Source organism: Aphelocoma coerulescens (genome assembly GCF_041296385.1).
Source record: "Aphelocoma coerulescens isolate FSJ_1873_10779 chromosome Z unlocalized genomic scaffold, UR_Acoe_1.0 ChrZ_unloc_scaf_3, whole genome shotgun sequence".
In the NCBI taxonomy this organism is placed as follows: domain Eukaryota; kingdom Metazoa; phylum Chordata; class Aves; order Passeriformes; family Corvidae; genus Aphelocoma; species Aphelocoma coerulescens.
This window is the reverse complement of record NW_027184088.1, coordinates 702535-773055: the sequence shown is the minus strand read 5'-3', so window position 1 is coordinate 773055 and position 70521 is coordinate 702535. Positions and strand designations below refer to the sequence as shown.

Genomic DNA, 70521 nt, shown 5'->3' with positions numbered 1-70521 from the left:
AATGTGGGGCAGTAGTGCCTTGTACAGATTTACAGGGCCCTGTGCACTCCAGGGACGGAGCAGGCCCAGAGAGGCAGCACAGGTGGGGTGTAATGTTTGGTTAAGCAGCCCAGATAGGATTTCTGCAGCTTGATGATAAAAGGGACAGTCCAGCCATGGAATTTGCATTCCACAAGGCCACTGGCCAGTCTAGGTCACTTGAGTGGAGAAGAGATTGTACCCTGCTTGCCTGCCTGACAGAGACATGGTCATGGTAAGTCTCTGTATGCCCAGATGTTAGATCTAGCTCAGTCATGGTGAATTACATGATATTATTATTATTACCCAAGTAACTGTACTACTGATCTGTATTTTCTCGTGCACTGTATTTAGAAGTGGACTGTTTATCCCTTAAGCTGTTGGTCTGGTGTCTGTAACCATCTCCTTTTAGCAGGGCTGCCTAAAGCCCTTACACTCCGGTAGCAGAAGTGGACTGCCACTTTGTGTGACGATACCAACAGCATCATCAGCCTGCAGAAGAACTCCAGCACTGCAGCATAGTTTTTAGAGACACCCCACCTGCCTGATCATGACTGAGTGTGATCACCATACCTGAAGTGAGAACTAAAGCAGGAAGAAGGGCAAGGACCTGAACCTATCTGAAAAGTAATAGGGCAGCAGCAACAGCCAGCAATTCAACCCAATCCTTGCATTGGTGATGACAAATGGGAGAAGTGGCCTGTGACCATCCCCTCAGCAACAGTAAAAATCCCAGATTGGAGGTTGTTCTGTGTTAAGAGTAAATTAAGTTCTTGCAAGCTAGACCATTGTCCATAACTAGAGTGTGGAGGAAGGGAACATAAAGAGGGTTCTGAAGAATAGTCAAGAGTTTTGCAAGGTTTGTTCATACATGAACAAAACTTGGCTGAGGAGTGCCGGTTCAGGACAACTCCAGTCATGTTCCTTAGCACAGAAGGTCCGAGCTTTGCCAACGTCTCATGGGAAAATGCTGAGCTGTGCTGCCTCCTCAGGAACATATTCCTGCAAACAGGGAAAGCTGGCAAGCTGTTTAGCCATAGACCTTTTTTGTTGTTGTTAAATACTGTGCAGCGTGAAACTGCTACTCTGTCGCAACTATTTGCTTCAATATTTGCTTTCTTGCGTTTTCTTTTCCCCACTATTGAGCTGGTGTAATTTCTGCTCCGTCATCACAACACCTACAAAGACATGGTGGGCTTAATTGTAGTGAGGGATTTTTTGTAGCTTCCATTTTAAATGCTTGGCACCGGCTGTTGTAGAAATGAAATCACAGCTCCTACCTGGCAGGCCCAGCACAGGCTTGTGGTTGGATTAGTCCATAGTTACTCCCAGGCACTTTGTCTTTAGAGCGAGTTAAGAGGGGTTTCTGCAGCTACTAATTCTAACTTTTGTTTTTGTGAAATGATGCTGTAGTGATTGTTCAGAGCAGCCACTTCTCCAGATGTATTCGGTCGCGGTGTTCACTGTCTGGAAAACATTAGCAGTTAGTCTCGTGTTGCTCTACATCTTGCTGTTCCCACTTAGCTGCTCTGCTTTCCTTCCCTGTGGATCACGCTGCGTTGCTTTCAGCCGTCACCCCCGCTGCCTTTGTTGCATCTTCTGACAGGAACCGCAGTGCACAGAGTAGGTGATGCTGCTGGATTAAAAGCTTTATTTGCTGTTTTGTTTCATTTGGCAGATGTTGAAATGTGTCACCTAAACAGGAAGGGTAAGTCTGGGTTTAAAAGCAAGTTGGTTCTAAGGAAAGCAGATTGGGGGTTGTATTACATTAGAGAATAGTCCTGAAAACACTAAAAAGCACGTCTCATTGCCAAATCAGGCAGTCTAGAGAGGAGGCTCTATTTTATTTGTGTCAAGCCAAGAAGCAATTTTAAAGCTGATTTGGCACCATGCGGGTGTAAATTTACTAATTTTTGCCTTGTGCTGTATAGTGCACAGCTCTGAGATTTATGGCCTCATCTCTTTTAAGTTTGCAGACATGAGTGATCGTACTGCATTTGGTACTGCTGGGGTGTGAGTAAAGGTTGTAGCACAAAGCTCCTAAATCATGTACCACTTCCTTCTATCCACAGGGAATGTCTGGTGAATCCTGGCAGCACTCATATAAGACCAAGGAATAGGGAACAAAACACAGCTGCCAAAGTTGCTTCACTGTGAGGGCAAAACCCAGTCCAGTGGAGAGCACCAGGCCAGCGCAGCCCGCCCTGCCCTGCCTTCAGCACCGTGCGGAGCCGTGCGGCACCCCTGGCAGGCAGCCGGCAGCCGCACGTGGGGCTGTGCCGCGGGGGCTCCTGAGAGCTGGCGCGGCGCTGGGACAAGCCGCCCCAGCCCTGGCGCTGCCCTTCTCCAGGCTGCGGGCAGCAGCACAGGCTCTCTGTCCCTGCCCAATTGTCTGCAGTGGCCACCGGCCCGCAGGCGCCCTTGCCCGTCCAGGGGATGTCCTCGCGCAGGGTGCCGCAGCTGCACAGCCGCACTCGGGGGACGAGCGAGCGCAGCTCGGCCAGAGCAGAAGCTCGCCTTACCTTCCCAAGCTCACCTGGGAAGTGAGCGGCCAAGTCATCCTCCCTGGTCGGACGGGGCTACGGCAGGAGCGTGCTCGGGATCAGCCTGCAAGAAGCCAGGTGCGCTCGCAGAACAGCACAAAGGGCCGGCGGCCGGGTGCCAGCCAGCCCTGGCAGCCTGAGCGTGGCACACAGCTGGCAGCCTCTGGCCCACCGGCCTCTCTGCCCTGCGCAACAGCAGTCCTGCCGCTGGCCGCAGCAAGGACGTGCCAGTGGCGCCAGCGGCTCCCCGGTGCCTCTGCCTGCTGAGTAGCACCACAGACAATTCCTCCCTCCTAGCCACACATCCCTGACACGCCAGCGCAGGCAGACGTGGGTGAGAGGCAGCCTTTCTCACATTTGCCAGGTCCTCAATCAGCCTCTCCACCCTCCTGGCACTCAGTGTCCTCCTCGGGGCAAGAGAGAAGTGGAAGGAGGTGAGCAGCGATGTCTCTGCAGCTCGGCTGGGGGAGGGAGCGGTGCTCAGGCACAGAGCCCAGAGCAGGGAGACACTCGCTGCACGGCCCGGCTCAACTCCTTCTCCAGGGCTTTCATGGATGGGACACAGGTCACTCGGGCTCCCTTGGTCCTGTGAAGAGGGAGAGAGCTGGATGACCCCCAAGCTGCCTCTCCTCTCTTGTCAGGCAGCTCTTCCTGAGAGCTGCCCACAGTTGCAGGGGCAGCTCTCCCCAGCTGTGTTCCCCTGTACGGCTGCTCCTGAAGCACTCCCCAGCTTACCCCTGTGGGGTGCCCACCCACAGCTCCTTCAGCACCTGGAGCCTCAAAAAGAGGCGAGCACAGGCCCTGCTGCTCCCCAGCCCGAGGGCAGACGTGCACCTGCCTGGTCCTGTGGGAAGGACACAGGGGCAGGACAAAGCCCCATGGTGAGGGTAGGACAGAGTTGCTGCCCAAGCCCTGGTTCCCTTTGATGTGCCCCAAGCAGAGGCTCTCACCCCTCCCTTCTGGGGACCAAAGAGTGCCTGGGGGATGTAGGACATGGAAATACCCACATCCACTCCCTGCCCAGGCTCGGCATGAAGGGCAGAGGTCATTCCCAGGCTGGTGTGTGCATGGCTGGAAACCTCTCCTGCCCTGCCATGGCATGTGGCACCACAACTCACCCAAAAGTGGCAGTACAGGAGCTGGTGGGACAGGTGAGGATGCTGGAGGTGCCGTCTTCATTGCTGCCTTCCTGCTGCTCCTCCACTTCTCTCTCCACCACTGCTGCTCAGCACCCACAGCTGCTCCATGTCCAGGCAGAGCCGTGGGCGCGGGGTGGTGTCCCGGCTGCAGAGAGCAGAGGCAAGCAGGGCGTTGCGTGTGGCCTCCCACACACACTCCCTGCTGCAGAGCCCTGGCATCCTGCCCTGCTGATGTTGGGATGACACTGGTGCATCCAGCACCAAGGTGCTGGGGCCTGGCACTTACGGCAGGGTGTCTTTGCCCCAGAGCCAGGGATGGGGCAAAGGCAGCTGGGCTCTGAAGGTTTTACTGCACCTTGGCCACCACCAGTTCCTCCTGGAGGAGAAGGCGCTTCTCACTCATCTTTGGGCCGCGGCTCAGAGCCGCGTCCGCGCTCAGCACCGCCTCGCCGCCGCTGAGAACCTTCCTGCGGTGCAGAGAGCAGCGGCCGTGAGGAAGGCGGCCCCTTCTGCCGCGGGACCCGGCCGTGCCCGCGTGTCCCCAAGCTGTGGGGGAGCCTACCTGGAGCCGAAGCAGCTCCTGGCCTGGGACAGGAGGACCCTGGCCTTGCCACAAGGACGCGGGCCAGTCGCTGACAGCGAGGATGGGAAGCAGGATGGCAGGGCTGGGTTAGTGCCGCTCGGCCAGACCTTGCCTTCTCCCGGTGTCCATCTGGGCCGGGACAGCTCCTTGCTGCTGGTTCTGCTGGACGCTGGCTCCAACTGACCAACAATTAGAGCTCAAGAGAAGCTGGGCTAGGCACTGAGGAGGGACACCGGGGCAGGACTTGCTTCCGAGATGGGCAATGCCTGCTTTGCACTGGGGAGCCCAGACACACCCGAGGCCAAGGCTCATCTTCCTCCACCTGCTGCCAAGGCTTTGCCTCCTGCAGCCCAGCATGCAGTCAGCTGCCCTTGCCCCAGGGCCACTTCAGCAGCTCCAAATTGCTCAGCCTGCAGTTGACCATGACCCCAGGTGTCTGCACAGCTGCTTTACAGCTGGCTCTTCCCCAGCATCTCCTGGTGCGAGGGCTTGTTCCTCCCCGGGTGCAGGACTCAGCTCTGAACATCACAGCCCCTACTGATGGGTTGTGACACATGGCCCCGCCCTCCACGCCCTTCCTTAAGTAAACAAAGAAAAATTAAACAAATAAAACTGTTTACAGCTGGTTCCTTGTGCGATGTGAAGCTTTCCTCCCTCTCAAACACTCACTGGTGCCTCTTCCCCAGCAAAAGTCTTTCCTAGGACAAGCCCTCCATTTCTAGGAGAGGCGCTCTTAACTGGATGCACGTGACACAGTCTATTCCGGGAGAGCCACAGCTGCTAAAAGCTTTCCAAGCCCTGCATTGGTGATTTCCGGGACCAGCTCCTGGGCCCACTTGCACCAAAGCTCAGGACAGCTGTATCTCATGGACGTCATTCAGGTTGAATCCTGTGTCCCCCGACCACCCCCACAGGCCCATCAGCACAGACAGTGCTGGTGGGCTGCGCTTGAGCAGCTGCTGCCCTGGGCTGCCGGCAAAGGTGGTGTCTGCATCCCTGCTCTTCTGTCCTCCCTTTAGGGGCCTGGTCAGCGACACCGGCCTTTCTCCCTGGGCATGACCATGGTGGTAGAAAACAGAGTCCTCTTGGTGCACACCGGCCAAGCTGTGGGAATGTCTCTGGCACACCTGCTGTGTCAGCTTTCAATCCCCCAGCATGCTGGAACTAAGCCAGGTCCAGGAGGAAGAACAGCTTTTGATGTGTGTTGTTTTGATTCTTATGGGTGTTTGGAGCTAAATCTGGAGGTGCCTAAACCACAAATTTTGGAGGCAAGAGACAGCCTGGAGTAGTGACTGTGAGAGACTGCACTATCTCTTAAGGATCAATGACTCAACACATTTGCTCACTTGTGCAGGGCCAGGGTGCTTTGCAAGGCCAGGTTTGCATCCCTCGAGGGAGGAGGTGAGGTTTTGGTGAGTAATGGCTACTGCAGAGGGGGTGAACTATCACTGCCTGGAGGCTACAAATCGGGCTTTGAGGCTGATTAAGAGGCAAATCCTGCAAGGCTTCTTATCTTGCTAGTTGCTCTCCCTTACACAACTCCCAGCTGTCCAGGCAGGTACCTGGGCATTCCCACTGAGCCTGACCTTATTTAAATCCACTGGACTTTGTGTTTCACGGGCTTCTTCCCCCATCCCTGACAAATGATGACCGTCACTTTGACCAGCAAACGTCTAAGCTGCAACAGCCCAGTCCCATCGCAAGATCTGTGAGAGGCGATACGTTTTTTACTCTATCTTTTCTCTCTCTCTCTCTTTATCTATCTCTCTCTCAATCTTACATTTCCTTATGTAATATTTTTGTGTTGTCATATTGCTATACGTCTATAGCTAATAATAATTGAAATGGCCTGCTTTCCATTGCAACCAAATTGTTCTAAAAGAAACCCTAAATATATATATATATAGGGAAACCCTATATATATATATAGGGTTTAGGGTTAGGGTGTATATATATACATATTTACAAACGCTGATCATTCATTCATTCATTCATTCGCTCATTCATTCAGTATTGATTCACTCTAAGCCGATCCAAGGGATTTTTGACAAGAACATGGGTTACTCTCGCCTTCATGGACGTGGGTTGTAACAGTGACCGACTGCCAAATCGCCACCTTAGCTCTGCAGAGATGTTGCTTTGCATCAGCCACGTCTCGCCCAGGACAGCTGTCCCACAACAGACTGGAGGAAGCTGTGATGAAGAAGGATCTGAGCAAAAGCCCTCTCCAGTTGACAGCTACCCCTCCCTACCTTTAATTTGTAGGTATTTTGGACTTGGATTAAGCACATGCCTAAGGCATTTGAGAAACAACCTGTCCGGTTTTCGTTAGATGTGTCACTGCAGGGTGAGGAAGGAACCCCAAAGGCTCACGACATGGGCTGTCAGGGGGAGGCACAGCAGCTACTTGACCTCATCAGACATTCCCCACCCTTGTCCCAGTGCTTGTGAAGCTGACATACCCCTGCCCCTTGGGCTCCACCACGGTGTCTCCCCCATCTCCTCTGAGGATGCCTGGCAGAGAGAGGGGCATGCATCCAGACAGGTTTTTGCCTTTTGGTCCTTGTCTGCTCTGCCTGCAGGGACACTTGGCTCTTCCAAACACAGGTCAAGAAAGCAAAAGCATGTGCAGCTAAGCGACTTCTTGCAAGACAAGAACACATAAAGCAAAACCCACCCAAGCCCTTCCCCAGTTATCTTCTTGATGTTGACATTTCTCTTATCCCAACTCCAAGGCTGTGACAACCCTCCACCCCTCCTCATATCTGTGGATGTGTCTGTGGGTGCTGGTGGTTCCTCCAGACCGCCCTCCTACTCCCCGAAGGTCATCCAATTTCCCCACCATAAACTCCCCCAGCACCTTCACCCGCACGCAGGAAAGCCTTGCTCTCAGCCCAGGTGCTGACAGTGTGCCAAGCAGCCCTTGCCATCTCTCCCGAGCCTTTTCCTCTGCACAGCAGGCTGTGGCTGTGGGCAGCTCTTGCAGGCATTCGTTGGAGAGAGGTGGCTGCCAGGCACAGGCACCTCTGGGCAGCCAAGCTCGCACGGGCTGGGCTGGCCACGGCCGGCTGCCGAAGCCAGCGTGACCTTCTCGGTCTTGGCCAGCACAGCCTCGAGCTCCAGCTGCTCCTCCTTGGATGGGCTCAGCAGCTTTGGCCTCAGGCAGACGGCCAGGTTGCTGCAGGTCATTCTCCTGGTGGACTTGTGCTGGACAATGTGCCGCGGCAGTGCCAGCAGCTGCCTGAGGAGGAGCAGGTTTGCCGTGGGCAACTTCTTGGCCACTCTGAGGGAACAGGAAGGCAACGTCCATCAGGCAAGATGTTGCCCACCGCCGCCCCCAAAGCTGGCACGAGGCAGGGGGCAGCCAGCGGCTGTGGTGCGCAGCTTTGCAGGCTGTATTGAGTGGGGGGGTGCCATCTTGGGCTGGGGGGCCATATGGCATCAGGGGAGTCATTTGGGGCCAAGGGGGAGCAGTGAGAGGGCAGCAGTGACTTCTGGCACAGTTGTGTCCCAATCAGAGCGCCAACAAAGGCAGGAGCCCGTATCCAGAGCTGGCAGCACTCGCACAAGGTGTGCTTGGCATTCTCACCGTGACATCGTGTGTTGGAAGCAGCGGCTTTCAGCGTGCCTCGCTGCAGGGGGCATGGATTTTGTAGCTGACTTTGCAGCTTGTTTTGCTTCCCCTTCAAGGGACCTGGCTGCGCTTTCCTGCCCTTTTCCCCTTATTTCCAGCCCTTTTCTCTCTTCACATTTCCCGTCCTTTCCCCCCTCACATCTCCCTCTCCCCCCAGTCACAATTCCCACAATTTCCCCACCCTGTTTCCTGCCCGTTTTTCACTCACGTTTACCACCCTTTTCACCTACTTTCCTCACACTCTTCCTCTTACATTTCCCATCCCTGTCCACTCATGTTTCCTGCCATTTTTTTCACTCATGTTTTTCACAAGTTTCCCCTCATATTTCCTGCCCTTTTCTCCCCTCACCTTTCTCTCTTTCCAGTCATGTTTCTTGCCCTTTCCTCCTCAAGTTTCTTACTTTTCCTCTCATGATTCTTGCACTTTTCTCCTCATGTTTCCTGCTATTTTCTCCCCTCATGTTTCTCTCCTTTTTTCCACTCAGCTTTCTCACCCTTTTCTCCTCATGTTTCTCACTTTACCCCTCACATCTTCCACCCTTTCTTTGCTCATATTTTCTGCCTTTTCCCTGCTCTGGTTTCTCACCCTTTTCCCCTCACGTTTCTCTCACTTTTCCCTTCATGTTTCTCAAAATGTTCCCCTCACATTTCCTTCCCGTTTCTCTCTCTTTGTCTGTTAAGTTTCTCACCTTTTCCCCCTCACGTTTCCTTCCCTTCTGTCCTGGGTTGCAGTGTATTCTATTACCATCCTCATGAGCTGTTGAAATCAGGAGGGGCAGTGTTTCCTTGCCTCCTTCCCCCAGACTAACTTTCTGTTAATGGCCCATCAATGCCCTGCCGCATGACTCACAGATAACTCCCTCCGGACCATCCTCTGCTAATGAGCCTAATCAACGCCTGGCCTCATGACTCATTATCCCATTGTGAGATGCTCCACCCAGAGAGAGAGGAACCAAGCATTCCATCCTGGATATAATCTGAGATTCTGAACTCCAGAGGTAACCTTTCCACTGGATTTCCAGAGGACAAGAGCTACACAGCCACCACTGGACTTTCTGAGGAAGAGCGGACCCTTTCTACAGGACCACTGCTTCAGGAGGACTGCAGCCACCATTCTACCAGACTGCTACCACCACCCTGACTAACAGGGTGTCAGGTTGTATCCTGACTCTGTCAGTTTGAACCAGTGTTTTCTTTTATTTTTTTCCTTTTCTTTAATTTCCCCATTAAATTGTTATTCTGACTTGGCGCCTCCCACTGGTTTGTTTTCAAACTAGTACACCTTCATTCCCCTTATATTTCTCACCCTTTCCCGCTCGTGTTTCTTAGAATTTTCCAGTCGTGTTTCCTGCCCTTTTCTCCCCTCACCTTCCTCTCCTATTTTCACTCACATTTCTCACCATTTCCCCCTCAGGTTCCCACGCTTTTCTGCCCTCACACTTCTCTCCTTTTTTCACTCACATTTCTCAACCTCTTCCCCTCATGTTTCTCTCACTTGTCACCTCACATTTTCTGCCCTTTTACCCCTCACATTTCCCACACTTTTTCAGCCACTGGTTCTTGTCAGTGACTGTTTCTCTTCAGTAGTTTATGAGCTTCTCTTCTTTTTTTCCTGCAATCCCCTACTCAAAATAATGGGTGCCAGAGCAGCGGCCCAAGAAGCTCCTGCCTGTGTGTCTGCTGAACAGAACGTCTGTGCTCAACCTGAGGAATCTCATTAAGAACAACCTAAACTGCAATGGACTTCCTGCTGCAGTTTTGGTTTGGTTTTTTTCTTCAATTCTATATAGTTTTCATAATGTTCCAAATAAATAGGTACCCTGAGGGATACACATCGCAGGTGAGCACCCACTGCATGATCTGCTTCAGGCAGATCCCATCTCCTTCTTCATCACCACACCGTCACTATGACTCCTGCCTGGAATAAACTGGTTGTGGTGCCTCTCTGTATTGAAGGATCTCCATCTGCACAGGAAATGCTTTTGGTCTTTTTTTTGGGGGAGGGGGGGGGCAGGGGGAAAGAAAAAGTTTTTATTTTAAAACGTTCAAACCCTGGATTTTTTTCTATTTCTACCAATTTGAATTGACTTGAGATCAGATTAAAGCACTGCCAGCCGAGGTTACAAACGGGCTCCTGTATCCCTGTGCACGCAGAACAAAGGTGCTGCCACACTGTGTCAGTCCCCCGGCTGTCTGTTATCTCCATTTCAACAGGCGACTGAAAGAGGGGGCTCCGCCGGCCCCGCGCTGCTCCGGGCCGGGGCTGGGCCGGGAGGGGCCGCAGGACGCGCTGAGAGGCGCCGCCTCAGCCCCGGCCGCCATCTTGTGCGTGGCGGCAGCGCCGGCGGCTGCGGGCGGGACGCGCTTCCCCGGCGCTGTTTCCCATCTTTCTTTCCCGGGCTGGGATTTTGCAATGTCTTTCCTGGGTCACACTGCTTTATGCTTGTACATATACAAGTCACTGTTACGCATACTCACACTCATTTTACTCTAAGCAATGGGAGTAAGAGGGTTCAGATGAGCATCCAAACGTTCTCTGACTGCTGTAGCTTCACCCTGCAGTCACTGCCAGCTCGTACCTCGGCTGTTGGCCTGGCCATGATTTCAGCATCACCAGGGGTGCTCTGCCGGTGGAGTGGCTTCTTGGGGGGCTGGGAATATTTCTGGGAGCTATCAGGTTTCCTTTCCCCCAGGTCAGTGGTTTCTGTTCCAGCTAGGAGTGGAGGGGCCTGCCACAGCCTCCTCAAGATCTTCGTGCAGCTCTTCCTGCTTCCCATGGCTGGGAACAGGGCCACCCGGGGCGCTGCTGTGACCCCTATGAAGAGCAGCAGTTGAGGTGCTGGGACATGGGGGCTCCTCTTGGTCAGCTCCAGCAGGGCTGCCAGAAGGGGCTAGGCCCTCCTTGGGAGACCCTCCTCGGGAGGCAGCGGGGCTGGGAGCAGCTCTTGGGCAGCCCTCCTGCTCTTTAGCAGTATGGTCGTCCTCCAGGCCCAGCAGACATCGGGCCTCCTTTCTGCATCGTCGCAGAGCGACATCAAAAGGCTGCTGCACAAATGTGTCTGTACCGTTTTGGAGGAGGGCTCCAGCAGGTGGACCAAGAAATCTCCTTTCAGAGCAAAGAGGCCCAGGAGGGACATTACAATGTCTTCCAAAAATAGGTGCCCATGAAATCTGATTCTTAAAGATGAGTCTCAGCTCCTGACACAACCACAAGGGAATGGGAACTGCCACTTGTTGTCTTACGTGGTGGGCCAGGCACTGCTGCTTGATAGATGGATTAGGGGGATTATCAGCCGTATTTGCCTGTGACAGCAAGGTCCTGCACATGAATGCAGAGGTGCAGATGGTCCTCTCAGTCCTGTTTCTGCATGGTTCTGGGAACCAGGGGAATCCCTCTTGATCCTGTGAGGCACTGAGTTTGCAAAGTAATGGTTCCTTTGTTGTTGTTGTTGCTGTTGCTGTTGTTTTCCCTTTGGGCAGCATCCATATTTGAAGCCAGCCGAGCCTCTCTCCAGACAGCACTGATCATTGAAGTGAAGCAATGGAGGGAGTTCAGGAGGTGGTGTTGACCATTTCAGGATGACTCTCTCCAGCACCAGCTCTGAGTGGGGCTCAGAATAAAACCTCTATCAAACCTTAACTCCATTGGAAGATTCCCTTCCTTGTCACCCTGGGAATAAGCTCTACATTCACTTTCTGAACTGTCCATTGTTTTTTCAAGATGGAAAGTCCTTTTATGGTGGTTTTGTTATGGATAGGAATTGGGGAAGGGTCTCCCCTACCCTCATCAACTCCATACTGCAGTGCCTTTGGAATACGGCCCACTGGCCATTTTTTGCTCAGCCATGGTACTTCTACGTGAGGCAGAAAGTTCAGCAGCATTTCCAGCTAAAAGCCCATGAGGAGTGGGGCAGCCAGAGCATCCTGTGCAGATACAAGCCTGCAGCTGTGACTCGAGAGGGTTTTGGTTCCTGCCCAGCGCAGCGGGTGCGTCTCCTCTGTGACTGCCCCCCCTTCCCAGGTGCCCGTGGATAGCAGGTACGAGGCTCTGCAGGGGGAACGCAACAGGGTGGGGATGTCTGCTGGCAACAGAGTGCAGCGGAGAGCAAACAGTCCAGGATGTTCGTGGAGTGTGGGACAGAGAACTTCTGACACAGTTGGTGACTGAGCCAGCGAGGGAGGCACCGCTGGACCTGCTGTTTGTGAAGGGAGAAGGGCTGGTGGGTGACAGGAGGGTCGGAGGCGGCCTTGGGCTCGGTGATCACGAAATGCGTGTGTTTGATTGCCAGAGAAGGAAGGAGAGGGAAAAGGTTTACCTGTAACAAATTGTGAATTCCTTAAGCTTTAACAGACAGTGCTTAGTCCTGTATTCCCCCAAACCAGTGATTAATGTGTGCAAGTGGATAAGTTAGCCTTGAGAATAAAGAGAGGGGGCCTGCTAAGAAGACAGCTGCAATGCATTCAAGGAGAAGAAAGTGGTTTTAGGAGGCTCTTGAGCATAGAAGGAGAATTTGCAGAACAACCACCAGAGGCCCTCAAGAGACCCCTCCTCTCAATGTCAGTAATTTTGGGGAAGTGATTTAAATATGTCAAATACTTTGTGGGAATGTTTAGCCTGTGAGTTTGAACAAAGTAATGAATATGTCTTAGTTCCATGGATACAAACGAGTAGGTGAGATTGCTGGGTGTGCCCGTGTTAGCAAAGTGATTCCTCATGCACCTAGTGCTGAAATAAAGTAATGCCTCCTTTCTGACGCTGAGCTGGCAGAGTTACAGAGTTTTATTATCCCAATGGTTTTGGTGACAGAGGGGTGTGCAGAAGTGCTGCCTGGGAGCACCATGCCCAGGGGACTCTTTTCTGTTGCTGTGAATGACAGGAAGACTAGGTGCTTATTTCCAGAAACATGTAAAATTTTTATTATTTGGGCTAAACTAAACTGCCATGTAAGATATCCCCTTTTTCACAGCTGTGCCTTTCTCCTTCAGACTGCACAGATTTCAAACACTGCACAGCCTAGAGGGAACGTCTACTCCTTTTGTTCTGTCCTCATTTCAAAGGGACCCGGAAACAAGAATCAACCATTGTTTTTTCCAAACAGCAACGTAGCCATGTATGTTCATCTCCACGCCCTTGTTTCCTTCCTTCAGCTGCCTTGTGGATGAGTTATGGAGTACATGGACAGAGGCACTCTGAGTGATGTCATCAGTGAGATGCACATGTCTGAAGAAGAGATTGCAGCTGTCAGTCAGGAGGTCAGGGATCCCACCTGTGCTTCCTTCCGAGGGTGTGGGCAGGATTGTCTGGGAAACAGGGGCTCAGCACAGCAGAGATTTCATGTGCCAAGCTTTGTTTCTGTGTTGCTGCTGTGCTATGGAGAAGCAAGAGCATCTCAAGTGAACTGCGTGGCAGTGTGCCTGCACTCACTGTACTCTGTTCTTGTATTCTTATCTCCTGCTCTTGTATTCTTGCTCTGTCTCTTGTATTTGTATTTGCTGTTCTCCACCTTGCCTCTCTAAATGTTTGCCTGGAGCCTGTCTGCACTGCGTTCCCTGCCTGTAAAAGCAAAGGTGCTGGTGGCAGGATTTGAAACTAATGGCAAAGAAAAAGAGAGACTCCTTTCTCACAGTCCTCAGCTGAAAAGGATAGTGGTCCAGCCAAAACAGTGTTTGCTTCTTAAAGTGAATAATGTGGAACTTTCCTGGTTCTGTTTTCTCTCTCAGTTCCTGCAAGGACTGGATTTTCTTCACTTGAACCATGTGATCCACCAAGATGTCAAAAGCTGCAACATCCTTCTCAGAACCAACGGCTCTGTCAAGCTGGGTTGGTATATTCTTGGTCAGGCACGGCATTGCAGAGATATGGCGTGGGGTGCTGCTTTTGAGTTACTGCCAGTTCCCCCAAAGTTGTGCTGGTGGCAGTGCAAGGACAACCTTCCTTGTCCCTGAATTCTCATGGGGCCTCCCAGATCTCCCTATCCCTCTGTTCCACACATCCCCGCGTCTCCCGTGGCTCTAGTGTGTGTCCTGGAGGGTTCACCTCCAGGGGCAAGAGGCAGCTTCATTCTTCATGTTTATTAAGGCCTTGACCTTTCTACTGATGCTTCCAAGAAAGATGGTTGGCAGTTAGTGCTAATTAAGGCTGGGGATCTTGGGATATGGAAGCCTTGAGCAGGAATTGGACCGACATCATCCACTCTGCACAAAAGTCATATAACAGCTATCAAATGGTAACTCCCAGGGGCATGCTCATGCAGGGAAAGCCTGGATTCCATCTGGGCATGGACAGACACCTGGAAAAGGTCTGTTGTTTGGCCTCAGCTTAGGAAATGTGATTTTGTAAAGCATGCATTCGCCTTTTTTTAAGAAAGAAAAGGAAGATTTGAAAGAGCTATGAAATGCTCTACAGCATAGTTTTGTAAAATGCACTTCCAAACTGGAGTTCTAAAAGGATACAGGAAATACATAACCCTGTACTAAATACCTGTATTTTTATGCAATACCTGAAGAATTATCTTACCCCTCTCCTTATCTGGTAATGGTAGTGGCTCTCTCCAAATTTAGAGAAACTGCAGAAGTGTGTGCCCAGCTGCTTCCATGGAGAAGCCAGCCTAATGGGGAATTTGGAGGCAGGAACCAGCCCCTAATGAATGTGAGATGGCAGAGGAGGATATCCTATGGAAAGCTTTGAAAGCTGGCCCATGTCTGTGGAAGAGAGGAGGCTGGAGGACCAACATATTCCAAAGGCACTGCAGTGTGGAGTGGATGAGGGAAGGGGAGACCCTTCCCCAATTCCTATCCATAACAAAACCACCATAAAAGGACTTTCCATCTTGAAAAAACAATGGACAGTTCAGAAAGTGAATGTAGAGCTTATTCCCAGGGTGACAAGGAAGGGAATCTTCCAATGGAGTTAAGGTTTGATAGAGGTTTTATTCTGAGCCCCACTCAGAGCTGGTGCTGGAGAGAGTCATCCTGAAATGGTCAACACCACCTCCTGAACTCCCTCCATTGCTTCACTTCAATGATCAGTGCTGTCTGGAGAGAGGCTCGGCTGGCTTCAAATATGGATGCTGCCCAAAGGGAAAACAACAGCAACAGCAACAACAACAACAAAGGAACCATTACTTTGCAAACTCAGTGCCTCACAGGATCAAGAGGGATTCCCCTGGTTCCCAGAACCATGCAGAAACAGGACTGAGAGGACCATCTGCACCTCTGCATTCATGTGCAGGACCTTGCTGTCACAGGCAAATACGGCTGATAATCCCCCTAATCCATCTATCAAGCAGCAGTGCCTGGCCCACCACGTAAGACAACAAGTGGCAGTTCCCATTCCCTTGTGGTTGTGTCAGGAGCTGAGACTCATCTTTAAGAATCAGATTTCATGGGCACCTATTTTTGGAAGACATTGTAATGTCCCTCCTGGGCCTCTTTGCTCTGAAAGGAGATTTCTTGGTCCACCTGCTGGAGCCCTCCTCCAAAACGGTACAGACACATTTGTGCAGCAGCCTTTTGATGTCGCTCTGCGACGATGCAGAAAGGAGGCCCGATGTCTGCTGGGCCTGGAGGACGACCATACTGCTAAAGAGCAGGAGGGCTGCCCAAGAGCTGCTCCCAGCCCCGCTGCCTCCCGAGGAGGGTCTCCCAAGGAGGGCCTAGCCCCTTCTGGCAGCCCTGCTGGAGCTGACCAAGAGGAGCCCCCATGTCCCAGCACCTCAACTGCTGCTCTTCATAGGGGTCACAGCAGCGCCCCGGGTGGCCCTGTTCCCAGCCATGGGAAGCAGGAAGAGCTGCACGAAGATCTTGAGGAGGCTGTGGCAGGCCCCTCCACTCCTAGCTGGAACAGAAACCACTGACCTGGGGGAAAGGAAACCTGATAGCTCCCAGAAATATTCCCAGCCCCCCAAGAAGCCACTCCACCGGCAGAGCACCCCTGGTGATGCTGAAATCATGGCCAGGCCAACAGCCGAGGTACGAGCTGGCAGTGACTGCAGGGTGAAGCTACAGCAGTCAGAGAACGTTTGGATGCTCATCTGAACCCTCTTACTCCCATTGCTTAGAGTAAAATGAGTGTGAGTATGCGTAACAGTGACTTGTATATGTACAAGCATAAAGCAGTGTGACCCAGGAAAGACATTGCAAAATCCCAGCCCGGGAAAGAAAGATGGGAAACAGCGCCGGGGAAGCGCGTCCCGCCCGCAGCCGCCGGCGCTGCCGCCACGCACAAGATGGCGGCCGGGGCTGAGGCGGCGCCTCTCAGCGCGTCCTGCGGCCCCTCCCGGCCCAGCCCCGGCCCGGAGCAGCGCGGGGCCGGCGGAGCCCCCTCTTTCAGTCGCCTGTTGAAATGGAGATAACAGACAGCCGGGGGACTGACACAGTGTGGCAGCACCTTTGTTCTGCGTGCACAGGGATACAGGAGCCCGTTTGTAACCTCGGCTGGCAGTGCTTTAATCTGATCTCAAGTCAATTCAAATTGGTAGAAATAGAAAAAAATCCAGGGTTTGAACGTTTTAAAATAAAAACTTTTTCTTTCCCCCTGCCCCCCCCCTCCCCCAAAAAAAAGACCAAAAGCATTTCCTGTGCAGATGGAGATCCTTCAATACAGAGAGGCACCACAACCAGTTTATTCCAGGCAGGAGTCATAGTGACGGTGTGGTGATGAAGAAGGAGATGGGATCTGCCTGAAGCAGATCATGCAGTGGGTGCTCACCTGCGATGTGTATCCCTCAGGGTACCTATTTATTTGGAACATTATGAAAACTATATAGAATTGAAGAAAAAAACCAAACCAAAACTGCAGCAGGAAGTCCATTGCAGTTTAGGTTGTTCTTAATGAGATTCCTCAGGTTGAGCACAGACGTTCTGTTCAGCAGACACACAGGCAGGAGCTTCTTGGGCCGCTGCTCTGGCACCCATTATTTTGAGTAGGGGATTGCAGGAAAAAAAGAAGAGAAGCTCATAAACTACTGAAGAGAAACAGTCACTGACAAGAACCAGTGGCTGAAAAAGTGTGGGAAATGTGAGGGGTAAAAGGGCAGAAAATGTGAGGTGACAAGTGAGAGAAACATGAGGGGAAGAGGTTGAGAAATGTGAGTGAAAAAAGGAGAGAAGTGTGAGGGCAGAAAAGCGTGGGAACCTGAGGGGGAAATGGTGAGAAATGTGAGTGAAAATAGGAGAGGAAGGTGAGGGGAGAAAAGGGCAGGAAACACGACTGGAAAATTCTAAGAAACACGAGCGGGAAAGGGTGAGAAATATAAGGGGAATGAAGGTGTACTAGTTTGAAAACAAACCAGTGGGAGGCGCCAAGTCAGAATAACAATTTAATGGGGAAATTAAAGAAAAGGAAAAAAATAAAAGAAAACACTGGTTCAAACTGACAGAGTCAGGATACAACCTGACACCCTGTTAGTCAGGGTGGTGGTAGCAGTCTGGTAGAATGGTGGCTGCAGTCCTCCTGAAGCAGTGGTCCTGTAGAAAGGGTCCGCTCTTCCTCAGAAAGTCCAGTGGTGGCTGTGTAGCTCTTGTCCTCTGGAAATCCAGTGGAAAGGTTACCTCTGGAGTTCAGAATCTCAGATTATATCCAGGATGGAATGCTTGGTTCCTCTCTCTCTGGGTGGAGCATCTCACAATGGGATAATGAGTCATGAGGCCAGGCGTTGATTAGGCTCATTAGCAGAGGATGGTCCGGAGGGAGTTATCTGTGAGTCATGCGGCAGGGCATTGATGGGCCATTAACAGAAAGTTAGTCTGGGGGAAGGAGGCAAGGAAACACTGCCCCTCCTGATTTCAACAGCTCATGAGGATGGTAATAGAATACACTGCAACCCAGGACAGAAGGGAAGGAAACGTGAGGGGGAAAAGGTGAGAAACTTAACAGACAAAGAGAGAGAAACGGGAAGGAAATGTGAGGGGAACATTTTGAGAAACATGAAGGGAAAAGTGAGAGAAACGTGAGGGGAAAAGGGTGAGAAACCAGAGCAGGGAAAAGGCAGAAAATATGAGCAAAGAAAGGGTGGAAGATGTGAGGGGTAAAGTGAGAAACATGAGGAGAAAAGGGTGAGAAAGCTGAGTGGAAAAAAGGAGAGAAACATGAGGGGAGAAAATAGCAGGAAACATGAGGAGAAAAGTGCAAGAATCATGAGAGGAAAAGTAAGAAACTTGAGGAGGAAAGGGCAAGAAACATGACTGGAAAGAGAGAAAGGTGAGGGGAGAAAAGGGCAGGAAATATGAGGGGAAACTTGTGAAAAACATGAGTGAAAAAAATGGCAGGAAACATGAGTGGACAGGGATGGGAAATGTAAGAGGAAGAGTGTGAGGAAAGTAGGTGAAAAGGGTGGTAAACGTGAGTGAAAAACGGGCAGGAAACAGGGTGGGGAAATTGTGGGAATTGTGACTGGGGGGAGAGGGAGATGTGAGGGGGGAAAGGACGGGAAATGTGAAGAGAGAAAAGGGCTGGAAATAAGGGGAAAAGGGCAGGAAAGCGCAGCCAGGTCCCTTGAAGGGGAAGCAAAACAAGCTGCAAAGTCAGCTACAAAATCCATGCCCCCTGCAGCGAGGCACGCTGAAAGCCGCTGCTTCCAACACACGATGTCACGGTGAGAATGCCAAGCACACCTTGTGCGAGTGCTGCCAGCTCTGGATACGGGCTCCTGCCTTTGTTGGCGCTCTGATTGGGACACAACTGTGCCAGAAGTCACTGCTGCCCTCTCACTGCTCCCCCTTGGCCCCAAATGACTCCCCTGATGCCATATGGCCCCCCAGCCCAAGATGGCACCCCCCCACTCAATACAGCCTGCAAAGCTGCGCACCACAGCCGCTGGCTGCCCCCTGCCTCGTGCCAGCTTTGGGGGCGGCGGTGGGCAACATCTTGCCTGATGGACGTTGCCTTCCTGTTCCCTCAGAGTGGCCAAGAAGTTGCCCACGGCAAACCTGCTCCTCCTCAGGCAGCTGCTGGCACTGCCGCGGCACATTGTCCAGCACAAGTCCACCAGGAGAATGACCTGCAGCAACCTGGCCGTCTGCCTGAGGCCAAAGCTGCTGAGCCCATCCAAGGAGGAGCAGCTGGAGCTCGAGGCTGTGCTGGCCAAGACCGAGAAGGTCACGCTGGCTTCGGCAGCCGGCCGTGGCCAGCCCAGCCCGTGCGAGCTTGGCTGCCCAGAGGTGCCTGTGCCTGGCAGCCACCTCTCTCCAACGAATGCCTGCAAGAGCTGCCCACAGCCACAGCCTGCTGTGCAGAGGAAAAGGCTCGGGAGAGATGGCAAGGGCTGCTTGGCACACTGTCAGCACCTGGGCTGAGAGCAAGGCTTTCCTGCGTGCGGGTGAAGGTGCTGGGGGAGTTTATGGTGGGGAAATTGGATGACCTTCGGGGAGTAGGAGGGCGGTCTGGAGGAACCACCAGCACCCACAGACACATCCACAGATATGAGGAGGGGTGGAGGGTTGTCACAGCCTTGGAGTTGGGATAAGAGAAATGTCAACATCAAGAAGATAACTGGGGAAGGGCTTGGGTGGGTTTTGCTTTATGTGTTCTTGTCTTGCAAGAAGTCGCTTAGCTGCACATGCTTTTGCTTTCTTGACCTGTGTTTGGAAGAGCCAAGTGTCCCTGCAGGCAGAGCAGACAAGGACCAAAAGGCAAAAACCTGTCTGGATGCATGCCCCTCTCTCTGCCAGGCATCCTCAGAGGAGATGGGGGAGACACCGTGGTGGAGCCCAAGGGGCAGGGGTATGTCAGCTTCACAAGCACTGGGACAAGGGTGGGGAATGTCTGATGAGGTCAAGTAGCTGCTGTGCCTCCCCCTGACAGCCCATGTCGTGAGCCTTTGGGGTTCCTTCCTCACCCTGCAGTGACACATCTAACGAAAACCGGACAGGTTGTTTCTCAAATGCCTTAGGCATGTGCTTAATCCAAGTCCAAAATACCTACAAATTAAAGGTAGGGAGGGGTAGCTGTCAACTGGAGAGGGCTTTTGCTCAGATCCTTCTTCATCACAGCTTCCTCCAGTCTGTTGTGGGACAGCTGTCCTGGGCGAGACGTGGCTGATGCAAAGCAACATCTCTGCAGAGCTAAGGTGGCGATTTGGCAGTCGGTCACTGTTACAACCCACGTCCATGAAGGCGAGAGTAACCCATGTTCTTGTCAAAAATCCCTTGGATCGGCTTAGAGTGAATCAATACTGAATGAATGAGCGAATGAATGAATGAATGAATGATCAGCGTTTGTAAATATGTATATATATACACCCTAACCCTAAACCCTATATATATATATAGGGTTTCCCTATATATATATATATTTAGGGTTTCTTTTAGAACAATTTGGTTGCAATGGAAAGCAGGCCATTTCAATTATTATTAGCTATAGACGTATAGCAATATGACAACACAAAAATATTACATAAGGAAATGTAAGATTGAGAGAGAGATAGATAAAGAGAGAGAGAGAGAAAAGATAGAGTAAAAAACGTATCGCCTCTCACAGATCTTGCGATGGGACTGGGCTGTTGCAGCTTAGACGTTTGCTGGTCAAAGTGACGGTCATCATTTGTCAGGGATGGGGGAAGAAGCCCGTGAAACACAAAGTCCAGTGGATTTAAATAAGGTCAGGCTCAGTGGGAATGCCCAGGTACCTGCCTGGACAGCTGGGAGTTGTGTAAGGGAGAGCAACTAGCAAGATAAGAAGCCTTGCAGGATTTGCCTCTTAATCAGCCTCAAAGCCCGATTTGTAGCCTCCAGGCAGTGATAGTTCACCCCCTCTGCAGTAGCCATTACTCACCAAAACCTCACCTCCTCCCTCGAGGGATGCAAACCTGGCCTTGCAAAGCACCCTGGCCCTGCACAAGTGAGCAAATGTGTTGAGTCATTGATCCTTAAGAGATAGTGCAGTCTCTCACAGTCACTACTCCAGGCTGTCTCTTGCCTCCAAAATTTGTGGTTTAGGCACCTCCAGATTTAGCTCCAAACACCCATAAGAATCAAAACAACACACATCAAAAGCTGTTCTTCCTCCTGGACCTGGCTTAGTTCCAGCATGCTGGGGGATTGAAAGCTGACACAGCAGGTGTGCCAGAGACATTCCCACAGCTTGGCCGGTGTGCACCAAGAGGACTCTGTTTTCTACCACCATGGTCATGCCCAGGGAGAAAGGCCGGTGTCGCTGACCAGGCCCCTAAAGGGAGGACAGAAGAGCAGGGATGCAGACACCACCTTTGCCGGCAGCCCAGGGCAGCAGCTGCTCAAGCGCAGCCCACCAGCACTGTCTGTGCTGATGGGCCTGTGGGGGTGGTCGGGGGACACAGGATTCAACCTGAATGACGTCCATGAGATACAGCTGTCCTGAGCTTTGGTGCAAGTGGGCCCAGGAGCTGGTCCCGGAAATCACCAATGCAGGGCTTGGAAAGCTTTTAGCAGCTGTGGCTCTCCCGGAATAGACTGTGTCACGTGCATCCAGTTAAGAGCGCCTCTCCTAGAAATGGAGGGCTTGTCCTAGGAAAGACTTTTGCTGGGGAAGAGGCACCAGTGAGTGTTTGAGAGGGAGGAAAGCTTCACATCGCACAAGGAACCAGCTGTAAACAGTTTTATTTGTTTAATTTTTCTTTGTTTACTTAAGGAAGGGCGTGGAGGGCGGGGCCATGTGTCACAACCCATCAGTAGGGGCTGTGATGTTCAGAGCTGAGTCCTGCACCCGGGGAGGAACAAGCCCTCGCACCAGGAGATGCTGGGGAAGAGCCAGCTGTAAAGCAGCTGTGCAGACACCTGGGGTCATGGTCAACTGCAGGCTGAGCAATTTGGAGCTGCTGAAGTGGCCCTGGGGCAAGGGCAGCTGACTGCATGCTGGGCTGCAGGAGGCAAAGCCTTGGCAGCAGGTGGAGGAAGATGAGCCTTGGCCTCGGGTGTGTCTGGGCTCCCCAGTGCAAAGCAGGCATTGCCCATCTCGGAAGCAAGTCCTGCCCCGGTGTCCCTCCTCAGTGCCTAGCCCAGCTTCTCTTGAGCTCTAATTGTTGGTCAGTTGGAGCCAGCGTCCAGCAGAACCAGCAGCAAGGAGCTGTCCCGGCCCAGATGGACACCGGGAGAAGGCAAGGTCTGGCCGAGCGGCACTAACCCAGCCCTGCCATCCTGCTTCCCATCCTCGCTGTCAGCGACTGGCCCGCGTCCTTGTGGCAAGGCCAGGGTCCTCCTGTCCCAGGCCAGGAGCTGCTTCGGCTCCAGGTAGGCTCCCCCACAGCTTGGGGACACGCGGGCACGGCCGGGTCCCGCGGCAGAAGGGGCCGCCTTCCTCACGGCCGCTGCTCTCTGCACCGCAGGAAGGTTCTCAGCGGCGGCGAGGCGGTGCTGAGCGCGGACGCGGCTCTGAGCCGCGGCCCAAAGATGAGTGAGAAGCGCCTTCTCCTCCAGGAGGAACTGGTGGTGGCCAAGGTGCAGTAAAACCTTCAGAGCCCAGCTGCCTTTGCCCCATCCCTGGCTCTGGGGCAAAGACACCCTGCCGTAAGTGCCAGGCCCCAGCACCTTGGTGCTGGATGCACCAGTGTCATCCCAACATCAGCAGGGCAGGATGCCAGGGCTCTGCAGCAGGGAGTGTGTGTGGGAGGCCACACGCAACGCCCTGCTTGCCTCTGCTCTCTGCAGCCGGGACACCACCCCGCGCCCACGGCTCTGCCTGGACATGGAGCAGCTGTGGGTGCTGAGCAGCAGTGGTGGAGAGAGAAGTGGAGGAGCAGCAGGAAGGCAGCAATGAAGACGGCACCTCCAGCATCCTCACCTGTCCCACCAGCTCCTGTACTGCCACTTTTGGGTGAGTTGTGGTGCCACATGCCATGGCAGGGCAGGAGAGGTTTCCAGCCATGCACACACCAGCCTGGGAATGACCTCTGCCCTTCATGCCGAGCCTGGGCAGGGAGTGGATGTGGGTATTTCCATGTCCTACATCCCCCAGGCACTCTTTGGTCCCCAGAAGGGAGGGGTGAGAGCCTCTGCTTGGGGCACATCAAAGGGAACCAGGGCTTGGGCAGCAACTCTGTCCTACCCTCACCATGGGGCTTTGTCCTGCCCCTGTGTCCTTCCCACAGGACCAGGCAGGTGCACGTCTGCCCTCGGGCTGGGGAGCAGCAGGGCCTGTGCTCGCCTCTTTTTGAGGCTCCAGGTGCTGAAGGAGCTGTGGGTGGGCACCCCACAGGGGTAAGCTGGGGAGTGCTTCAGGAGCAGCCGTACAGGGGAACACAGCTGGGGAGAGCTGCCCCTGCAACTGTGGGCAGCTCTCAGGAAGAGCTGCCTGACAAGAGAGGAGAGGCAGCTTGGGGGTCATCCAGCTCTCTCCCTCTTCACAGGACCAAGGGAGCCCGAGTGACCTGTGTCCCATCCATGAAAGCCCTGGAGAAGGAGTTGAGCCGGGCCGTGCAGCGAGTGTCTCCCTGCTCTGGGCTCTGTGCCTGAGCACCGCTCCCTCCCCCAGCCGAGCTGCAGAGACATCGCTGCTCACCTCCTTCCACTTCTCTCTTGCCCCGAGGAGGACACTGAGTGCCAGGAGGGTGGAGAGGCTGATTGAGGACCTGGCAAATGTGAGAAAGGCTGCCTCTCACCCACGTCTGCCTGCGCTGGCGTGTCAGGGATGTGTGGCTAGGAGGGAGGAATTGTCTGTGGTGCTACTCAGCAGGCAGAGGCACCGGGGAGCCGCTGGCGCCACTGGCACGTCCTTGCTGCGGCCAGCGGCAGGACTGCTGTTGCGCAGGGCAGAGAGGCCGGTGGGCCAGAGGCTGCCAGCTGTGTGCCACGCTCAGGCTGCCAGGGCTGGCTGGCACCCGGCCGCCGGCCCTTTGTGCTGTTCTGCGAGCGCACCTGGCTTCTTGCAGGCTGATCCCGAGCACGCTCCTGCCGTAGCCCCGTCCGACCAGGGAGGATGACTTGGCCGCTCACTTCCCAGGTGAGCTTGGGAAGGTAAGGCGAGCTTCTGCTCTGGCCGAGCTGCGCTCGCTCGTCCCCCGAGTGCGGCTGTGCAGCTGCGGCACCCTGCGCGAGGACATCCCCTGGACGGGCAAGGGCGCCTGCGGGCCGGTGGCCACTGCAGACAATTGGGCAGGGACAGAGAGCCTGTGCTGCTGCCCGCAGCCTGGAGAAGGGCAGCGCCAGGGCTGGGGCGGCTTGTCCCAGCGCCGCGCCAGCTCTCAGGAGCCCCCGCGGCACAGCCCCACGTGCGGCTGCCGGCTGCCTGCCAGGGGTGCCGCACGGCTCCGCACGGTGCTGAAGGCAGGGCAGGGCGGGCTGCGCTGGCCTGGTGCTCTCCACTGGACTGGGTTTTGCCCTCACAGTGAAGCAACTTTGGCAGCTGTGTTTTGTTCCCTATTCCTTGGTCTTATATGAGTGCTGCCAGGATTCACCAGACATTCCCTGTGGATAGAAGGAAGTGGTACATGATTTAGGAGCTTTGTGCTACAACCTTTACTCACACCCCAGCAGTACCAAATGCAGTACGATCACTCATGTCTGCAAACTTAAAAGAGATGAGGCCATAAATCTCAGAGCTGTGCACTATACAGCACAAGGCAAAAATTAGTAAATTTACACCCGCATGGTGCCAAATCAGCTTTAAAATTGCTTCTTGGCTTGACACAAATAAAATAGAGCCTCCTCTCTAGACTGCCTGATTTGGCAATGAGACGTGCTTTTTAGTGTTTTCAGGACTATTCTCTAATGTAATACAACCCCCAATCTGCTTTCCTTAGAACCAACTTGCTTTTAAACCCAGACTTACCCTTCCTGTTTAGGTGACACATTTCAACATCTGCCAAATGAAACAAAACAGCAAATAAAGCTTTTAATCCAGCAGCATCACCTACTCTGTGCACTGCGGTTCCTGTCAGAAGATGCAACAAAGGCAGCGGGGGTGACGGCTGAAAGCAACGCAGCGTGATCCACAGGGAAGGAAAGCAGAGCAGCTAAGTGGGAACAGCAAGATGTAGAGCAACACGAGACTAACTGCTAATGTTTTCCAGACAGTGAACACCGCGACCGAATACATCTGGAGAAGTGGCTGCTCTGAACAATCACTACAGCATCATTTCACAAAAACAAAAGTTAGAATTAGTAGCTGCAGAAACCCCTCTTAACTCGCTCTAAAGACAAAGTGCCTGGGAGTAACTATGGACTAATCCAACCACAAGCCTGTGCTGGGCCTGCCAGGTAGGAGCTGTGATTTCATTTCTACAACAGCCGGTGCCAAGCATTTAAAATGGAAGCTACAAAAAATCCCTCACTACAATTAAGCCCACCATGTCTTTGTAGGTGTTGTGATGACGGAGCAGAAATTACACCAGCTCAATAGTGGGGAAAAGAAAACGCAAGAAAGCAAATATTGAAGCAAATAGTTGCGACAGAGTAGCAGTTTCACGCTGCACAGTATTTAACAACAACAAAAAAGGTCTATGGCTAAACAGCTTGCCAGCTTTCCCTGTTTGCAGGAATATGTTCCTGAGGAGGCAGCACAGCTCAGCATTTTCCCATGAGACGTTGGCAAAGCTCGGACCTTCTGTGCTAAGGAACATGACTGGAGTTGTCCTGAACCGGCACTCCTCAGCCAAGTTTTGTTCATGTATGAACAAACCTTGCAAAACTCTTGACTATTCTTCAGAACCCTCTTTATGTTCCCTTCCTCCACACTCTAGTTATGGACAATGGTCTAGCTTGCAAGAACTTAATTTACTCTTAACACAGAACAACCTCCAATCTGGGATTTTTACTGTTGCTGAGGGGATGGTCACAGGCCACTTCTCCCATTTGTCATCACCAATGCAAGGATTGGGTTGAATTGCTGGCTGTTGCTGCTGCCCTATTACTTTTCAGATAGGTTCAGGTCCTTGCCCTTCTTCCTGCTTTAGTTCTCACTTCAGGTATGGTGATCACACTCAGTCATGATCAGGCAGGTGGGGTGTCTCTAAAAACTATGCTGCAGTGCTGGAGTTCTTCTGCAGGCTGATGATGCTGTTGGTATCGTCACACAAAGTGGCAGTCCACTTCTGCTACCGGAGTGTAAGGGCTTTAGGCAGCCCTGCTAAAAGGAGATGGTTACAGACACCAGACCAACAGCTTAAGGGATAAACAGTCCACTTCTAAATACAGTGCACGAGAAAATACAGATCAGTAGTACAGTTACTTGGGTAATAATAATAATATCATGTAATTCACCATGACTGAGCTAGATCTAACATCTGGGCATACAGAGACTTACCATGACCATGTCTCTGTCAGGCAGGCAAGCAGGGTACAATCTCTTCTCCACTCAAGTGACCTAGACTGGCCAGTGGCCTTGTGGAATGCAAATTCCATGGCTGGACTGTCCCTTTTATCATCAAGCTGCAGAAATCCTATCTGGGCTGCTTAACCAAACATTACACCCCACCTGTGCTGCCTCTCTGGGCCTGCTCCGTCCCTGGAGTGCACAGGGCCCTGTAAATCTGTACAAGGCACTACTGCCCCACATTCCTGCGTGGGCACAGGCCTGGAAGTACTGTAAAAGGCAGCAAGAGCCTCATGCACTGTCTTGAGACACAGTGTATTAGGCAGTACAGCCCTACATGCACCCAGTTAGTCCTGGCAAAGGTAGAACTGATGGTGCATGTATGGAGGTCGCTACACAGAAGGCAAAATGGATGCACAGGGTAATAGCCTGAACAGACATGAGAAAATAGGTAGAGGCTCAGCAGCAGAAAAAAGTTTTGGTTTAGCCAAAGAATGACCACAAACAGTGCTGACAGTGATCACACTGAATTTATACCAGCCTTACAGTACAGTATGTTAAGGAGTAAGAAAAAGCCAAATAAACCAAGACAGTAGTGGTATGGAAGAAAAAGAAACAACTTGAAAGAAAGCACAAAGACTATGTTAAATGATCATGGAAATTGTACTGGCAATTATTTTTTATATTCTTTTAAAGAAATACAAATCTTCTACCAGTGCCTAAGTCAGTGAACTACTGAAGTGCCACTTGGCCACAGGCCTGTGAAAGACTGTTTCAGCTTGTCAAGGTGTGAGTCACAGCTTAAAGGTGAAAAATAATTGAAACACACCCAGTGGACACACCCAGTCTCAAAAGTCTCGTGCTCCTTCTTCTTTATTTAAATTAAATTTAATTAAAATAATCAAATCCAATAATAATTAAATAATTAATAAAAAAAATTTAAACGAATTAAAAATAATTACATTTAAATAAATTAAAAATTCCCATCTCCAGCTGCTTAGGTGTTTATATGACTACATTCTTCTCTCTTGCACTGTGGATGCAGAAGTTCAACCAACACTTACGGAGCCTTTCAACATAGTTGGAGTTATTATTTTTTTAACTGAACTGCAAGACTGATTAATTAAGATTTACATTCTCATACCTTGTACTGGGCTGAGAAAGCTTTAACTGTAAACTGCATATCTGAACTGTCTGCTATGCTATTTTAAACCCACAGACAACTTACAAGGGGTCTGTTGTTTCAAACTTTGTTTTGAACTTAACTGTATTTTTAAGTATCAGCTGCACGCTACTGTAAAAAAACCAACTCGGCCAAAAACCAGGCTGGCAAGGAAACACTGAAAACAACACAATTCCCTCTTAGTTTTCCACTTCTAGCTGCACAGCGTGACTAAGAACGTCAAGAGGTTGTTGCGCCGCCTTCTTCCTCATCTTTACTGGAGACATGCTGCTGGTTCTCGCGGCTGGCGTTTCAACAACCTAAACCAGCTGGAAAAAAATCAAAATGAATAGAATATTTAGTACCAAGTGTACCTGTCCTTCCACAAGCTACAAAGACTGTACTGTGATGATACACTGTACGTGGACAGCTTTTCCTCTACACAAAGGCAGGAAGCAACGCAGCAGTACCTACCTCTGCCGTACTACTTGGCACGCTCGGTCAGGTTTTTTCCTGCCAAAGGAATACGGTCCCAAAGCTGCAGCAACTGCTCTCCAACTTGTGGTTCCAGCTCCTAGAAAGGATCGGGAAATCCGGGAAGTTATCTGCACTGCTACCACGGAGCATACAGAAACTATTTATTACTGAAGTAGGTGAGGTTGCCGGTGATTGCTTTCAAACTTTCTCCGAGAGCTCATCCCTTCTGCTATTGGGACAAACATTAGAACTCCCAGCAGAGCAAGGTTTTCTTACTAGGGCTCAGCAGGAGATAAAAACGTTCAGAAGCCACCCTGGCCTACAGGCTGTTTGGGGTGTCTCCATTCCCAGGGAGATGTCAGTTCTCCCAAAGATAATTCCAGTGAACACACTACCTCCATACACAAGAAGAGACGCACCAGATACTTGGTACCTCCCACAGGTCACTCACTTACTAACTAAAGATCATTATTTTCCACATCTTGTAAGTTGAATGCCATCAAGCGTGGTGGAGAATGTGGAAAGAGAGGTCACAGGAAATACGGTGGCTGTCCTTTCCTTGTACTTCTTTCCTCCAGTTTCTTACAACGGGAGAGAGGTTTTGGAGAAGGTGAAACAAACACTTTAGCTCTTGAGTCATCAAGATGTTTTGGGAGGGGATGGAGAGAGGGCAGGAACTGCCACAGAGAAATTCTGTGCCAATTCTTTGGCTTTTTGTAGTTGCATTTAGAGCTTTAACAGCTTTGGGAACGGTCCTAAGCTTTACTCTACCTCAAAACTCGGGATTCTCTTCAGGCTTTACAGAAAAAACCTTCTAATTATGAACAGTTATTTGGGTGTAACAGACTGTCTAAGAGAATACATCTCAACCAAACACGGCACAAACCTCCAGAACTAAATTACAAAAAAACCCCAACAACTTCTTTTTGGAAGCATCCACCTTTAAATCATTTTTTAAACACATAAGCAAGAAGCTGTTTTGATTTTATCAAAATGTCTCCATTACTTCCGCGGTAATTCTGCATTCGCTGAAGGTACAATGCACCAACGGACTGGGATTCAGATTAGCAGACACATGAACAAGCGGCGACAAACTGAACAAGCCAATAAAAAATGCACAGTTCTACCAAGTAAAGAAAACTTTAGAAGAGAGTAACATTACCTGGCCATCTCTACTTATCTGTACTTTCTTACTGTCGTTCCACGGGTTGAGCAAATGGTGTGCAAACTGAAAAGGAATGCTTTCTTTTCGGATCCAGTCCACCTTAAACACACCTCCGAAACCAGCAGATCCCCAGTCTTGACTTTTCTCACGCCCAATTGCTGAACCCATTCTAGCAAAACCCTGGGACAAAAACGGAAAGAACAGACATAATGGGACCCCATCTGTCTGCGGCAGAACGAGAGAAATAACTGAACTTCCTGTGAAACTTTCAAAATAGTTTCAAAGTGATTAACACACTCTCCACCATGAAGCTGGAGCTTCCAAAATGTTTTACATCTAGAAAGTTAGAAGTAGCACTTCTTTTTCCACTTCAAATACGCCTTGTAGGGTTTGACCGTAAGGAATGTCTCTCACTGACAGGATTCTCACTGAAGGGTTTTTGAGCTTCGTAACAGATTAAAAAGCTGTTGCAAAACCACCTGAAGCAGAAGGAAATCAAGATGAATATTCTAGTAGAGAACAGTCCGTTAGATATTCACATTCCTTGTCAGTTGTAGGTTATTTTTGCAGAAATCCATTTGTTCCTTCTCACGTTCCCTCTATGTTAACTTTCACATAGAATCAGGAGAGCGTAGCTGTTCTTCCAAGAAAGAAGTCAAAGTTGCTTTTATTTCCTTCTTTAGTGAAGCTGGACAAAATTCCACCATGACAAGGATTCAGAAAGAAAACAAAAGAAACCCCAAACCCGAGATAGCATTTAACTTACTTCAGGACACCCTGATTTGCCCACACACCAAACAAACCAGAAGCGAACCCAACCCCACAGACAACGCATCAACTATTCAGGTGAATTTATGCCAGTTAGGATGTAGCAGTCCAAAAGATGCAGTTCACTGTGTAAATTACCAGCACTCACTGCTGTTGTAAGACACGCAGTCCTAGATAGCTCAAGGCAGACTTAAATGAGAATTAATGAAAGGAACAGTGGAAAAAAAAAAAAAAGGGGACTAGAAAGAGACAGTTGGGGACAACAGAAGATTAATAGGGAAGTTAATCCCACATTCCCATGAGGGTGCAGTGCCCTGTCACAACTGGAAGGGCGGGGCAAGATCAACCACCTGCACTCCTGACGTCGGCGTGCCTTCCCTTCCCCGCTTCCCTGTCTGAGAGCACCAATGCAACCGCCCATTTTCGGTATCAACTGGCTCGCTGAAAATTACTTGCCAGTCTTAACATCTGCGTTTGCCAAATCATCGTACGCAGGATGTCACTGCAGTCCTTCAGTGGTATTGCCAAGACAGCTGTGTTTTGGTTGGTTCCTTAGATTTTAAGTTCAGCTGATTTTTACAAATAGCTTATATATGAAGAAGTAAGTGGGCCTTTCTTTACCTGGAACAACTGAATTTAGCTGGCTCAAAGCTAACGTGCAACTTTGCACTACCAGGTCAAGCTTTTAACTTCCAACTGACCACAGATTTGACCAACAAACTGTTGACATACATCTCACTGAACACGAAGTCGAGACACAGCTCTGGAAGAATCATGGCCAGCTTCCTAACTGGAAGTGAATAAAACCAGTTTTTATTGAAATTTTAATGAAGAAATTTATGAGTTTCCTGGCTTTAAAAAGCTATGACTTGCCTGTAACTCCTTGCTCACTTACAATACACACTTTGGCATGCAAAGAGTAGCAATCCCTGACTTTGTCAGGATTTTTGGGGCGCTTTTTGTTGTTTTAGAGGATTACTGTAGGGTATAAACATTATTCTGACTCGTGATGTTTGGAGGCAATTCCGTCTCCGCCTTCGAGGGACAAACTGAGCTAACTAGAAAAGCATGTTTCAGAGAGGAATTAAATGCTCTTTCTTCAGCAAGCACAGACATCTGCACACTGCTCTGCTTCTCAGAAGGCCAGGAGTCATAAGCAAAGCTGTCCACACTACACACAGTCATCTGCTGCACCCTCCTAAACCACCAACCACTGCTAGTACTTAGTTTTAGATTAAGGACTCACCTGAAAGCATCCAGACCCTTGAACAGAAAATATTAAGTAAACCAGGCTGCTCTCCCAAAAGGCTCCATTCAGTTTCCCTTCATTGCTTGGCGTAGTGGACCATATTCCCTTCTGCTGAGAAATATCAATGTTCTGCAAGTTGCTACTTTTCATTATAAAGTACCGAACGGGCACATTTTGTCTTGGTGAAGGAGATCTGCAGCCCTGGAAAAAATGAATTAAATTAATAAATACAACAAAATAAACCAGGCTTTATTTCTGAAGCTTTACACACACGAACATAGAAATCCTTGACTGTGCTCCTCCCTTCCTCCTCCAGCTTCTAGAAGAAACGTAAAATCAGCTGCTCCTGTCTGAAATGGCTTTAAAATGTATCCGACGTCTGTTTTACACTTTGAAAGCACTTCTCGACAATTCCTCCGTGAGGGGCCGAAATCAAGTAGAGCAGAATAGGAGTAAAAAGTTTAGTGATTAATTACAATTTGTTTAAGTCTGCCACGCCTTGAGATGGCACCAAAATTAATCATCCTAGACTGCAGCCTACAGCACACCACTCCCATTTCTACCTTCAGGAAACATGTCTTCTTCCTTTTACACTGGCTCAACCTAAAAGCTGAAAAACTCAAGAGGAATTACTAAATCCTCCAGTGAGTCCATGAGGTTTCCTTTCAGCAATCTGTTTAGTATCACTGCAGTTTACCATTCAAGTATATGGGGACAATTACGACAACAAGCTCGTTCAATGTGTGCTTTGTTAAAATAACCATCACAAAAAACCCCAAGCAGTCATAATAAGGCAGGTAACACAGATAACACAATATTTAAAGAGAATCTGTATCAATGGATGCTGTTACAGAAACAGAGGAAGGCAGAATCCAAAAACTTCAGAAGTGTGTGTACAATGTACTAATTTAGTTGAAAAAAATTAATACACCTTCACCATTTATTAGAAAAAAAAAAAATCTCATTTTTTTACTTTGGATAGCTTTACCTCAGCAGTCCACAAATATTATCTTTGCTGTATTAAACTAGTGTAACAAGGATACTTAGTCTAGATTTTAAGTTTCAGAAGGAAGTTATTATGCAGCTGTTATAAATGAAAAGTTAAGTCAGGTTCCTAATTTAGCAGTAAAATACCTAATTGTTGCAGAATGGTATCAGCAAGACATCCCTTTACTTTTCAAGAGCAGGGTGGTACGTTGGAGAACTCTACCTTTGCAGATACTGGAGAAGAAGGACTGGCACAGGGGCTGGGACAGCTACCGCTGTCTGCAGGCTTCACTGAGGACTGAGCTGATCCGTCATCTGAGGATCGTTTGGAGAGCAAAATGTCTTCTTCTTTGTACTTCTTTGGCTGGTGGAGTGCAGGAGATGTAGATTTCACTGAAACTCTAAAAAGGACATGCCTTGAGTTTCACGAGCACTCACTGAACAATTTACATACATACCTGTCAGCCTACTGCATGACCACATGTATTACAGCGACTACAACATACATTAAACACTAACTAAAAACCCATACCGGTCATGCATTGTTTTTTAATGCCATTGTTAAACCTCTCCTGCTACTTCTCAAAGATCACAATTCATGGACAATATTCCTGACTGCTCTCTCAAACAGCAGGCACGTGTATGAAATACTTCTCAGTGAGATTACAATGCAGCATAGGACAGTAACACACCTTTCAACTGTACTGCCACTATTTCCACCTCCTTATTACTAGCAGAAATTTAAGTGATGCTTGCATACATAAATTGCAACCTACAGTGTCTAGAAGACCTCAACATCTTACTTTTCAGCACTAGAGGAGTCAGAGAATTCAGTTTCTGTTGAGCTTTTTCTACTGTTGGTTGACTTCCATGTAGATGCCAAAGGAAGTTCTTCACAAGTCACAGGTCTCGGTCTCTGGCCGATTCCTGAAGGCTGCTGCAGACCTGCAGACCGTTCTTCAGCACTCAGAACAGCTGTAATTGCTCTTACAGTTGTTTCATCAACTTGAGACCACGGTTTAGAAGGAGCTCGCATACGACGCAGGAACAAACTGTGCCACTTCTGCCTGAGTTGCAACAGCATGCCAGCAGCCTGAAATGAATTCCAATTCTGTTACAGACTGATGAAGATTCCATCAGGCAGGTGAGAGTACCCTGCTCTTTCCTATCAGGCAGCACCTCGCCTTCCAGTGAGAACAAGGTCCAAACTGAAAGGCAAGACCAAGGTCTTGGGGAGGGGGAATAACTCTTACTTAAAGTAAGATGTTCATTTACTTTCTTTTCCTTGGGCGCAAGGTCATTTTTGGAGCATTTCCTTTAGCTCTGTACTAAACTTAACATTGTATTGTAAATCCACAGATTTTTTTTTCCTTTTTATCTGTCTAGAAAACCCACTTTTTTCATGCTATAAGCCCTTCCTATCAAATCCATCTGTACTCATGCACTCTTCAGTCATACCTGAGGGAAAAGAGCTCTAAGTGACATTTTTCTTACACAGACTTCTGCTCAAATGCAATGACTAAATTCAGAAGACTAGAGTCTAATTCCCATGTTATCAGAAATGCTTCCATTGAAAAAAAATTTTTAAAAATCACTCTTCTGGACATGTCTAGGACAGAGAGCATTATTATTAGAGCTGGTAAGTTCCAGTGTTTCGTGATCCATAAACTACCTCCTACCACAGCCACAGCTCTTCAATGACCTAAAGCCTTCTGTTTCAAAGAGGTTTTTATTTCTCCTTCCAAAATCTGATAGCAACTTTCTTTAGCAATTCCAGCTTCAAGTGCTCCATTTTCGATCCGATTTTGGTTATGCTCTCAGAGAAAGAAAAACACAATATGCCAATGTGACTGTTCTCTCAGCTCCTGTTCAGATTTTGGCTATCCCAGCTCATGCTGTGGCCTGATGGAGCACCACACAGGCAGGACAGGAGGCCAGAAAGAGCAGAAGGGCCATTATGCAGCCACTGTCACCTGCAGCCTGCTGTCCCCTGCAGCCTGCTGTCCCCTGCAGCCCTTATCTTTTGTCTGGCAGTCTCTTCAGAATGTGCTCACTTGTGGAAACAGACAAAACTGCCAAGCTCAGACACATAAAACATCATATTGCCCAGAAAGTTTCTGAAGCAGATCCAACAGCAGCATCTGGACTGCTGAGGCTTTCCTGCTCCCTCAGGCGAGAGACAGGACACCCACGCCATGAGGGAGGAAGAGGGATGAGCACTCTCACTGTTGGATTAGGTGACCAATTATTTTTTGACTTTCTGCTCATAGGTACAAGATATGAAAGGCATGGGTGGTAGGTTACGAAACCTTGCGACTTGCACGTTGAACACGTGAATTCACGTGACAGCTCTGGGCCAAAGGGGACTGAAGCCCTTTAACTCTTGACGAGCTCACGAAATATGGGTTAAATCACAGAGTACTTAGTTTGACAGACCCCAGCGGACCATGACATTCTTAGAGAAAATTCCTGGCTACTCAAATGTTACAAAAACCTTTTTACATCTTTTTATAACCCTTCTACATGAAGCAAACACAGGAGTGATTTCTTACGTACTTCAGGGTCCAGTTTGAGATGAAGCCATTCATCCAGCTTCAGTAGTGCCTGATTAGCAGTTGTCTTGTCCTCCATCTCACTGTCACTGCTATCATTAGATACCCCTCCCCCTGAATTGAAGATAAAAGGTGCATTAGCATTTCTGTATTATTTCTACTTATATACAAAAACCTGAACACTACCGTATTACCAGCAATAAATATTTTTCCTTCTAAAATTGACTTTACAATGTAAACTGTTGTAAAACTACTTCTTCTTTTCTGCAAATACACTGCAAAGTCTTTGCTCCAGATAGGAGCAATCAAGTAGCCAGATCCTGCTGAAGATCCTACTGTGTAAAAACCTGTACTGACGTGGTCTGACTCAGCTCATGTACCTTCACCAGTATTCACGAGCCACTCTCCAGCCGTTGCCTGAAGCTGTTTGTAAAACCACACGTGGCTCTATTTCCTAGTAAAACAGCAGATTTTTTTACTAGATTACTAGATAAAGACCTAGTAAGAAAAAAACCAATTACAGATACGTATGGCTATTCATTAGGAATCCTTATTTCCTAGAGTGCAATTCAATCAGCATGAACGCTATTCTAAGGTCAACAGTTTAAAAGCAAGACAGAAAAGCTTCACAAATAAGTTGGACTTTTAGTTTGATTCAACCTATGAGAACTAGCAGCAGGTATTTTTGCTTCCATTCCTACAGCACTCCATTTAAATAAGAAAAAAAAGGAAACGTCTATATATTCTCCATTACTTCTAGTTAATAGCACAGCTAATTGACATTAGAAATTATCAGTGGAAAATATCTTGAAAATGCATGTGTCAGCTAGAAGCAGTATGTCTTGTTTGCCATACTGATTGTTTCTAAATTATCCAGTTTGAATAATCCGGTCTGAAGTATCAAATAAAGCAGTCTGGAGAAAAAGAACACACATGCTACACTCCTCAGTACTAGTATTACCATTAGACATTGTGGCTGCATTCTCTCCTTACAAACTGCACTGTAGCTTCTGAGACCCCAGGACTGTGTCAGTTATGGATATGAATCTGTAAGGAATCCCAAAACTGAGACATTTGTTACAGAACCTACAAACTATTCCTGAATAGCTACAAGAATCATTCCACTTCTGTTATTTCAGAAGTCGCCAATACCTGCATTACATATGATTGAAAAAGCAGCTTTGCACATCACACACTGGTGTGTGCCAATGGAAACATTCCAAATCCACACTCCAGTGTACCTCGGAAGGCTGAGGATGCCTGCAAGGCGTTACTTGGCAGTCTGGCTGGCCCACAGAAGAGGGACACGGTGACAGGCGTCACAGCAGAGCAGCACCTGATGTTTGCTGTCTTGCGAGCTCTGGTCATTTCGTCATAGATAAGCCAGTCTGTAGGGAGGGCCTGGATGGCTGCAGCTTGTCCATTTGCTGGGGGAACCTGGGCAAGAGCAGGTCAGACTGGGCTATTACACCCTCTACCTGTAGTTAACGTACATTTTAACATCTTTCTTATTTCATCCAGAGACATTGTGGATGCCTCAACCTGGCAGTGTTCAAGGCCAGGCTGCGAGGGGCTCTGAGCAACCTGGACTAGTGGAAGGTGTCCCTGCCCATGGCAGGGGGTTGGAATGAGATAAGCTTTAAGGTCCCTTCCAACCCAAACCGTTCTGTGATTCTGTATCTTTAGGAAGAAATACGTCTCTAATTATATACGTATATAATACATACATATATAAAAATAAAAATTAATAAAAATATACATGCAAATAAAAAAGCAGGAGAGAGAATTCAACCCGATGCACAAATTATCCTACCACCATGAAACAAAATACTTTGCTTTAAAAAGAGATGTTAAAGAAGAAAAGTTTCAGAGCAGAACTTCTTGCTTTTAAGAGCAGGGATCATTATATCTTTACAACAATTTTACAGCTAGGGGTGGTTTTTTGTCATTTTGCCTTGTTCCATCTAGAGAAAGGACTAATTGAAACAATGGAAAAATGAACCAACTCCAATTCTACCAACCGGTAGGAAAAGGATTTTCTAAAGCTGCAGTGTTTCATGCCCTTGCTGCTTTTAAAGTACTGACAACTAGGAAAAGACGTTTCTAAAACATCTGATAGATTCCAAGTGCTCTATTTGGTGAACTATAAATTCAAAGTGATTTTACCTTTTTATACTGAGATTGACCAAGAACAGAGGTAGGATGAAATCGCACTTTCTTCTCCTTTGGTTCAGTCAACACCAGGCTTTCTCTGTCTACGTGCACAAGATTGGGATACATCCCGGCCACTAACGCAGCTTTAATTACAGCCCAGTTCTCAGAGTTAGTATTAACATCTCTAATATCAGCTCCTCCTCTGGCTCTCACAAAACCTGTCAGAAGAACAGGACAAAACGGTGCCATGTTAGCTTGTGTTTGGCCCTCAAAAGGAATTTGAAAACAAAGGTGAAATAAACTACTAATCTGTTGCATCTTTCACCACTGCCAACCTTAACAGCATCAAGAAGAAACCATTACACTGAAATCCCTCCCGATAGGGGGTTGCAGACTAACACAGAATACAATTATTTTCTACAATACAAAGACATTTCCCATGGGAATAATTTACTAAAATATAATGATCCAAAGAAATTCATCTCGACACTGAAATGCAGTGCCATGTGGAGATGAGCATGCCTTCGGTTAGATCAGCCACACTTCCTCATCTACACCATACCCTGCATCAACGCGTACCTGGAGGTCTGATTCAAATTAAGTAAGAAAAACGACACCAGTGAACATTATTTCTGCTACAATTTCTATAGGCTGGACTTTAAAACGAGGTTAGAATTTCTTCCAAGCTGTTTACCCGAGGCTCTAAGCTGGCCGAGCAGCTGTGTTCTCATTCCTACGATGATTTCCATCGTGGCTTGGGACAGGAAGTTCTTTTCACAGAAGGCTCTCTCCCAGCCATCACCGCGCGCCTTCTGCCACGCCTGAAAACGTTTTTTACATTTGCCTATCAGTTTGACTAGCTAAAACTAAAAAATGCATTTTAAAAAAATTACATTCACGTCAATAAAATGAAGGCAAAACCCACTCTGGAAGTAAATGCATCAAACTAGATTTTTTTCCTGTTCAAGAATTAGATTCTCTTTACCTGTTCACTCCAGTGATCATTACGTCAAGTTAAAATGATTCATTCCATAAAGATCGTTACATTAAGATCATGATTTGAAGTTATCAGTGTAGTAGGATGTAAAGAGCCACACTGTTGGCACATGGTGGGAATGCTCACAATCTTACAAGGTTTGGAAACATCAACAAAACATACCACAAAAAGTGTTCCCTCACACATTTATGAGTCCAGTACACAGGAAAGCCACTAGGCAAAAATAACATCTTCTCCAAGGCCTTAATCACAGTCCACCACTCTACCTCCAAGTTGACTGGTACATTATTTGCCTTGATGGGTGACCTCCTGTGATGAGTACTCTCTGAAATGAAATCCTACCTGGAAAGCCCTGAGCAGGGCCATGTGGTCACTGAACGTCCCTGCAGCAAAACGCTTCCTGCACAGCATGGCTGCACGCTTTTGGGAGGCCAGCGTGGGCAGCACAAAAGGGTCTTGGCAGGCAAGAGCACAGGCAATGGTCAGAACAGGATCCAGGCACTTCAGCACAACAGCATACAACACCATTTTACCCAGGTGTGGCTCTACAGGTAATTCAGTGAGGTGGTAACCAAGCTCAGTGAGATCTTCCCAAGGGTCCATGGCATCTATGGTCTGTTTATAAACAAACAAACAAAGGAGAGGGGGACAGGGACAGTGGACAAAATCAGTTTACAGCGAAAGCAGAACGGATGTGAATACTGGGCATTAACTAGACTTGTTCCCAAACACTAAAGCAGCAAGTCCAACTATTAACAGAGACGACTTTGAACCACTCTCTTCCCCGACACGGAAAAACACATCCCCCCACACAAAACGAAAACAGACAAGAAACAAAAATTCAAAAGATCCTGAAGTAATTAAAAACAGCTTCAGTACAAACAGAAGCCAGTAAGATAGGCTGCTACACCACAAATATGGAATCAAATGAAATTCCCACCTAAACCTACTCCTTTCCTGACCTTAAGCATGTGCACGGCGTTTCTGACAGTTACAGCAGGCGGAGGATCAGGAGCTTTCATAAGAAAGTCCACAACTGGACAATTAATTGGAGCCAGAAGCTTTGTGTATAAACAAATCTCCTGCAAGTTCAAAGGCAGAAGAAAAAAGGTTACTAAGACTTGGAAACAAACCCCAAACACACGATTTTTTGCAGTTAATAGTATGGTTTGACGACATTAAATTTTTTAAAGTTACAATTTCAAACTGAACATGCACCTGAAGTGGCATTCTTAGAAGTTCTGGAGACTGAAATTCCAACATATTCTGCAATCGGAGCCTGCTGAAGAGACGAAAACAGACTCCAGGCTGACAGCGCCCAGCCCTTGAAAATAAAGTATGGGAAGTTGTGAAAATTAGGATTTTTTTCTAAAAACAAAACCAACCAACCAAAAGCCAACAAACAGACACAGAAACTTAGAATGGAAAAGCAGAAGCAGTTCTGTGAAGAAGGTGTTGCTAAGGGTAAGTCACACACGGGGTGCGAGTTTTCCAAGCGTGGATTATTTTTGATGGCATGGAAATTTTCTATTGTAATTTTAACCCAACACTGAGAAATCTGGAGAAACAAAAACAAGGCTTATCTATGTAAAGTCTGTGGGTTTTTTGCTAACCTAAGACCAGTCCAAATCTCAATCATCCTTCGCTGTAAGGAATCTAAGCTGCAAACTTCGTTTCTTCCCTGCACATCCCCCAAACAGAAGTAACCCTTGGAGTAAAAGGTAGACTAAAGATTAAATAACTTGTGACTGAAGGGACAGAGACAGCAAATTCTCACATCCACACACAAATACTTGAAGCTTAATGCCAACAGAATTGATGAAACAGGCATTTGTTGCTACAAAACTTCCAAGCCCTCACCCACAGTGTTGGGAAGAATACGATCATGGCCTGTTAAGTCATGGATAGTTTGGAGAAAGTCAAATAGGCAGTCCTCTGCCCAAAGACAAGGCGTGAAAACTGTGACTGCTGGTGCTACGTGGGAGAAAGAGGAAGGAGAACAAACTAATGGGGGGGAAAACAACCTAGACCTTTGGGAAATGCCTGAGCATCACTTTTCTACAATCATTTCTTGGGAAATGATTCCAAGGAAATACATGCTGACCCCTACTCATCTGCAGAGAATGAGTGCTGGCCATTGTCCAGCACGACACTGGACTAGGCTAGAAACAGTTATTATGTTGTGTGCTTCATTCTTAACACACAGGACGGTGGAGATCTGCAAAATAAGAACCATTATGAGGCATTTATTACCTGCCTTTTCTCTGGATAGCACTGGCTTTTGAAATCCACCCCATTTTTAGCACTGTAACACGGCTCAGTGCATCAAAAGACTTCTATAAAAACAAAGAAAAGAACATAAGCCCAAGACTGAATAGGGCACATGAAATAAAAGTTACTAGTTATTTAGATTACTAACAGAAGTTCTCTAAAAAGTATGACATTGTAATATATACAGCAGCTTCTAGCACAAAGGTATCTTCTCAGTTCCAGGTGAATTTATGATGGTACCTCCTCTGCAGTATCTTTGTGCTACACAGTTTTCGAAATGAAACCTTTTCTAATCAACAGGTAATTGCAAGTCAGTGAAAGATACGTCAGGTCTGCGTTCTGAGATATCACAAAGCAAGCAAAAATACATTATTATACCAAATAAAGTTTTCCTCTTTATCTCACTTGGAAATTACCTCCTTATTTTCCTAGATTTGATGTAAAATTACCAAAAGAAATTGTATTATAAGAACTTCAGAAATTTGGTGTCTGTATCTCCTACGAAATCCAACTCCATTTTCAAAGCCATACACGAGATCTTAAACTGCCTCGTTATGTTATCTCACTTTTCTTGAACAAGTAACTTAGGAATAGGCATGCAACACACCCAAAAAAGTGCTTAAAAGCTTAATGGGTACTTTTTGGACTTGATACAATAGTAGGACAAAAGGAACTCCCAGTGTCCTCCAAGACTCAGGAAGGTGGTGGTCTAAACGGAGGACTTGTTTTAAAAATCAAACAGAAATACTAAATTACAAAAAAAAAAAAAAAAAAGATACATCAACACCTCAACCTACGTTAGTTTTTACAGGGCTTTTAGACAGCTAGCTATTTACAGTGTTTGTCATAAAGCAAATGGATGTTGAAACTTCTCAGTGAGGTCTGTTGCCTGACAGGCACTAGCTCTCAGCCTACTGCTAAGTTAAAAAGAAAAGTTCTCCAAAATTTATGCACCGTGTGTTTTAGAATGGCACCAGGAAGTTCACTTCCCAAAGACAATGTAAGGCAGCCGTACCTCTTTCACCTTGCCTGAGTCAATGACAAATACAACATCACTGACTGTTACGCTGGTTTCTGCAATATTCGTAGAAAGAATCTGCAATGAAAAAAACAACCAAACAACAAAACTGTAGTAACTGTAAAAGCAAAGGCAAAGTAGATCACTGTCGCATCTGACCAAGTCCTCTGATACTTGCAATTTTGCGGACGCCAGAAGGTGGAGTTTCAAGCACTTTTTTCTGATCCAAAGTCTGCACACTCGAATGAAGCATGAAAACTTGGTATCTAATGCAAGACAAAAAGCACGTTTTAAGGATCCTCTAAAGAAGCAATGGAAAGCCACAGAAACTAAAGGTTTTACCTGGGAGCATTATCAGCAAATCTCTTGTCATCAAAAAGAATGCGGTCCCTCAGGCTCACTATCTCATCATATCCAGGAAGAAATATTAAAATGGCTCCTAAAAAAGGAAGTGGGTTTGCAGAGTTAAACAGAAAATTCAAACACACGTCAGCGCCACGTAGCCCAGCCCTCGGAAGGTTTTAACTCCTGGGGATTTCCGAAGAAAGAGCAGGATTCATCAGAAGCTGAATCCACAACAATTCACTGGGAGCGTGGGTATTTACCTACCCGCATCACAGCTACGACAGATGCTGTGGAGTAAGTGCATGATCAGATCCAGATCCACTTTTTCATCATCAAAGCTGTGATGATAAGCTGTCAGTAGCTCTCTGTCCTCTGCACTAAGGTCACTACCACTTTTTTGGACCAGGGAACTTTCATCCAGATTTCCAAATCCGAATGAAGCACTGTAATAAAAAAATACGCAGAAGGCTGTTCCCTTCAGGTTTGCATTCAGCCATCAACTCAAACTTAGATCAAGACCAACGTGACCACCGGTCTTGAATTTTAAATTTTAAGTGTCACAGAAGAGAATCACAGCACTAGTACTGCTCATTGACTTAAATGGTAACCCAACAAAGCATGCAGCTTCAATTTTTAGTGTTAACTTTCGTTTTCTTAAACTTCATTGAGACACAACCGTAAGTGAATGAAAGTCTGAAGACCTTTCTCGTTTATCAGTTCAAGGAAAAATATTTAAAAGATACGTATTTTCCAAAAATTTCCCACTAGCAGAAACTACACTAAGAGAAATTATAATAATGTAACCTTTACAAAACACTACCTCAACTCTGATAGCTGTAAGTTCATCAAAGAAGCATTCTTGAACGGCCTAGTGTACACGTTACTTCGACAAAAGTTTCTTTACTATGTCTATTGTGTATCAACAACACACAGATAAAAACACGTGACAGATTTGTTTCCAAAATAAGCATGTGAAGACAAAATGGTTCATAGTATAGAATCAGCAAGTTGTGCTAACCTAAACAACGTGACACTGACTACAAATGCTTTTGTTCTTTGTTTTTGAAATATTCCTGTTCTCAAAAAAAAGGTACTGCTATTTAGCCCAGATTTTAAAGCACAAAAAGCTAAAACCTGTTCTGATTAAAAGAACACAAGCCTCAAATTTCCTTTCACCACAACTCCTTCTGCAAAGCAGTTACAGCTTACCTGTAGGATTCCAACAGATCAACAACCTCCGTCTGTCTGAAGCGCCTAGCCCAGTCCACAGCCGTCCTGAAAGAGTGGCACAAGTATTCTTACCAGATTTTCCACTTCAAAAGACGAGTATGAATAGCACATCATGCGAGGAGACAGCTGACACCACACTTTGGTGTCCATTTCTGTATTGCTAGCAATGCTGTTATTGCTGGATCTGCAACTTCCCATTCTGAAGTGCATGGACACGTGTAACAGCGACCCGATTCTCAGGTAACTCCGCTCCTGACCACACAAGAGTGTCAGTTTTACACAGGAGTACAACACAAACACGCACAAGGAAATGTGGGACGAGGAACAGTGTGCCATTCCTTTAAGAAGCCCACACCAGTGTGCAGAGATCAGACCTGCCTGTTTGCAGTACCCTTAAGTCATCCCAAAAAGTCACACCCCAGGCGTTTTTCATCAAAATGTGGGAAAATACTGGACTATTTCATGCCTTTCAGAAGTTGTCCTCCTCACAATGCAGTTCACTGGTTTACCTTTAAACTGCATTCCTTCCCAAGTTTTTCAAGTGTTGGTACCAAATATCAGAGCCCTGGAATCCTAATTCTTAGCCTTCCATACTACAATTACTTACTGTACTTCCTTTTTCTATGAAGACACACTTCATGACCACAAAACTTGAGTCTTTACAGATTCACAAATATTTTTACATGCTACAGCATATTTAGAAACATAACACAAAGATCTTCTTACGCAGGTAACTCCATGAAAATAAGAATCACCAAACATTCTGGTGGAATTCAGCAGTTAGTTTTTCCACTAACCAGTGTCTTAAATAAGACATACTGAAACCAAGCTTATAGCCCATAATCAAGACCGTGTAATTAAGAATTCCAGGTAGAATTTACAGAAAACAATGTGCTTCAACAGAAGTTAAGAAACGGTTTAGGCTGCCAAAATCTATAGTTCTTACAGCAGTCTGGTAAGTTAGCAAATTAATTCAGATGTTATACAATTTTCTTTCTCTCTCCTATATTGACAAATAAATCTGTCTTTTGGTTTCTCTGTTTGTTTTTTACCAGCCATTGGATGATTTGCAGTGGATACTTGCTCCCATACTGATCAGCTGTTCTACTTGACTCAAAAAGCCTCTCCCTGAAGAAATCATCAGAGCAGTCGCGCCGGTCTCACTGTGCCTATAATCAACTGAGAAGTAAAAAAAAATCAGCAAACCCAATAGAAATGTTATTTTTTTTTCAAAATATTCTACAAATATTGCGTTCAAATCCCAGCCCAAAGAGAATTTGTTTCCTCACTCATCTCTGCAGTCAGTTCATGGGAATTCCACATTGTTTCAGAAGCACGCTTCTGCCAAGACTTCGAAACAACAACAATGAACTAAACAACTCATTAATTCTGCTAGCCCTATTCATTTTTTCAGTAGGCATCAGAATGCAAAAGTAACAACATTTGAATCTGAAGATGAAAGCAGCCATAGAAATTTAAATAAATTTGTGGTTGCTTTTTTGTTATGTAATAACATACAAAACTTACCACTGACATTTTCAGTTAGAATTAGATGGAACACCTGAGCAAAGGAATCAATATCTTTATGCAACCAGATGTCAGACAGACAGGAATCCATTTCTTTTACTATCCACGGCTCAAGGCAATTCACATCTTTTTCAGTCTGATGAGAAAAAACAATACTGAAAGATGAATCTCTTCCAAGAGGTGTCTTTATTCTCCCCCATTACCCACAAAGAATGTGAACAGTTAGTTTTCCCAGCAGCAATCAGAAATCCACCACTCAGGCATCAGTTAAAGCACTGACTGTGTCCTATGCAAGTACTCACACAACGGCAGTCGAGCCATTTGATCTGAGGAAAAGCTGTGTACAACCAGCGTAACCGAAACGCCCACGTCAGCCAGAGCAGCTCGTCCCAGTAAAGCGACCCTTAGAACGCGTTAACACCCGGAGAGTCAACAGCACCCCAGATAACACACTTTAAACGGCTGGTAACGGAACACAAATAGAAACTTCTCTTGCAACAAAAGGAAAAACTTACCAGTTGATTAAATACTGCGTCACCACCATCATCCAGCAGACTGTACTCTTCATTTGCCCTTGGAACTGATTTTTGTCTCCGACATGCCAGTCTGTTGGTGTTTTCTTGAGCTGAACACCACTCAGCAAGAGTGGTTTTCTGTTTCTCTTCTAGAATGCAAAGTATTTCCCAAGAAATTTTTAGAGTCATCTTTATTATCCATTGTTTTCTATTAAAAAATAATTACAGCAGCTCAAAGTTTTACCTAGTCAGCTTTATTTAATCTAGAATGCTGCTGCAGTCCAACATAAATGACGCGTTTAAGGGTACCCAAAGGGCACCACTGCAAACGAGTGCTGTGAGAACAAGGTAAACCCCACCATTTTGGTGTTTAACCCCCTAAGCCTCCATTATTCCAAATTACTGCAGCCAAAGGAGCTTCCTAAGGAATTACCTTCTACACAATCTCAGCCCAGATCTTTCTCCAGAAGTGGAATTCTGGAGACAAGAGATACAGCCCCTGCACGTAATAACTTATTTTTGTATGCAAGTGGAAGAAACAGTAGAAGACACCAGTGTCTTAACTGAACTTTTCTATCCACAGGGATCAGAGCTGAGCACTGGCATAAACATCCAGTTAGGACGGTATGTTATAGCTTGGGGTTTGCCTGTTTTTTAAATTTTCTTTAAATGATCATTAGGATCATTACTTTCAGTTGCCAGAAAAACTGCTGGAGTAATAGCTACTTAATCAACTGAAAACCAATTATACTTAGTTCAAGAGTGTGAATACTTATTAAAAAATACATCCATGTCTGAAGAATGCAGTGAAAAATGCCACTAATAGGAACAACTTGTACATTTTGTGCAAGATGTACAAAATCCTGCCTCCTTTAACAGCTGCACTTGAATTTGCACCCAGAGGTACAGAGGACAGAGCATCCTCTGCTCCTATAGCTTTCATGTGGGCAGAGCCCCCAATTATATGTAATTCTACACCATAATAATGAGAAAAAATAAGACATTTATCAACTGAAAGTAAAAAGAATGCAACCACTGAATCAAAGTGAATTTTCTTCTTTAATTGCATGAACTTCCATGAACATTACATTTCAATAATGCAAATGCTGAGAGCTTAAAGACACTTGCTGTCATCTAATCACGTCTCATTTCATCTCCTGACTTTGGAACTTTAACAGAAAATCCTCCTGTTAATGGCTTGTTCAATCAAGCCATGCTTCTCATTGCCAACCCTTACGATTAACTAGGTCACCAACCTTGCTGCTTCTCTTTTGTGTACTTTACCATCCCTTTGTTTGTATACCCAGTGCTTCGCAAAATGTCCTCCAGAAACATCTCTTTAACTTCAAAAGGTCTTCCTTGGACTGAAAGTACAAAAATTCCATAAAAGACGAGATATTCCCCAGCTTCACTTAGAGCATTACTTTTTTTAAAAAAATTATCTTCACTGGAGTTCATTTTTCTTAAAATTATACAAAACAAAACATTTCCAAAGTCAAATGCTATCTTGTTTCTCATTAACCTCTTCAATTATATCAGCTGTTATAGCAAGAGATGTTCGTAAGATTCAGAGTTGTTAGCTGCAATTTTTTAAAATGAGAAGAAGAAAACAGCCATTTTTGTTTAGGGTTACAAACAAGAACTCACCACGTAAGCCTGCCACCTGGAGTAAAAGCACAATTATTTAACAAGCAATTAATACAGCTTTGTGCAGGACTCCACAAGGAGACAGTACATCTTTGTGTTGAACTACTTTCTTTCATGAGAAGGATGTGAGGAGATAGACTTTTCTCAGCGTCCTCAACTGATTCAGCAAAGCTGGGCTTTCTTTACTGAATACTTCTGGACAGATGAGACATCCCAGTGGTCTTTACCTCCTAATAATTTATCCTTACTTCTTTTTCTACATGACTCTTTTCTAGACCTTATCTGTGAACATTAAAGGATGCTTTTCGCATGAAGAATTCAAGTCTCGACATTTTGATTTCTGGTCCCTTAAGATGACTTTAGATCACTCAGGATTTTCCTTCAGAAAGAACCATCTACAGTTCACATACTTTGAGAAGCTGTCATAGAGGAAGTCTTCCACCACCCATCACGAACTCTGTGTACTACAGCAATCCACAACTACAAAATGCTGGTTTCTGTGGTCAGGATTTTGTCAGCCATATTGCTGAAGGAGAAGCAAACCTTTTTCATTACGTTAACAGACAGAAGTCTAAAGCCGCTTCTTTTAATTCTTACATGCTCAAAAACAAAAAAGGAATAAAACATCTTTCCAATTGCTACTGGCCTGCTACACAACCAGCATAACCACTGTGGTAAACTGGAGCGACTCTCATCAGAATTTCCAAAACAAATATACTCATCTAAAAGAACAGGGAGCTGCGAGAAGAGTAAACTGGAAAGCCACACAACAATCACAACTGAGGCTCTCCCTTGCAAAAAAAAATTCAGAGACCATGAAATCACGTGTAATTTCCAGATTCCTGTCTCAAACATGTTGCAAGCCTTATTTTACTAGGCAGAAGTTCAGAACTGGGAACTAGAAAGAAACACTTCTATCTGTAAAAAAACCAGTGAGGTTTCCTCCTCACAAACATTTGCTAAAACAAACCAGTAACTGATTCCACCCATTTCCTAGAACTGTTGAGATTTTTAAAAAAAACGGCTGACATGCAGAGACTCTACCTGATTGTCAAATAAAGCATTTCTCTTAAAAGCTACTGTTCAAAACACAATAAACTTGGACATCATTGTTGAAAAAGGAAGAGGACTGCAAGCTGCCAGAGGAGGTCACCCGTGCAGAAAACCTGCGAGCCAGGAGGGTGGGAAAAACAAAACAAGCCCACACAAACCCCCCATCTCCCACACATTCTGTATTTGCCTCTCCTAAAGATCAGTCAAATGAAACTAAAGCAGCAATAATGGGAACTTTTCTTTGCATCTGAAAGTCATCTAACTGCAGGTAACCGAGTCTGACCATAAACTAACAGAAACTGGATGTCTTTTCTGAGTATTTACCCAGAGGAACGGCTACTAATTTCCTTTCAAACAAAGAATCATGGGATTGAAGCATGAAACCAAACCTGCCTAGGCCTCCTCTATTTCTCAACTGAACAGGTACAGTTATCTGCAATTTATCCAGTAACCAGTAACAACCTTTATGAGATCTGAAGAATTAGAATCTGCTGCAATGTATTAATATGCATCACACTAATGTAGCTCCTAAGTCCTGTACCAGCATGGAGACAGCATTTCAATAACCCTTCCCTACTTGAATTAAACGTGGAGAGGGCCAGGACATTCCTGCATTTACAGAACTCCCAGCGATAAAAACACTTCCCTCTGAAGTAGGCGCAAAGAGTTAAGAAACAAGAGACCTGAATACCCAAAGAACAGGCACTGCTGTAATTCTCAGTATATTCACCATGTGCCTTTACTCAGAGTAGTTTGCTACAGTTCACTAAAATCTGTGAGTCGGGGGCAGGTATACTGAGATTTAAGAGTTAAGAGAAGTACTTACTGTGTATTACTGGGCAGCTTCCAAAATACCTAATAAAAAGATTTGCATCTAGAGCAGCACCAGAAAGAATTAGTTTTAAATTATTCTGGTTTTGCAGCACATCTCTCAGTTTTATTAGCAAGAAGTCGCTGAACCTATCCCTCTCATGTACTTCATCCTGTAATAAAAGGAAAAAAAAACAAGAGATAAACAAACATCACAGATTCAAGATCATAACTTCTGACAAATACAAACCTTTTTTTTTTTTTTTAAATAAAATACATGATTTGGTGCTACATTACAGAGGCCTTAAAATGTGTAAATCTAGCTTAAGGGAAGGGATTTTTTTTAAACTATCCATAAGCAAAAAAAAAGTTTCAAAAAGTTTTTGTCAGAGCAGAGCGCACTGCAATGCACAAGCCACGCACACCTTAACGTCAGAGGCCAAAGTAAATGTCTGAAACCTCTCTCATTTTGTATTGGAAGCCAAATTTCAAGAAAAGGTCACAAACCACAAATCCTACAAATCTTATTTTAATAAATTCTCACTTCACAACTGATGAGGAGCATTTAAAGAAATGTATGACACCACATAATCAGAAAAAAAGACATTGCTTAGACAAGTCATACACAAAGCCTATAAACTGAGGACATAACTGCTTAATCATCTTTGTCATTCTTCTGTTTTGTTTTGTATTATGAATGAATGAAACAAGGACTCAAATACAAGGTTTGTAGGCTGACATCAAGAATTAATAGACCATTCTCATGCTTTTTTAATTCTGATAAACAGGTAGGCACCTAAACTTACTGTGACTTTTTTGTCTTCAGTAGTGGAATACTTAAATCTTGCCATAAACATTCTGGTCCCCCTTACTTACGGAAGTCCACAATAGGAATATTAACACAATCCTAAATGAACGCTCCTGAACAATTTGCTAGCAATTAGACTGCACATTATCTTGGAAACACTGGGCAAACAAATGGACTGAAAACCTGGTATTGCTAAAACAAATACATGATAACAGAAATTCTGACACAATCGTATTGAACCACATCTAAGCCTCCCTAAGGCTTTTCTGCCGACAGAGGAATTTCAGAAAAATTTACACTTCTGTCCTCCTCAACTCCTCCTGATTCCACACCTACTTATTGGCATGAACATAAAATAAGATGTTTTTCCAGGGAAAAGCACAAACAAACACACAGACAAGCACCAAAACCCACAAAACATGCATTCTACACTAAGGACTCAGAAAGTCTTTAAAGTCGATTCAGATTCTAGCAAACAAAACCACCGAAAACGCTCAGCAAATTTAAATAAAACAAATGAGGACCTCGTTTTCCAATTAACAAGCAACACAGGAAAGACCACAGGATGCTCACCACAATCACATGTGTCACAGTGGAGAGGGTGCTGTCTCCTGCCATCAGCGTGTGAAGGAGCATGTCATTAGTGCAGAATGTTACCAGTGTCTTTGGAGAAACCCTATGGAACAGAGCACAGAGACCACTCAGGGGCTTTGCACCACTTAAAGGCTGCTTAGCAGCTTTCCATGGCTCAAAAATTAAAGCAGCTGCTGACCAGAAGAGGCATTACAGTTCTCTCACCAAAGAACTCCTGCATACCACTTGTTTTCAAACTATGCCTATTCCCAGACATTCCCTAACAACTCTTACTGCTTGCGCTCCTAACTTTGAAGAATGGATTAACTGAAAACATCAGATTCAAATTTTAATAAGTAAGAAAGTTAAACAGAACCATGCGAAACAGTCATTCTCCATGTCATTCAATCTACTAGAAAATCCCATGTGGAAAACCAGGTTCCAATTCCTCAGCATATGCTTGGATATAGCCCTTGTATTTGCCTACACGTGGTGCGATGAGCCTGGCTGGATGCCAGGTGCCACGCAAGCCACTCCTCTGCTGAGCTGGGCAGGGGAGAGGAAATACAATGGAAGACTCACAGGGTCAGGACCAGGATAAGGAGAACATGGGTCTCTCCCATGGGCAACAGTCCTCCATGAGCTTCTCCAGCATGAGTCCTTCCCATGGGCTGCAGGTCTTCATAAAAGGGACCTGCTCCAGCACAGGTCCCTTTCCACGGGGTGCAGTCCCTCAGGAACAGCCTGCTCCAGCGTGGGACCCCCATAGGGTCACAATCCTGACAGCAAACTGGGGGCTCTCTCCACAGGGCCACAGGTCCTGCCAGGAGCCTGCTCCAACACAGGGCTTCCCAGAGGATCACAGCCTCTTTCAAGCACCCACCTGCTGCAACACGGAGTCCTGCACGGGCTGCAGGGGGATCCCCGCTGCACCATGCACCTCCATGGGCTGCAGGAGCACAGCTGCCTCACCATGGGCGGCACCACGGGCTGCTCTGGCACCTGGAGCACCTCCTCCCCTCCCGCACTGACCCTCCCATCTGCAGAACTGCTCCTCTCACGTGCGCTCGCTGCTCTCCTTGGACTGCGGCCTCTGTTGTGCAGGATTTTCTCCCCCATTCCCTGCTGTCCCAGAGGCACTACCACCACCACAGATGGGCTCAGCCTTGGCCAGAGGCAGGTCCGTCCTGGCTGGCACCGTCTCTGTCACACACGGGGAAGGCTTCTGGCATCTTCTCACAGAAAGCTGCCCCACAGCTCCCAAAGCCCTGTCATGCAAACCTAATACACTACAGCTGACTACATCACAAAGCAATCAGCTGATCCTTTGGTTTTTCAGGAAGTCAAAATACTGAAGTGTAACTATTCTACACCCAGGGCAGAGTTAGCTGCCCCAGTAAAAACAGCAATTGTCACTACTTTCGCTGGTGCTGCCATCCCAAAGGAACCAAAAAGTTCCTTTGTACTCTCCTCCACAGCTCTTTCTGGAAGACCATTAAGAAAACCTACAAAATTAGACTTCTTTCTTATTCTAAGCACCCCTAAACACCTCCACTCCAGATCTTTTCTGTGCACAGCTGGAAATACTGTCATCTCTCCCTTTTAGTGCTTCTCCGGAGTAAATGCATTGATTCTTCTCAAGATGGATTTTCTTCCATTTTCATCTGACTTTGCTCTTCTTCTGCCAGCACAGTATCCAGTATTCCAGACATTAATCATGCAGCTTATTTGTGATACATCTTCACTAGCTCTTCTAATCCCTTAATAGCCTCGTGAGCTTTCCCATGCACATTCCAATTCTTGTCTTGGCTTTGTTGTTCCAGCACATTCGTTTTCACCAGCCGTGCGTTATCCCTGTTCATTCAAGCAACACAACCTTTTGCCACCTTCTGGTCACTCATATCCCAGCCATCGCCCCTTCCCTGAAATGTCACTGGCTACACAGTGCAAAGATGCAAAAAACCCCACACAACCCATTCACACTCTGCTTCACAGACAAATTCATCAAGTGACTGAAAGCTCTACTTTGACGTCACTTCATGTTTTAAAAGCTGAAGCACAGGAAACTTAACCCAAACTGGACTGGTAAATAATGCTCAGCTTCATCAGTCACTTTCCAATTTTGTTGTTCTCCCTTTTATGACCCATACCAACTCACACTCTATACGTTTGTTACAGCATGCTGGTCTTCCTACCTACCTTCAAAGCTTGCAGAACTTTTGGATCCACACATGTTAAAAGTAGAGAGGGAAAAAAAAAAAAGAGAGGAAAGTGTAGACTTGATCTGAAAATCAGACAAGGATTTACATGCACACACTCCCTAGAAGAAACCAATAGAAAGCACCTGAAATTCAGTTCAGTATGACAAGCTACTACATGAAACTGCCAAATACAGGAAGAAAGCTGTCCTTTTCACTCCTAAGTCTTCCTTACCTGCAATAACATACCCCACCTATGATTTATGGGGCTGCATCCCAAATATACTGCAGTTTAAAGGTACACAAGATTCACGATAGCAGCACAAGATCAACTGACACTTAGAAGCACCACTAGCACCTGCTTTCCAACCAGAGCTGGTAACCAACTGTCTGGCCAATCTTCTCTCTCCTTTCTGCTGCCACCCTCTCAGCCACAGCAACAACTGCTAAACGTCTCGGCTGAGTGCAAAACACACGACAGGGAACTCCATTCTTGTAGCAGTCATCAAGGATAAACTGAGGGATCTGGAAAGAAGTGGTTCAAATTTACTTTTTGAGAAAGTCACAGCTTTCTTAGCACAGGGAAACAATTTAACTGCATCTCAGTATTACACGTTGCAACAGATTTTTCAATAGGATTATCACTGCAAATATACCTGAATGAGCATAAAATAAATTTCTAAGTATAACCTGTTGAGGGTTTTTTTTTTAAAAAGTTGAAGTCTCTCTCTCCTGCTTCAGAGAGATCTATAGGAAAAAAAGCCCTGTAGATAATCTCTCATTTCAACACAAAAGAACAGAACTAGCCTTAGAAGAAAAAGGGCTATACAAACATCACAGCTACTTTCCCTTCAATATTTCGTAATATTTTAATGAAAAAATTATATCTATCAGAAAACCGTGAGGAACCATTTATGCTTTCAGTACCTATCTGCTGGCTTAGTATTTCAAAAGCTAGAAAGTGAACTGGAACACAAGATTTTCAATCATACAGGAAAACAAAAGCCTTAAAATAGCATAGAAATATCCCTTACCACAAATGCTACAAAATTGGCATTAGTTTAGTATAAATACTGTTATCTCTTTTCATTTCATTGAGGAAACATACTTGAGTAGTTTTTCCCGATCCCGTCTCTCCTATAATCAAAACAATTTTATTGTCCTTTATTGTTTGGACAATTTCTTCCTGTTTTTCAAGGACTGGTAGTGATTGCCTGAAGGAATCGAACTCTGATTCCCCTCTTTTCACTGGGACCTGGGGGATACCGTCATTAAGTCGACCGCTTGTCTTGTTCAATTCTTTGTTTTCTGTGAAGAGAAATTAAGAATTTACTTATACAGACACAGAGGAAGGTCACTAAAACACTGCTCAAAAATTATACTTAACAATTTACCTTCCTGACTCTTTATGCACCCCTGTGGGTAAAGTGACAAACCCAGCACACATTCAGAAGTCAGACTCATAGCAACACGTCCTGTTATGGTGCTTGAAATAGGCATTTTTCAGAACAGTTATTACTTTCATAGGTATTTTGAACACAACCAGACTCTCCCAGAGCATTGCTCTACGCCAAGAAAGCCCACAAAGAGCGAAAGGAGAAAGAGAAACTAAACTGGAGAAAACCAGCCTGGTGTACTTTGGTGGCCTTCGTATCCGCGTGCACGTTTCCCATCTGCAGTTTCCCTAGAAATACACGCTCACAGAGTTCAACCTTTAAGCTATTCCATGCATTTGCCCCAAATCCTATCGATCCAAGCGCGCTGTACCAGGGGTCCTGGACCCACACAGCAGCGTGGTGTGTTAGCAAGCAGTGCGTGAGCAGCCAAAAAACGTGCACATCTTCTGAGGGAGCTGCTTCAAACCCAGCATCGTAAATGCTACTCTGTAATTCCTTGATCACTATTTTCCACAAGAATGAAAAGCTTGCTGCAAACTCAATTATACATATTTAACATGATTAACAGATTCACATGCTAAATTACAAGCTCTGTTGTACCAAGACAAACACAGACTAAGAGATTAGGAGAACTAAAAATACATGCTTGAAAAGCAGAGAAGGATAAATGTTAGACTCTTCATTAGCTTACCTCTTACATTTCTAAGACATTGTGTTTCAGTACTTTTATTATAGCTGCCCTCTGTTCATTAAACAATCCTATTAAACAACTGAAACAATTGAAAAAAGCAGCAAAGGAAGCGCTTTAAGAACAGACACCACATACCAGAAATATTTAATTAAACAAGGCCGATTGGTACAAGTGTTTTCTGTTCACTACAGCCACCTCTGCACACAGAAACACAGTATAGCTCTTCCACTCACAGCTGTTAAAGCAGTAATCCAGATAAAAGCGTTGCTAACAAAAAAACCCCAACATTTTATCAGACGTTTGTCTTCAGTGAACTCCTTCGTATCCTAGAAATCAAGAAGTCTGGACAGTAGCGTCTTAAGGATCACATCTATTTGGTAGAGATCAAGAAACAAAAACTAAACTTCTTGCTTTGTCAAGTACGTGAATTTCTGTAAGCAGCACAGCCAACCTCATTCTTTCGTAAGGGTGTTCTCACACGGCATCACGGTAAGACCTGACTCTTCAATCCCACCTCATGGAACTTGTATGAAGCCACATTTCACAAATGTGCTTCCACAAAGATTTGGCTGGAACTGGCTCAAAGATCCTAAATTAACTCAGCACAAGGTAGACATCGCAATGTGCGTGATACGACTGCCCAAGTTCCTCACAACACCAGTTATAAAAGACCTTGAAAGTAAGGAAAATCCATGTGTTTGTTTAAAGGTGCATGGTAGGGCAGGCAAGGGGACAGAACAGAAAGGGGTTTGTTTTGTACTCGGGTCGTACGCTGCTTTTTCAAGCGGTGTTGACGGACAAGTCCAAATGAGAAGACACGCTGAACATACCAGATTCAACAGCACGCGCACCTCCTCGCTCTGTCCTTGGCAAGAGTTCTGTGCGCTCCTTGTTTGTGACGGGAAAGCTCTGAATGAGGCTCCGAACGGCGTGTTTCGTACGGAGAGCCAAGTCGCAAGCCATGGCTGCATGTGTCGGTTCGGAGACATCCTTCTTCCTTACAGTCAGGTACCGATTTGCTCCTTTTCTGTCGGGGGGAAAAGAAAACCTATCTCAGGAATAAGTGACCTACTCCAGGTTAACTTTTATCTGTCAAGGTATGAGGTTCTATGCAAAACCTTAAAAAAAAAGCAGAGATCATGGTGAGCAGCCTCTTTTACGGACACGTGAAACCCATGAAGTATAAAAGCAAGCCATCTCAAAAAGCATGTCACAAGGTTTTCCAAACAAACAAAGATACTTATTTCTATGCCTACTTTTACACTTTTTTCTCTAATACTATTCCTTGCAGCAGAGTTGGCTATGTTGGAAATATCAACCACGTTATCATTAGTCAGGAAATTCCATTCATCTGCACCCAGAAAATGAAAATTGCACCCCAACTTACCCTTTGCTTTTAGACACCAGTCCAAGAGACTGACAGAGCCGGTGAACAAACGCTCTTTCGGTACTCGTGAAACTAGAAGGAAATTCCATCTCTAGAATGATAAATAATAGTAAAAAACCAGTAACAATGCAACAGGCATTCTTGACGTGTTATCTTGGTCTTACAGAATCAAAGAATTGTTAGGATTGGAAGGGACCTCTGGAGATCACCCAGAGCAACCCCCTGCCAAGGCAGAGTCACCTGGAGCAGGTGACACAGGAGCACGCCCAGGTGGGTTTGGGATGTCTCCAGAGGGGGAGACTCCACGTCCTCCCTGGGCAGCTGTTCCAGTTCTCTGCCACCCTCACGGAAAAAAGGTCTTCCTCATCTTGAGGTGCAACTTCTTGGCTTTTACTTTATGGCCACTGCTCCTTGTCCTGTCACCAAAAAGTCTGGCACCACACTCCTGGGACTCATCTTGGAGATACTTATTCATGAGATGCCATCTCAGTCTCCTCCAGGCTAAACAGGCCCAGGTCTCACATCTCTCCTCACAGAAGAAATGTTCCAGACCTCTCATCTCATCTCATCTCATCTCATCTCATCTCATCTCATCTCATCTCATCTCATCTCATCTCATCTCATCTCATCATCTCATCTCATCTCATCTCATCTCATCTCATCTCATCTCATCTCATCTCATCTCATCTCATCTCACCTCACCTCACCTCACCTCACCTCACCTCACCTCACCTCACCTCACCTCACACCTCACCTCACCTCACCTCACCTCACCTCACCTCACCTCACCTCGTCTGTGGCCTTTGCTGGACCCTGACCAGTAGCTCCCTGTCTCTGTGCTGAGGAGCCCAGAGCTGGACACAGCACCCCAGCTGTGCCTCACTAGGGCCGGGCAGAGGAGCAGGATCCCCTCCCTGACCCGCTGCCAGCGCCCTCCCGACACCCGCAGGGCCGCCCCGGGCCGGGCCGCGCCGCGCACCCGCCTCGTCCCCGCTCCGGAACCGCTCCAGGGCGAGCTGCACCGCCATCTCCACCTCCTCGTCCACGCCGACCTCCCTGAGGGCCTCGGCCCGGGCGCGCACCGCGGCGGCGGCAGCCGAGCCCCCCGCGGCCCCGCCGGGCTGCCGCCGCGCCACCCGCCTGTGTCGCGACATGGCCCCGACAGCGCCGCCACACGGCCCCGACAGCGCCGCGACACCGGCACGGAGCGGCGGGCGCTGCTCCCGGGCCCGGGGGGCGACGCTGGCGGCAGGGCGGGGCCGGGCGTGCGTGGGGTCATCCACAGCCGGAATCGCCCCCGAACGGAAGGAAATCGGGTCTTTCCCCCCGTTCGGGGTTGAAGCCTGCCCTGTGCCGAGGCCTGTGTATGGCCGTGACCAAAAAGTGGCACTGCTACCCTGTGTGGTCATAAATTACGTGATCGAATTGAATGGCATTAAACGTAGGTGCGGCGAGGGTCATCTCGGCCCTCAGCCTCCTCACGCTGTACAGTGCTACTCGCCCTCGATTTTGGGTCGTCTTCTCCTGCTGTCCTTTGACTCCACGCTGAGGACATGAGCTAGAAACGAAACCCAAACCTCTTGGGCATGACACAGGGCTCGGTATTGAAGGCTGCTGCTTTAGAAACGTCATTAAGTCAGAGGGAGAGTACTTTGAAGAAGAACAAAGTACTCCTCAGTTGTGAACTGGAGAATTAAATAAATAGAAAATCAACACCCACTGTCTGATGTAGCTGGCTGAAAAATAGCTCTTAAGAGACATCTACCAAAGCTCTGTACAAGGCTCAATTCAGCATAATTCTGCACTGAGAGGTTGCACTGGAGCTGAACAATCGATCTATTATAAGGTTATTTTAAATTTTTTTTCAGTTTTTCAGTTCAGGTATCTGCCAATGCATCTTCAACCAAAGTACATAATGCTAGCTCCTCATAGCTGCTCCTGTGACATTCAGGACTGTCACCTCAGAGCACATCACAGTTATTACGGAAAATTAAACAGCTGACTAAGATGAGGATTCCTCTTCCCATCTTTGGTATCAATGGTAATAAAGGAGAGCTCATAACTCATTTGAAAGAGTCACATCAGAAATCTTTAATTATGAACCCAGACCTGTTACCAGTTTCTGCCTCTTAACAGCATCATCTTGCCTTCCTACAGAAGAAACCCCCATGATCCTGAAAAATGACTCCTCAAGCCCCATTCTGCTCTCAATTTGCAATCCTGTAAATACAGCAGGGCACAGAGGTAACTGTCTGTTGGGTTAGCTCTCATTTATACGGCTAAGAGTGGGGTGAAGGCTGAGTGCATCCTGCATAACAAAGCTCTTCATACATGCCTTGCTTCTCTCACTGCTTTTTTGACTCCCTGACGCTATCAGAGGGTGAAAAGATAGGAGAATGTAGTCACCCATGCATTGCCTGCTGCAGTCCTGCTAAAGACTGAACTGCAGTCTGCACTCAGCATATGAAAAAACATGAGCAAAGACAGAATTGTGCTTGCCCAAGCTCTTAGACATGGAGGTTTATATAGACTCTTTATAGGTATTCTCTTAATAAAAATTACTAGCTGTGGATTTTCTTATTAGAATTAACAAGCTGTAAGTCTTTAAAAACTCAGTTTTTGTGATTGGCCTCAGAAATAGCTTCTAATGTTTACTCAAAACAAATAACTCCTGGAATAAGAATGATTTCCTTCTTTTAACATATAGCTAAATGCCCATGTATTTTTTTATAAGAAGAATTGAGAGGCAGCACAGTTTTATGCAAAAATACATCTGCGTGTTTAAATACAATTCGGCATTCTTATTTTACCCTCCTTGGAGGCACTTCTATTATGTAGCAGGTTTTGGTGACTTTTTAGTTTGCAGGGTGTTTTCTCTCTCGCAAACACTCCTATATTCCACAAAAGATGTCAGATCGAAGAGAAAAAGAACTGCAAAGGAAGTTTACGAAACAATATTATCTATTGCATACTGTGTTAGTGTCAGATTTGACTGCAAAAGAGTTTGTCTTTTTGGGTTTTGTTTGTTTGGGATATTTTACAGATTTTAAGTGTTGTAAGGCTTGTTAGCTCTTGAAATATGATGCAAGGATTACTGGTGAGCTAATACTATTCTTTAAGGTCAAGTTAATGAAAGAGCACAAGATTGATTTCTCTTTTCAGTTCCTTGACTACAAAAAGTAAAAGGTATTGCAGTATGTGGGGTTTTTAAGCATCATAGTAAATTTGTAACCAGATAGCTGTTGGCTGCTGTGACTATTAGGGATCCCATCAAATAAGTTATGTATTTACACACACTTAGGGAAGTAAGACTAATGTCAAATTATAAGGAGCAGTACTTGTTTAATAAATTAACTGCAGTGAAAATGGGCATCTCTTGCTTTACTGCACACTACTGTATACACTGGTAGTTCCCCAGAACTTTGGCTGCTGATGTGGGCTCTATGTGGGCGATTGCCTCCGCCCCATTTCCGTAACCTCTCCTATCATCTACTGACAGATCATTTCTTATTTATCTGTCTTTCCACTTCCCTTATTCGCTGCCATTTTTATTTCTTTTTGAGACATCAAGGAAGAAGCCTTTCGATCAGTTCTGTCCTTGTAAAACAAGCTCTCTCAGGTCCTCACTTGCAGCAGTCCAGAGCTTGGGCTGTTGAACTTCCAGGGGAAAACTGCAAGCCTTCCGTGCAGCTCAAGGCATGCACAGAGTTCAGCAATGTCTCCAGAATGAAGGCTGGAAAGAGCATGATTCCCAACAGGGTCAACTATACCCCAGTTCTTCCCACAGTTGTCTCCACTACTCCTCACTCCTAAATTGAGAAACTGTACTTTGCAGGGTGAGCAAATGACAGAGGCCAGGAGGGAGAGTGGAATGATCCTGTGCTAACAGATCTTCCTGTGTCTAGAACATGTTACAAAGGCAGCATGAAAACTGCAGGGATCCCATGTCTTGTGAGCCTGAGGGCTAGACTGAAGGCAGAAGGATTTCATACCTGTGATTCATGTGCTTGTCTCTGCTGAAACTGGAACTGCGTGGAACTGATGTGCTTCCCAGGGAGATTTATTTATCCAGAATGTAATTTCCTGTTAGAATACCGTTTCACTGAAATCTTTTGACTAAAATAATACCTATGTTGCAGAAATTTTCTGGAGCACAGAACACATTTAACTATCGCAGTCATCAGCGGCCTGCAGAAAAAGGTTACAGTCTACAAAAAGACCAGTTATCTTTACAAGTGCCCCCACTTTTTTCGATCAAAGTAGTATTTTGTTAACAGAGATACACCTTTAAATGATAGTGAAAATATTCAGTATCTTTATTTACACCTATATAGAAGAAATTGATGAAGGAAAATGAACTTCTTACTTTCTGTATCCAAATTGTGGATCCGTACGTAAGATCCAGGAGTAGCAACCCGTTTGAATAGGAGGGCAGTTTAGGATATTTTTGGAAAAAGGGACAAACCTGTTCTCATTTATATTCATCATCATGACAAGGTTGCACTTTTTAGGACAGTTTTACAAGGCGGTTGAGCATTTATGAAGGTGAAGAATGAGTAGGAAGCTTCTCAAAAGAGGCAGTAATAGTCTATTTAGAAATTAATATTCTATCTAAAATATTTTCAATCCTAGCTAAAACATCTCAGTTTTGCAGATCACTCTTGGAGCAGGAGGAGAAAAATCAGAAAAATTGGCCTCACAAAAAAAGAAAAAAAAGTATTTTCTTATTTTCTTTTGAATATACTGTTTTAAGAGTTTTCAAACAGCTCTACTTGCTGAGAATTCCATGGTAGAGGCCGCACAAGACTTAGATTTCTAGATGGAGCTTTAAATCACAGGTGTGTGATGTGAAGTGGATCTAAACAAAGTAATGTGAAGGAGGTAATACAGTGACTTCAGACACAAGATGTTGATGAGAATTTAACTAGCAATTTCCTAGCTAAGCCATGGCTCTGTTAGCAGCAGATGCAGTTGGCTGTACACAATGATGTTATTTAAATAACATTCATTTGAACTGACATTAGATGTCTGTTACTTTAAATTTTGTTACCGTGAAGATCAATAAACAGAGATGGTCTTCATCTGCAGCCTACTGAAATACAGGATAATCTCTCCTTTGATACCACCAGGCATTGCTTTTGATGGTCGGTAAGTCAAAGTCTCCAGTCCGAATACCTAAGCAGTGGCAGCAATTAGAATAGCTAATTCCCCTGTCTGCCCTACAGCAACATCAGAAGTATGCATTTTCTAAGTTACACCATAGAAAATAAAGGAGGTTTTTAGTTTCACTTCCCTAATTAAAAAAAAAAAAAAAAAGGAAATAACTTTTACTTAGCCCTTATATTGCCTGGGCATGGTTTATATAGGCGAGGCACAGATTTAGGTCTGGGCATATCATCGGCATCTTAGTACCTTGGTGTACATGTGCAAAGTCGTGTGATGTGAGAGTACCTGGTGGCCAAGCCAGCTCCACCCTGGTCCCATGTCCCAGGCTGGCCTTTGTTGTCCCCAGGGAGGTGTCTGATACCCTGGGCTGACCTGGCTGGGATGGCTGGGTGGGTCCTGGCTGCCAGGCCCTGCCATGCCTTCCCAGGCAGCCCCCGCAACCATGGATTGGGATCTGACCTGATCTGCAGAGGGTCCAAGTGATTAGAAATTAGAAGTTAAATTGTATTATAAATTCCCTACCATGCTACTTACAGACTGTACTAGACTGACTCTGCTTGCAGAAATCCCGTGCCATTCTAATAATAAATTCTCTTCTATGTCAATCATAACATCCTGTTAGGAAAGCAAAGCTCTAGTTGTACCTCAGGTTTAGTGCTAAGATAAACAGAATTGCCCAATCAAAATTTATAAAGAAATGACATTTATTATGCGACCGAGAAAAGCAGCTCCGAGCCCGGGGTCAGAGCTGGGTGAACAGGCACAGATCTGATCTCTATCACACCAGACCTCCCAAGTTCACGACTGCTGCTTCGGCTGGTTCCTTCTTATACAGTTTTTGGGTAGAGTCTGAATTAATTCTGTTCTTCTCGTATTCATGAAGTTTTCTTGTCCTGGAGTTGGGCTGCACAAAGCCTTTCCTGGGTCTGATGAATCGTCCATCCTGGGTGATGAGTGGGCCATTTCTGGTGATGGATGGACCATCTCTGGTTCCTGGAACAGTTATTTTTAGTTCCCGGAATGTCCTATTCCTTATCAGATGAGATGTAGATATCAGAAGGTGGTAACCAAGTCGTCATGGTGCAAATGTCTCAGTGACAAGATCCAACTCCACCTAGGTGAAATCCTCACTTATTGTGAGAGAACTCTTTTGGTGTTCTGAAATTTTTCTCTCAGCCAGGATTTTGAAATTGGGTCTCTGTAGAGTCTAATTACATTCCAGTTTTATACATAATAGCACGAATTACATACTTTATTTATAACAATTCCCCCCCTTTTTTATATGAAAACATTAATTTGTGCTACCTTTTGTTACTTAAAAATAGAAATACTAGCATCAAATACTTACTACAAACATAAAGGTATAAAAATTCAAACAAAATAATTCTTTTTAGTCATAGCTATTTAGTTTTTCTTGTAACTCTAGCTTTTCCTCCTTAATCTGCTTTTCAAACTTTATCAGAACCTTGGCAGCTTTACTATTTGCTGCTTCTTCTTTTAATTCCATGATTTTAGAGATTGTATTGTTTTTGCCTAATCCTCCAGCAGCTAGTTCCAGGTCCATGGGCATTGCAGCTATTTGCATACCTTGTACTACTGAGTGTATTAATCTAATAAAACATGGTCTCATGCAGGGTATGAGTATCACCCCAGCCACTGAACAAAGTATGAAGAATGCTGCTTTCTTCTACCATGTACCATCAAATAATTGTTCTCACCAAGATGCTTGTAAGATGGAATTCCATTTTTGGACCGGAACATGTGCCACCTTTTTATCTCAGCTGCAAGGTCCCTGATGGTCTCTCCATAGTCGTCAATCTCTATGCAGCATTCCGATTCATTGAACTTGCCACAGACTCTCCCTTCCTCAGCTATCAGTCTAATGCAATTCGGTTTTGGTATACAAAGGCACGCATCTGGGAATGTTGTTTAGCTGACAGTTCTAGTGCATCTGAGGTATGATTTGAAACCACTTCTACTACAGCTTGGAGCCTTATGAGCCGATTGAGTAAATATACAGGGGTTCTATACCCCCAGCTCCCATCCCGTGCCCATGTTGCTGGGCCATAATATTGGATTATTCTTTCTGCGGGCCATTCTTCTTCACCCCATTTTTGACTCCCACCTGCTATAGGCAGTGTTTTCTTTATCCCCCTTTTCTTTCGGCTTAAGGTTTCGTACAAGGGAGCTCTTAACAGGCCACTTTCTGATCTGGGGAGTGTAAAGAAAGAAGGTCGAATCATACCTAGAGTGCATGAACTTTTCCATTTCCTGGGTAGTTTGCTGTAAGCCTTTTTGCCACATATCCAGTATATGCCATTAGGGGCTTTCCATTTTATTCTCGTATTTTCTGGTTCTCTCCAATATTCTTTTAAGTCTTCTAAGGATTGGTAAGGGTTAGCTCCAGATTGCTTGTACCAGCAAAGGTTGAGTTCAATTCCAATTCCAATCACAATTTGCTTTTCTTTCTTGACTCCAATATCCTGCAGGGGGTTGTGGTTGCCAGATTTTACTTTTATTATTCGAATATATTGCTAGGGTGGATATAGACGGAGTGTATCCCACAACTTGAGTATATTCATTTCCTTCCCGGCTGATGCAAATTATTCCTATTACTCGTTGGTCTAGAATCCAACCTTCAGGCCTCTGTGTAGTCTTTGAGAACTGATTTCTCTCTTTTTAGAAGTTGTTCTGGAGCTAAGCCTTCACCCTTCCAAGGCCATTTTTCTGCTGATTTCAGCGCCCCACATATCCAACAGTTGGATAAACCTAACTCAGTAGCAATTTCTTGCATCAAGTCTATGAACAAGTTAGTGTTAGGGGTTGGCTATTCCCAATCATTATACTGCTTTTCTAGTAAGTTGTATTGTTTGCTTAATGTCAATAGTCTCTCTTGTTCTATTCTCTTTCTTTCTTATTTCTGACTTTTGTCTCTTAAGCTCTAATGCGACCTGTTTCATAGTGCTTTCTGGGTCCATGCCATCTTTGTTCTTAGAAAAGCAAAAGGTGTTAGCATATTGCAAGCATGCCCTGTCATCATTTTCCTCAAGGAGGTCTAATATAACAGGTTCGTTGCTCAGGGTCAGTTTACCTTGATATTTTAAATTTTGCCCCACCTAGTAGGTTTTTCCATTCATAATACACATGTTTAATGTAGAGGTATCATAGCACAGATTGTTAACCTGAAAGTAGGCCACAAAAATGGGTTTCATTTTTCCTCCTATCCCAACAGTCATTGGTTCCAAGTTGGAATAGGTTTTTGTGTGATTTCCCTTTTATATCTATTAAGGTGGTGTCTGCTTTTAATAGGAGGTGCCCTTGACTGCCCATGCGTAGAGCTGGCAACTTGGGGGTAGCACAAAATGACCCCATTTGTTTTATTTATTTGGAATCGAGTGCCGTTTATATGACAGGTCTTGCCTTTCTTTCTGATTTCCCAGACCTCTGGGACTTGATATGTACCCTGTTCCTTTAAGAGGCCTGGCAGACACAGCTTACACCTCTCGGTGAGGTTTTCCCTCTCAGTGAGGGACCAGCTATCCGGCTGCAGGTTAGCTGTCTGGCATATGGCTAGGCTCAGAAGCATCAGGAATCCCCACAGATGCATTCCTCTGCCTGTGCCTACGCCCACTGGGTTGCTACCAGCGGCGAGGTGAACGATCTTCTCGGCAGCAGGAATATTGTCCTGGGATCCTGTGGCCAGATCGAGCTGCATACTGCCTTTTGTACACGCCCCACTTAAGAGAGTTTAACTGTGTCAGTCCCTCAGGGTACTTTTATTTAAAACCTGTGACACTCGACAGTCAGAATCTGTGCCAAAGAGTCCAATTTTCTCCTTACTTCGTTTTTGTAGAGATGATACGACTTTAAAGAATCCAATTATATGATACTCAAATTAGTAGCAAGCTGTAAAACACGGCTAGTCAAGTCTTGTTCTTCTTCTAAACACTTTGTACACAAGTCTCTGGGTCTATGGCCCCTTTGGCAACCCGAACCTTGTGATGATATTCGCACTCAAAAGAGACAAACGGGTAACATGTACAAGCAATTACGGTACAACTTATCTGGTCCCTCCCAGTCAATTGCTGGGCGGCGCTGTTTTATCTCTAAGTCCCCTGGGGTAGAAGTGATCCTCCACTCAGGTGTCTCTTCTTGAAGCTCTGTTTTCTTCACTCGAGAAGCTGCATCCAGCCTCTCTTTGCTGTCTGAATTGCTGTGTCAGTCCATGCCTTCTCAATCTCTGTAGATTTCTGTTAATTTCTAATAGGTATGGTTGTATTTGTTCATCCTCTATCCCGAGGTGTCCTACTGGCATCCTGTATAACAAGGTGACAGCCTTGTCTCTGAATGTGGCATAGTTTGGATATTTAACAAGGCTAAGGGGAGACATTTTACCCATGACATTTTTGTTTCTAGCATTAATTTAGATAATTGAGCTTTTAGTGTCTGATTCATTTTTTCAACTTGACTCGAACTCTGGGGGTGCTAAGGAGTGTGATAGTCTCATTGAATTCTCGGAGCTTCAGCCAATTGCTTAATAATTTTTGAGGTAAAATGTGTCCCCTGATCTGAGTCTATATAATTTATCATGCTATATCGGGGTATAATTTCTTCTAATAATATTTTTTTTATAAGGTGTGGGTTGTCCCTCTAGGGGTTGGGAAAGCCTCTACCCAATGTGTTAATTTATCTACTAACAGAACAGATTTTTATACTTCCCCACTTTAGTCAACTCTGTAAAATTTATTTGAATTTTCTTAAAAGGCCGGTGGGCTGCCGGGCAACTTCCCAACACTGCTCGTTGAGATTTAGCCTGGTTTACTTTTTGGCGTGTCATGCATCCTTGTACCTCCTGCTTGGTTAACTCATAAATTCTTACATCCGAAAAAAATTTTTTTAAAAATTGTTCTGCTAGAGCCTGTGCCCCCCAGTGAGTTTGCTGATGTAGTCTTTTTAGAATTTTCCTACTGTATTCCTTTGACAGTAGCTCCCTCCCATCAGGTAACTTCTACTTACCTTTTTTTTTTTAACTTTTTCCCTTATTTTAAATAGACTTCAATCTCCTTTTTGGAAGGTTATGGTGGCGGGGGGATATTCTCTGGGTTCACTTTGCTCAACCTCCGGGGTACTCACCTTTAATAATGTTTCGTTTTCGCCTCTTTATCAGCTCCTCGGGTCTGGAACTGCATTCCTGTATGCACTATTGAAATCGCCTCTGGCTCCCTGACAGCTTCCAGGATCTGTTTTATTATTTCCCCATGGATTAATCTTCTCCCTCTGGTGTTAATTAACTCTCTTTCTTCCCAAATTTCCCCAGAAGCGTGTACCACACCAAATGCATACTTGGAGTCTGTAAAAATAGTTCCCCCCGTTTTTTTTTTCGTTAGCCAATGTCCCAGGTATTCTACCTCAGGTTCAGTGAACTGGGGTTTTGATTTGGACACTTTTAACCCCTTGTCTCCTAAGAAATTTAACAACTTTATGGTGGCTTCTCTCACATCTCTTTCTGATGGTCCAGCCACCAGCAAGCCATCCACACACTGAGGCAGCCTGGCTCTCTGAACAAAACCGGCTGAGCAATGCTCAAGAGCCCCGACCAAACGAGCTCGGTGAGTCCACAAACCCCTGAGGCAAGGAGGCTCACCCGAGCTGCCGCCCCCAGCGGGTTCCCGGATCCCCCCACCGAAAAGTGAAACAATCCCAGCTCTCCTCTGCCAGAGTGCAAGTCCAAAAGGCACCTCTCAAGTCTACCACACTACACCAGGTATCTGAGCGGGGGTGCCACCCAGCAAAGTGCACGGATTAGGGGACCGTGGGGAACAGCGCCCCAGCTATTACTTGCTTTAGTCCCTTTCTCCCTTCTGTAGGAAGAGGATATTGTTTAACTCTTAATCAGATTTTCTGGCCTTTTAATCTCGATACGAATGGGTGTCATTTCTATTCTGCCTGCCTCTCCTTTGGTATATGAGACTTTTGGATTCACCTTGTCTTTATCTTCTATGGTTAGTTTGTATAAGCTCACCACAAGCTGTGACTCCTGAACAATCAAGCTTACCTCCAAAACCACTATCAAATCTCTTCCTAACAAATTGTAGTCTGCCTCTTCAATCAACAAAACATTCCCTAGGCATGTCCTGGTTTCAGATTCGAACTCTACATTTTTAATAACTGGGACCTTAAAGGATTCCCCTTTTGCTCTGACCACCGTCGGGGTATCTTTGCTCGTTGTACATCCCCTTGGCACTCACTGAATGGTGGTTAGTTCAGCTCCTGAGTCTACCAAAAAAATTAGTTCTTGCTTTAGGGGTCCGACTTTTAATTTTCTCAAGGGCTTTCTGGACCCTAAATTGAGAAGCCTCTTGACAGTACTAGACCTCCTGAAAGATTTTCTCATCTTTCACCCTTCTCCCATGAATCAACCCCTTTTTCTTCTTGTGTGCTAAATATTCCAGTGTGCATAGTCCCCCCATCAACTAAAGCATACCCTGACATTCTTTTTCTTTGTACACATCTGGAAGAACCATCTACAGATATTATTTCTCTTTCTGAAAGGGCTTGTTGCTCGAGATCTGCTCGACCTTTGGTGTTTTGCGTCTCCTTTAAGAGAAGCGGCAGAAGCTGTCGTTTCCAGGGGAACGGTGCAGGTGAGGGAGCGGGGGGGTAGGAGGTGGGAATCCTCTCCCAGGCTGATTCCTCCAGGAGTGGGGGGGATAAGCGGGAAGTGCCGCTGGAGCTGGCAGGGGGACAAGCTCTTCTGGCGGATACCAGAGCCTGGCGTGGACCCTCTGCACGGGTCCACAGCAGCCACGGCGGCAGAACTCTGCTGCTGGCTGTCCCGGCGCAGCCTGTGGGGCCGCAGCCGTGTTCTATGGAGCTGTGCCAGACAACGCAGCGGGGACAGGGGCCGGCGGAACGGCCGCGGACATCGGGACCGGGGCCGGCGCCGGGACTGGGGCCACCACCGGGGCCGGGGCAGGAGGCCGTGAGGGTGTTGCCCACCGACCACAAACACAAACCAACAGAGAGTCAGTTTATGCGGTGCTTTATTCAGGGCCCGGGGACCTGGGGACTAGTGTCCCAAATCAGGCTTCCCAAAGGCCTATCGTTTCACTCAGCTCTTTATACAGTTTCAAACATTGGCACACATACAAGATTTATTCTTCAAAGTAAAACATACATCACAAGGATTAACAATTGATAATCATACCCTACGCCATATCTCTCCATGGTTGTCTAGTCTTAGATAATGCTCAACGAGCTCCTACCACTGAAATCCCCCTTGCATACAACATATATCAACCCAGAACAATTTACTTTTAGACAGGTTCACCATGCCCAGCTAATTCACTAACAGGTTCACCATGCCCAGCTAATTCACTATTCCTAACCTCCCCACCCAGTACATTCTATTCCTGTTTCCCCAGAGAACTATTTCTACACCTGAGGCCTTACAGCCTAGCAGAGCCTTAGCCTTACTACTTCTAAAATCCAATATCCTATCCTTTTTGTAACAAGTCCCCCCTTTTGAGCATCCTTCGAGCTTCTTCTGGGTTCGCAAGGATGCTCAACAATTCATGTCGCTGTTTCGCGATAAGCAGGAGGTGGAACGGCTGGTTCTGCCAGGACTTCTCTTCGCATTATCGCCTTCATTATTCGCCGAGTATGTTGACCTTCCTTGACAATCATTCCTAAAAGACACTTATATACTATTAAGGCAACTAAAATGATTATAACAATCATGATTCCATATTGTACAATTGAGGATATCCATCCGGACATCCGAATTCCCAGGGAGCTGAACAGTTCTCCAACCCAATTGTGTTCTGCCTCTTTCTGAATATCATTCACCTTTCCTTCAATCCGTTCTAATTGACTTATATCTTTTTCTACTTCTTGTGTAACATTCGGGATGTGAATGCAGCAATGGTCGTCTCTACCATGCAGATATCCACATACGCCATGCTCTTTCAACAATATCATATCTAAAGCCATCCGATTTTGAATTGTCATTCTAGACGTAGCTTGTAACTGCAGATTTAAGTCCTTGAATCCCTTCTTGGTTACAGATGCTAACCTTTCTGTTTGTCCTAACAATTTGTACAACATTTCCCTGTTTCGATATGATGATATTTGTGCAAAGAGAGATTCTAATACCCACCCAAATTTAATTCCTGAAGAAGGTTCATGCCAATCTTCCCCTTCTTCTAACCCTATGTCCCCAATTTCCTGACTTATATCTCGCTTATGTCTTATTTGTATTTCTGAGGCCGTCAATTTTGTCGATTTCCAGAAAGGACAAAGAGTTGGAACTCCTAAAGTAATTTGTGTAGTTGGACCATCTACCGGCATATGAGTGGTCCAATGTCCATGACCCATTACCCAAACTAAATTTCCTGGAGCTCGGATTGATGTAGTTTTACAGTTTAACTCTCCTTCTGTATTTTTGTCTGTTATCGTGTGGTTATATCCCCTACATTCACAGCCAAATCTCAAAAGTACCTTTACCGGCAGTAGACTCACAGACTCACTTGGGCTGTCACAAGTGAAGACCTCAGTGCAATTCCAATCGGTCATCCTAGGTGCATCTTTCCTCCAACTATCCTGTTCTTGATAGGTCTTTGAGTAAGTTTGATTTTTCCGTCCCTTCCAATGAATACACCATTGAACTGTTCCTATATAACTATAAGTTTCCAACAAACTAGGTCCCCAGATTGTCTGCCATTGTTCCATGGTAGTTGTGTTTGTAACATTCTGGCATGTTATTTCAAAATATTGTTCAGTTGCCGGGACTTCTCGTGTTTGCCTCTCATCGTATTCACACCATCCTACTCCCTGGAATCTTCCGATTCTGGTAAATACAGCATTCGGAAGCTTATAACAATCTGCTCGAGTCCTCGGGGTTTTCCTCCTTATCACATTTGTCCGATTAACCAATTTAGTTCGGCTCCTAATCTCCTGGGTACAACTTAAGGTAACTGTTCGATTAGATGCAGGCATGTCTGGAGCTGGTATAATTCCCCATGGTATAGGGTCTCCTGCCGCATGGGGCAAAGGCAGACATGCAGTGATTGCTGATACATTTTGTGTTTGCCCAAAATCCCTAATTAAACCCACAATCAGATTCTCTGGTTTGGTTTGGATTTCATCCTCTAGTACCTGCCGAGTCACCCTTGTTCTTTCAACATAAACACTAATCATCCCGGCTGCCCACCAATCATCTCGAGCAACCCAACACCAGTATTGTCCATTATCTTGCTGTTCTAGGACTTCTTTAATTACTAACACTATTTCTTGGGGTTTTCTTTTAATTTGATATTTCCCTTGAGCCACCAAGCTTTGTCCTCCAAACCACCATTCATACTCAGTGTAGCTTTCGGTTGGTATCCTACATCTTAAAACCAAATCCTGCCCTTCCTTTGCGTTATATATTTCCTGTTCAGGCTTGATTCCTCGCTCCTGTTGTAATACCACTTCTACCTTCCTAACCCCATAACCTCCACTATTACCACAAATGATAACACAAAGGTATTTACCCTCTGATCTACCAATCTCTGAGTTCGTTATATTCAACCATCCCCTGCTCTCATTTCCCAGCGTCCACCAACTTGTCCCTTGTACCTGTGGATTCCACATTTCCTGTGTCGTGTTCCATTTCCACCATTTCATTCTAATCTGTTTCTGACACCCTGTCTTAAACCTATGAGTACATTTTATTCTGAGGGGAGGTCCGTCCCACATATCTACTTTCCCATTTGGGAGATTCACCTGGACCTTATTTTCTGATTCTGTTTGGGAGATATTTAAAATGTCAAGATTTACGAATCCATAATCATAAGTCCCTTTTATCCAAACCACACAAGCGTATTTTCCTGTTCTGGCTTTTGTTATATTGGATATCTGCAGGGTAATCCTACCTTTTTGCTGCTTCTCATCCCAGACCGTTTCTACTCCTTTATCGGGAATTTGATCCTTGGTGATCCATTTCCATTGTGCCCTGACTCTGTCCCGTCCAGCTCCCTGATCATCGACAAACAAACATGTAAGATTTACATTTGAATTCTCCGGTACCCACACCCTTGATTCAGGTATTGTGATTTTAACAAAGGTTTCAACAATTATTATTTTACTCAAGAGTAACAACAACAGCATTAATTTTTGGCTTTGAACACCATTCTGGTGGGAGATAGGGGTTCCACCGACCATCGGGAGGGGACCTTTTTGACCCGTGTGTAAT

At 46.1% G+C, this 70521-nt stretch overlaps 1 protein-coding gene across 3 annotated transcripts; it reads right to left on the bottom strand.

The window, feature by feature from the left end:
* Positions 1-27097: 27097 nt before the first annotated feature.
* Positions 27098-56300, bottom strand: LOC138103986 (3'-5' RNA helicase YTHDC2-like). Of its 3 annotated transcripts, XM_069002666.1 has the most exons (30): positions 56101-56300; positions 55122-55212; positions 54565-54761; positions 52755-52954; positions 52005-52171; positions 49449-49551; positions 48084-48240; positions 45814-45921; positions 44558-44706; positions 44043-44178; positions 43568-43694; positions 42495-42560; positions 41550-41728; positions 41283-41379; positions 41119-41206; positions 40938-41018; positions 39905-39987; positions 38870-38975; positions 38614-38733; positions 37994-38266; positions 37349-37475; positions 36667-36872; positions 35742-35937; positions 34505-34614; positions 32752-33041; positions 32172-32349; positions 30959-31162; positions 28942-29124; positions 27777-27876; positions 27098-27631 (listed from the first exon to the last, which is right to left on the bottom strand). In XM_069002666.1, the coding sequence occupies exons 1-29, from the start codon at positions 56273-56275 to the stop codon at positions 27787-27789; spliced, it is 4287 nt and encodes a 1428-aa protein (XP_068858767.1). In that variant the 5' UTR covers positions 56276-56300; the 3' UTR covers positions 27098-27631; positions 27777-27786. The 3 variants fall into 3 exon arrangements, with proteins under 3 accessions (XP_068858767.1, XP_068858769.1, XP_068858768.1); XM_069002667.1 differs by lacking the exons at positions 27098-27631; positions 27777-27876; positions 28942-29124 and adding an exon at positions 30069-30502 and having other exon boundaries at positions 56101-56179; XM_069002668.1 differs by lacking the exons at positions 52755-52954; positions 54565-54761; positions 55122-55212; positions 56101-56300 and having other exon boundaries at positions 51882-52065.
* Between the last annotated feature and the right edge of the window lie 14221 nt (positions 56301-70521).

What these genes read in the sequence shown, in the direction of transcription:
- LOC138103986 (XM_069002666.1), bottom strand. Translation starts at nt 56,275, where the DNA reads ATGTCGCGACACAGGCGGGTGGCGCGGCGGCAGCCCGGCGGGGCCGCG. An exon ending in CTGTGACACATGTGATTGTG is followed by an intron (nt 48,241 to 49,448) that starts GTGAGCATCCTG and finishes CTTTTATTACAG; the next exon opens with GATGAAGTACATGAGAGGGA. An exon ending in GATCTGTTGGAATCCTACAG is followed by an intron (nt 41,729 to 42,494) that starts GTAAGCTGTAAC and finishes TTTTTATTACAG; the next exon opens with TGCTTCATTCGGATTTGGAA.